The sequence below is a fragment of the Cherax quadricarinatus genome, chromosome 43 (assembly GCF_038502225.1).
Source record: "Cherax quadricarinatus isolate ZL_2023a chromosome 43, ASM3850222v1, whole genome shotgun sequence".
Classification (NCBI taxonomy): domain Eukaryota; kingdom Metazoa; phylum Arthropoda; class Malacostraca; order Decapoda; family Parastacidae; genus Cherax; species Cherax quadricarinatus.
In genome coordinates this window covers 16,256,127-16,328,215 of record NC_091334.1, presented here as the reverse complement: position 1 = coordinate 16,328,215, position 72,089 = coordinate 16,256,127, and the positions used below count along the sequence as shown (strand labels likewise).

The following is a 72,089-nucleotide window of genomic DNA, read 5'->3' as shown; positions in this document are numbered from 1 at the left end:
GGCATACCATCTAAAGGGGACAAAAAGATACAAAACATCCAGGCCATGGGAAAACCTGGGTAGCCACAGCCACTCAAAAGGGAGAGGTTTTTTAGTGCCAGGAAGGAAAAAAAACTGGCAGGAAATGGCAGAAATCGTACACCAAATCCAGTCATTCCTGGAGTGGAACCACAGTCGATGGCCTCCACTCCAAACCAACAGATACAGATACTAATGCCGGAAAAAAAATCCCCCCCCAGTACCAACAATACCACCAGTCCGATAACATTCTTCTTTGCAAATATACAGGGTCTAAAGCCAGCAATAAACAACAAAATACCTTTCATCCGTGGACTGCTTGCAGAGGCAAAGGCAATGTTCGCGGCTTTCACTGAGACCCACATAAAGGATCACTTGGACAACGAAATATGGATCCCAGGTTACAACCTATACAGATGTGACAGAGTGAACAGGCAAAAGGGGGGGGTTGGCCTGTACATTGCAGAGTCACTTGTTTGCACAGAACTGCTTAATGCCTCAAATGACGTAGTGGAAGTTTTAGCAGTAAAGGTCGAGAACCAAAACCTAGTCATTGTGGTAGTCTACAAGCCTCCGGATGCAACATCCCAGCAATTCCAGGAACAGCTGTTAAAAATTGACCACTGTCTGGAAAATCTTCCAGCTCCTGCACCCAACATCTTGCTCCTGGGGGATTTCAACTTAAGGCACCTAAAATGGAGGAATATAGCAAATAATATTGTTGCAGTAATAACACCAGGAGGCAGCTCTGATGAAAACTCACACTCACACGAGCTTTTAAATCTCTGCACAAAATTCAATTTAAACCAGCAAATAATAGAGCCTACTAGACTGGAGAATACACTAGACCTCATCTTCACTAACAATGATGATCTGATAAGAAATGTCACCATATCAAAAACAATATACTCAGATCACAACATAATTGAGGTTCAGACATGTATGCGTGGAGCCCCAGACCGACAAAATGAGACTAGTCACGAGGGAGCATTCACCAAATTCAACTTCAATAACAAAAACATAAAGTGGGACCAAGTAAACCAAGTCCTAACCGATATAAGCTGGGAAGATATACTAAGCAACACAGACCCAAACTTATGCCTAGAACAGATTAACTCGGTGGCACTCGATGTATGCACAAGGCTTATTCCTCTAAGAAAAAGGAGGAGTAGATGTAAAATAGAAAGAGACAGGCGCTCCCTTTACAGGCGACGGAAAAGAATAACAGAGCGGCTAAAAGAGGTCAATATATCAGAAATGCGCAGGGAGACACTGGTCAGAGAAATAGCAAGCATCGAACTTAAGCTAAAAGAATCCTTTAGGAGTCAGGAATCGCGGGAAGAACTAAAAGCCATAAATGAAATCGAAAGAAACCCAAAGTATTTCTTCTCCTATGCCAAATCAAAATCGAGAACAACGTCCAGTATTGGGCCCCTACTTAAACAAGATGGGTCCTACACAGATGACAGCAAGGAAATGAGTGAGCTACTCAAGTCCCAATATGACTCAGTTTTTAGCAAGCCGCAAACCAGACTGAGAGTCGAAGATCAAAATGAATTTTTTATGAGAGAGCCACAAAATTTGATTAACACAAGCCTATCCGATGTTATCCTGACGCCAAATGACTTCGAACAGGCGATAAATGACATGCCCATGCACTCTGCCCCAGGGCCAGACTCATGGAACTCTGTGTTCATCAAGAACTGCAAGAAGCCCCTATCACGAGCCTTTTCCATCCTATGGAGAGGGAGCATGGACACGGGGGTCGTCCCTCAGTTACTAAAAACAACAGACATAGCCCCACTCCACAAAGGGGGCAGTAAAGCAACAGCAAAGAACTACAGACCAATAGCACTAACATCCCATATCATAAAAATCTTTGAAAGGGTCCTAAGAAGCAAGATCACCACCCATCTAGAAACCCATCAGTTACACAACCCAGGGCAACATGGGTTTAGAACAGGTCGCTCCTGTCTGTCTCAACTACTGGATCACTACGACAAGGTCCTAAATGCACTAGAAGACAAAAAGAATGCAGATGTAATATATACAGACTTTGCAAAAGCCTTCGACAAGTGTGACCATGGCGTAATAGCGCACAAAATGCGCGCTAAAGGAATAACAGGAAAAGTTGGTCGATGGATCTATAATTTCCTCACTAACAGAACACAGAGAGTAGTCGTCAACAGAGTAAAGTCCGAGGCAGCTACGGTGAAAAGCTCTGTTCCACAAGGCACAGTACTAGCTCCCATCTTGTTCCTCATCCTCATATCCGACATAGACAAGGATGTCAGCCACAGCACCGTGTCTTCCTTTGCAGATGACACCCGAATCTGCATGACAGTGTCTTCCATTGCAGACACTGCAAGGCTCCAGGCGGACATCAACCAAATCTTTCAGTGGGCTGCAGAAAACAATATGAAGTTCAACGATGAGAAATTTCAATTACTCAGATATGGTAAACATGAGGAAATTAAATCTTCATCAGAGTACAAAACAAATTCTGGCCACAAAATAGAGCGAAACACCAACGTCAAAGACCTGGGAGTGATTATGTCGGAGGATCTCACCTTCAAGGACCATAACATTGTATCAATCGCATCTGCTAGAAAAATGACAGGATGGATAATGAGAACCTTCAAAACTAGGGAGGCCAAGCCCATGATGACACTCTTCAGGTCACTTGTTCTATCTAGGCTGGAATATTGCTGCACTCTAACAGCACCTTTCAAGGCAGGTGAAATTGCCGACCTAGAAAATGTACAGAGAACTTTCACGGCGCGCATAACGGAGATAAAACACCTCAATTACTGGGAGCGCTTGAGGTTTCTAAACCTGTATTCCCTGGAACGCAGGAGGGAGAGATACATGATTATATACACCTGGAAAATCCTAGAGGGACTAGTACCGAACTTGCACACGAAAATCACTCACTACGAAAGCAAAAGACTTGGCAGACGATGCACCATCCCCCCAATGAAAAGCAGGGGTGTCACTAGCACGTTAAGAGACCATACAATAAGTGTCAGGGGACCGAGACTGTTCAACTGCCTCCCAGCACACATAAGGGGGATTACCAACAGACCCCTGGCAGTCTTCAAGCTGGCACTGGACAAGCACCTAAAGTCAGTTCCTGATCAGCCGGGCTGTGGCTCGTACGTTGGTTTGCGTGCAGCCAGCAGCAACAGCCTGGTTGATCAGGCGCTGATCCACCAGGAGGCCTGGTCACAGACCGGGCCGCGGGGGCGTTGACCCCCGAAACTCTCTCCAGGTAAACTCCAGGTAATAACAAGGGGCTTTGTATATAGTAGTATGTCAATGATATCAGCTTGGCCTGTATACCTTGTACATTTTTTCTTTTTTTTTTTTTTAACACTGTCTCCCACTGAGGCAGGGTGACCCAAAAGAAAGAAAATCCCCAAAAAGAAAATACTTTCATCATCATTCAACACTTTCACCTCACTCATACATAATCACTGCTTTTGCAGTGGTGCTCAGAACACAACAGTTTAAAAGCATATGCGTATTACCTGGAGTTTACCTGGAGAGAGTTCCGGGGGTCAACGCCCCCGCAGCCCGGTCTGTGACCAGGCCTCCTGGTGGATCAGAGCCTGATCAACCAGGCTGTTACTGCTGGCTGCACGCAAACCAACGTATGAGCCACAGCCCGGCTGGTCAGGAACTGACTTTAGGTGCTTGTCCAGTGCCAGCTTGAAGACTGCCAGGGGTCTGTTGGTAATCCCCCTTATGTATGCTGGGAGGCAGTTGAACAGTCTCGGGCCCCTAACACTTATTGTATGGTCTCTTAACGTGCTAGTGACACCCCTGCTTTTCATTGGGGGGATGTTGCATCATCTGCCAAGTCTTTTGCTTTCGTAGTGAGTGATTTTCGTGTGCAAGATACACATCCCTCCAAACTGCCAATATCCCAAACCCCTCCTTTAAAGTACAGGCATTGTACTTCCCATTCCCAGTACTCAAGTCCGGCTATATAAAAATAACCAGTTTTCCTGAATCCCTTCACTAAATATTACCCTGCTCACACTCCAACAGCTCGTCAGGTCCCAAATACCATTCACTCCTATCTAACACGCTCACGCATGCTTGCTGGAAGTCCAAGCACCTCGAGCACAAAACCTCTTTTACCCCCTCCCTTCAACCTTTTCGAGGACGACTCCTACCCCGCCTTCCTTCCCCTACAGATTTATACGCTCTCCATGTCATTCTATTTTGATCCATTCTCTCTAAATGACAAAACCACCTCAACAACCCCTCTTCAGCCCTCTGACTAATACTTTTATTAACTCTACACCTCCTAATTTCCACACTCTGAATTCTCTGCATAATATTTACACCACACACTGCCCTTAGACAGGACATCTCCACCACCTCCACCTGCCTCCTCGCTGCAGCATTTACAACCCAAGCTTCACACCCATATACGAGTGTTGGTACCACTATACTTTCATACATTCCCTTCTTTGCCTCCATAGATAATGTTTATCTCCACTCTCCACATATACCTCAATGCACCACTCACCTTTTTTCCTTCATTAATTCTATGGTTAACCTCATCGTTCATACATCCATCCGCTGACACGCCAACTCCCAATTATCTGAAAACATTCACTTCTTCAATACTCCTCCTCTCCAATTTGATATCCAATTTTTCTTTATCTAAATCATTTGATACCTTCATCACCTTACTCTTTTCTATGTTTACTTTCAACTTTCTACTTTTACACACTCTCAAACTCGTCCACTAACCTTTGCAACTTTTCTTTAGAATCTCCCATAAGCACAGTATCATCAGCAAAAAGTAACTGTGTCAATTCCCATTTTGTATTTGATTCTCCATAATTTAATCCCACTCCTCTCCCCAACACCCTAGCATTTACCCCAACACCCACCTTTACCGGAAAGTAGTCTCCCTCTCTTCTACACACCCTAACCTGAGCCTCACTATCCTCATAAAAACTCTTTACAGCATTTAGTAATGTACTACCTATTCCATATGCTTGCAACATCTGCCACATTGCTCCCCTATCCACTCTATCATATGCCTTTTCTAAATCCATAAATGCAATGAAAACTTCCCTGCCTTTATCTAAATACTGTTCACATATATGCTTCAATGTAAACACTTGATCTACACATCCCCTACCTACCTCCTTGCTCATCCGCAATCCCACATTCTGTCTTGCCTCTAATTCTTTCTATAATAACCCTACCATACACTTTTCCTGGTATACTCAGTAAACTTGTTCCTCTATAATTTTTACAATCTCTTTTGTCCCCCTTCCTTTTGTATGAAGGAATTATACATGCTCTCTGATAATCCCAAGGTACCTTCCCCTCTTTCATACATTTATTAAACAAAAATCCCAACCACTCCAACACTGTATCCCCCCTCTGCATTTAATATTTCTGTCATGATCCCATCAGTTCCAGCTGCTTTACCCCCTTTCATTCTATGTAATGCCTCACGCACCTCCCCCACACTCACATCCTGCTCTTTTTCACTCCTAAAAGATGGTATATCTCCCTGGCCAGTGCATGAAATTACCGTTTCCCTTTCTTCGTCGACATTTAAAAGTTCCTCAAAATATTCCCACCATCTACCCAGTATCTCCATCTCCCCATCTACTAACTCCCCTACTCTCTTTTTAACTAACAAATCCATTTGTTTCCTAGGCTTTCTTAACTTGTTTATCTCACTCCAATATTTTTTTCTTATTTTCATCAAAATTTCTTGACAGTGCCTCTCCCACTCTATCATCTGCTCTCCTTTTACACTCTCTCACCACTCTCTTCACCTTTCTTTTACTCTCCATATACTCTGCTCTTCTTATAACACCTCTGCTTTGTAAAAACCTCTCATAAGCTACCTTTTTCTCTTTTATCACACGCTTTACTTCATTATTCCACCAATCACTCCTCTTTCCTCCTGCACTCACCCCCCTATAGCCACAAACTTCTGCTCAGTGGCTGAACAAGGTAAATGCAAATAAATGATCACATAAAGAAGAATAAGTCATAAAACCATGGCAGCAAAAATTCACAGTTAACCTACAAACTGCTGATAAATCTTAAAATGATGTTTCAGTATACAGTACTAGAATTGGGTCAGATTTAAAACAGGTCTTAAGACAAGTACATATTCTTAAACAAAATTTTGAAAATTTAGGCTAGAACTAAATTAGATTATGTAGTCATAGGTTTCCAGACTTAAAGAAACATATAAATAGAATAGAAAAAGTCCTGAGAAATGCAACAATGAATTCCAAAACTAAGAAATACTGTATTAGCAATGAATAATAATTTGATTCAAACAAATATAGCACTTCTACGTAGTAGGTTGGTAGACAGTAACTGCCCAGGGAGGTACTACCGTCCTGCCAAGTGAGTGTAAAACGAAAGCCTGTAATTGTTTTACATGATGGTAGGATTGCTGGTGTACATTTTTCTGTCTCATAAACATGCAAGATTTCAGGTATGTCTTGCTACTTCTACTTACACTTAGGTCACACTACACATACATGTACAAGCGTATATATACACACCCCTGTGAATTTTTTTCTACTTTCTTACTAGTTCTTGTTCTTGTTTATTTCCTCTTACCTCCATGGGGAAGTGGAACAGAATTCTTCCTCCGTAAGCCATGCGTGTTGTAAGAGGCGACTAAAATGCCAGGAGCAAGGGGCTAGTAACCCCTTCTCATGTATATATTACTAAATGTAAAAGGAGAAACTTTCGTGTTTCCTTTTGGGCCACCCCGCCTCGGAGGGATACAGCCGGTGTGTTGAAAGAAAGAAAATATAGCACTGTAGCAAAATTTTGAGTTCATTAAAGTTAGAGTGCATTGGTCATTGCAACAACCAAACTCTAAGCACTTGCCTCCCTCTCCATTACCTTATATACATTGGCGTATTTTCCAAGGCACTGACATATATTAAGTCAGAGCCTCATTCCTCACTCCATACACATAGCCACTAAGATTAAATCTACATAGTGTACCATTTATGTATGGTACAATGTCTACTGGTATGTGCCCTCAGAACCATTGTACAAATTTACTTTATACTACCTTCTTGTAAAATCATTTTGGATTTCCTAAATAAAGCTTGTATTGTTTTTTCCTAACAGTCTAACTTCCCTGGATTTCACTCTTATTTCTTTATATTAGAATCTACGTTCTCTGTTGCTGCCATGGATAGCCCTGGAGATGGTACCATTTGCCCTACAGGTGGCTGGTATTGTAATTCTTTTTGTGTATGGCAAGGATGACCCAACACTGTCCAAAGGTGGTGTCTACATCGTCTCAGGGCTCATCAACATCATTTGCTTTGGTATGTTGACATGTTTATGGAGACCTACTAATTATAGCTTATATTGGCATGTTATAATAGTTCATCAGTTTGTTAGACTCAGCGAGATAAATGAATAAGGGATGTTAAATGTGTTTCCTTTTTTTGGGTTACCCTACTATCAAGGTAGGGTGACCCAAAGTGTAAACACACTTTGGGTCACCCTACCATAAATACATAAATACCATATCATTAATAAATCTCTAAAGACTCAATGTCATTGGTCATGCATTTAATAATGAGATAATAGCAGTAAGATATATCAGATTATTATACAAAGTCTTTACCATAATCCATAAATACTTAGCATCTTATTCTGTGTCCTCTCTTTTTGGCAGTGACTCATGTGTACTGGTGGATGTGTCCAGTGGCACACTACCAGAACATGAAGGAAGAGGAGACAGTAGTTGAAGCCCTCATACCACCCTCACACCCTATGTATCCGATGGTTCTCATGAAGTACTGAGCCTCATTCACCCTCCTGCCTTATGTATCTTACACTTCTTATGAAATACTGAGCCTCACTCACCCTATGTATCCTATGGTTCTCATAAAGACTTATTACATGCATTGGGGCACTAAACCTGTAGGAGTCATACAGCACCAGAAAAATGGGAGGCAATCTGATTCATTCTAAGGAAAGGGAGGGTAGTTTCAGTTCTTTGTGTCAAGAGGCTTTCACCAATCATCCTTCACCCTACCACCCTGCCCAAACTGTGCAACTACATTTCCATAGACTGCTTCACCTGTCCTGCAGTGGTCTTCCTGATATACAGAGTAGGAGAACAGTATTAATCCCCAGTATCAGGAACTTTTCCTTAGAAGATGGACTGAAAGCTCTGAACCTACACTCTCTTGAAAAATATGAAATATGGTGTACAACTAGGAGACAGGTACAGTATAGATAAGACAAAAAAAAAATATCTCAAGACATTTAACCAATATTTTTTAACAAATTATATTTTAATATTACAGTACTGCAGTTTAGAAAATAAAATGTTTAAATACACTTTGTGACACTTTTGGATGATACAGGTTAAAGTTCTATAAGCTTTCCATGTACAGGAGGGCCCCACATGCACAGCACCTCTTTTCAGTGTTCCTTGCTTTCTTTGACTTCAAACTGAGCCATTGTTCATTATGTCACACTCACTGATGATTTTCACCAGCAAGTGGAACATTGGCTCATTTGCAAGCCAATGAAAATGTGGAACATTGAAAAGAGGTACTGTATATGTGTGGCCCTCCTGAAAAGATTCACTTCTCAGTATATGTTCCTCTGTAAAGTGCAGTAGTATATTACAATACACATTCTTTCTGATACAGTCCATATACCATGGTTTTTAAATGGAAATATTGTTGCAACTGCACAACTCTGCAAAGACAGTGATTATGTGTGAATGATGGTGAGTTTTTCTTTTTTTGGGTCACCTTGCCTCGGTGGAAGATGGCCAGCATGTTGAAAGTTGAAGAGTGGAAAAAATTTATTTTAATGTTACATGTTTAACTGTGATAAATGCACAAAGTGTACTGATGTTCCTGTTTAATTATTATATTCACTAGGGAAGTACTACAACCATAAGGATAATACACTATCTTGCCTCTGGAAAGACAAGTAATAGTGTGAATGATGGTGAAAGTGTTTCTTTTTCAGGTCACCCTACCTCGGTGGGAGAGGACCAGTGTGTTAACAAAATAACAGGGAAGCCGGCAGGCCGGACTTGATTCCTGGAGATGGGAAGTACAGTGCCAGCACTCTGAAGGAGGGGTGTTAATGTTGCAGTTTAAAAACTGTAGTGTAGGCGTACCTCTAGCAAGACAGTGATAGAGTGAGTGATGATGAAAGTTTTTCTTTTTTGGGCCACCCTGCCTTGGTGGGAAATGGCCGATGTGTTAATAAAAAATAAATAATAGTTCATTTCTTTGTACATACCATACAAATGATTTACAGGCAGGCCCTGGTTTATAGCAATTCACTTTACAGCATTTCACTAATGCAGCAGTTTTCATTTATACCTATTTTTCATTTATTCATACTTCCTAAAATAAATATATTCACCAGTCACTAAGCTAAGGACAAAAATATGTTAAGGTAAGTAATGTATGTCTTAGGTCACACTACACATACGTGTATAAGCATATATATACACACCCCTCTTGGTTTTCTGCTATTTTCTTTCTAGTTCTTGTTCTTGTTTATTTCCTCTTATCTCCATGGGGAAGTGGAACAGAATTCTTCCTCCGTAAGCCATGCGTGTCGTAAGAGGCGACTGAAATGCCAGGAGCAAGGGGCTAGTAACCCCTTCTCCTGTATATATTACTAAATTTGAAAGGAGAAACTTTTGTGTTTCCTTTTGGGCCACCCCACCTCGGTGGGATACGGCTGGTACGTTGAAAGAAGAAGAAGCTCACTGAGTATACCAGGAAAAGTGTATGGTAGGGTTATTATTGAAAGAATTAGAGGTAAGACAGAATGTAGGATTGCAGATGAGCAAGGTTGTTTCAGAGTTGGTAGGGGATGTGTAGATCAAGTGTTTACATTGAAGCATATATGTGAACAGTATTTAGATAAAGGTAGGGAAGTTTTTATTGCATTTATGGATTTAGAAAAGGCATATGATAGAGTAGATAGGGGAGCAATGTGGCAGATGTTGCAAGTATATGGAATAGGTGAGGCTCAAGTTAGGGTGTGTAGAAGAGAGGGAGACTACTTCCCGGTAAAAGTAGGTCTTAGACAGGGATGTGTAATGTCACCATGGTTGTTTAATATACAGTAGACCCCCGGCTTACGATATTATTTCATTCCAGAAGTATGTTCAGGTGCCATTACTGAACGAATTTGTTCCCATAAGGAATATTGTGAATTAGATTAGTCCATTTCAGACCCCCTAACATACATGTACAAACACACTTACATAAATACACTTACATAATTGGTCGCATTGGGAGCTGATCGTAAAGCGGGGGTCCACTGTATTTATAGATGGGGTTGTAAAAGATGTAAATGCTAGGGTGTTCAGGAGAGGGGTGGGATTAAATTATGGGGAATCAAATACAAAATGGGAATTGACACAGTTGCTTTTTGCTGATGATACTGTGCTTATGGGAGATTCTAAAGAAAAATTGCAAAGGTTAGTGGATGAGTTTGGGAGTGTGTGTAAAGGTAGAAAGTTGAAAGTGAACATAGAAAAGAGTAAGGTGATGAGAGTATCAAGTGATTTAGATAAAGAAAAATTGGATATCAAATTGGGGAGGAGTATGGAAGTGAATGTTTTCAGATACTTTTGAGTTGACGTGTTGGTGGATGGATTTATGAAGGATGAGGTTAATCATAGAACTGATGAGGGAAAAACGGTGAGTGGTGCATTGAGGTATATGTGGAGACAAAAAACGTTATCTATGGACGCAAAAAAAAGGAATGTATGAAAGTATAGTAGTACCAACACTCTTATATGGGTGTGAAGCTTGTGTTGTGAATGTAGCAGCAAGGAGGCAGTTGGAGGCAGTGGAGATGTCCTGTCTAAGGGCAATGTGTGGTGTAAATATTATGCAGTGTAAATATTATGGAGTGTGGAAATTAGGAGAAGGTGTGGAGTTAATAAAAGTATTAGTCAGAGGGCTGAAGAGGGGTTGTTGAGGTGGTTTGGTCATTTAGAGAGAATGGACCAAAGTAGAATGACATGGAGAGCATTTAAATCTGTAGGGGAAGGAAGGCAGGGTAGGGGTTGTCCTCGAAAAGGTTCGAAGGAAGGGATAAGGGAGGTTTTGTGGGCGAGGGGCTTTGACTTCCAGCAGGCGTGCATGAGCGTGTTCAATAAGAGTGAATGGAGACGAATGGTATTTTGGACCTGACGATCTGTTGGAGTGTGAGCAGGGTAATATTTAGTGAAGGGATTCAGAGAAACTGGTTATTTTTATATAGCTGGACTTGAGTCCTGGAAATGGGAAGTACAATGCCTGCACTCAAAGGAGGGGTTTCGGGATATGTTGTGTATCTTTATACGTACAGTATATGCTTCTAAACTGTTGTGTTCTGAGCACCTCTGCAAAAACAGTGATTATGTATGAGTGAGGTGAAAGTGTTGAATGATGATGAAAGTATTTTCTTTTTGGGGATTTTCTTTCTTTTTGGGTCACCATACCTCGGTGGGAGACGGCCGACTTGTTATAAAAAAAAAAGTATGTAAACGAAAATCAACTCGTATATAGGGTTCTCTACTTTCTGCAGTTTCGGGTCTCCATGGCAGGTCTTATAACATATCACCCACAGATACGTGGGGGGGAGGGGATTCTTCTGTACACACAAATACCAACTGTAAACTTTATTAAGACTTAATAGTCTGCTGCACAGGGGAAACATCATCCTAATAAAAGTTTCAAATTAATGCTTGTGTCTTTATGAAGCACAAGGTAAACACTGCTTCTGTGTATTTATAGTTTGGCCAAAAGTAGTGGCCAGTTTCACGACTATTATGGAAGGCTAGAGGAGCTGGAAAATAAGAGTAAACAGCTTCAAACCACATTGTTTTGAAGTGTATCACTTTGATAAAATATAAATTTAATGTCCAGAGGACAAAATGTTTTATCATGATTTTGTTAACAAGAGTATTCAAGGTAAAATACAGATGTCTTCACTAGAGAGGCAGCTTTAGGAAAAAAGAAGAATTTGAAGCATACGAGTAAACGCAGTCTTTACAAAATTCTGGGAATAGCCAAGAATTTCTATGTAAATTAAGGGGCCAAAAATATGGAATAACTTATCAGATGAAATGAAAACTTAGTAATAATGGTAGAATTACTGACAAAAATGTTAGGTAAAAGGACACAGATGCTACTACTGTGACATTTTATTGTCAACTAATCAAGCAATGTGACATTTTATTACTCTCCGGTAACTGCCAAGTCATAACGCTTTGACAAAGCTCTTGGAGAGCGAAACACTGCCACAATAAAACATCACATTAGTTGTATCTGTGTCTACTTACCTAACAAATAAAAACTTGCTGAACACTTAGTGAATTCAAGTAAAAGCTAAAACAAGTACAGTGGAACCTCGGTACTCAAACAGCTCCCTACTCGAACAAAGCTCAGCACTTTACCAAACAAACACAACCTGCCAGAACTTTGCTGTAAACTATTTTGTGTTTCTTCGCATTTTTTTTTATATTTGTATAAATAAGTCACCATGGGGCTTACAAAGATTAGTGATAACAGCCAACCAAAAAGAAAATTGGTTGGGAAGAATTTGTTCGATACTGAAATGGATCAGCACTCAAACAGCCTTCTGGAAAGAATTAAGTTCAAGTACTGAGGTTCCACTGTACTATTATTATTACAATCATAACAGGCACTAGGGCCATACAGCACTCCTAAAACAAGTATTGTGTGCCTAAATGATATAATCCAGTTATTTCTAACCTGTCACTTACTACAGTTATTAAATAATGTCTAACTGTAAACTAATAACTTATTTTTGTTATTATATTGTACCATTCAACCTTTTCCAGTTTGTTGTTAATGTTTAGTGAATAATTTTCTAAACTGTATCTCAACTGATATTCTTAACCTCATGTCAATAAGCACAAATATGTTGAAAGGCGGCGGCTTGATATATGCCTAAATGTTGTGCATACTATGGCCTTTCAAATTACTGTATCATGTATTACAGTATGCACTGTAATAAATGTGTTAATGTTGCAGTTTAAAAACTGTAGTGTAAAGCACCCTTCTGGCAAGACAGTGATGGAGTGAATGATGGTGAAAGTTTTTCTTTTTCGGGCCACCCTGCCTTGGTGGGAATCGGCCAGTGTGATAATAATAATAATAAAAAAAATATTATTATTATTATTATTATTATTATTATTATTATTATTATTATTATAAGAGAATGAGCTATAAAATTTTTAATTTCAGTCAAAAAAATGAAAATACGTAATAAATATCAGTACGAGGAACATGAGTGAGCATGTTGGTGGAGACAAATGGTTATTGGGATTTGACGAGCTACTGGAGTGTGAGTAGGGTAATATTTTGTGAAGGGATTCAGGGAAACCGGTTAGCCATACTTGAGTCCTGGAGGTGGGAAGTACAATGCTTACACTTGAAAGGAGGGGTTTGGGATATCTGGTGTTTGGAGTAACATCTGAACTGTCGTATCATTGCACCTCTGCAAAAATAGTGATTATGTGTGAATGATGGTGAAAGTGTTTCTTTTTTGGGTCACTCTTGCCTCAGTGGGAGATGACCAGTGTGTAAAAAGAAAAGGAGAAAAACAAACACATATCTTAAGACATTATACATGATGGGTGTGTACGTTTCATTGCTAATCTCAATGTTTGGGACTAAAGTATTCTTAATTGGAAGAGTACAGGTACAATGAACCTTAACCCTTAAACTTTCCAAACATAGATCTACGTTCACATATGTAGTGCTCCAAAAGTAGATCTATGTTTTTTTTACATATTTTCAAATTATTCTTCTTCTTCAACGTACCAGCCGTATCCCACTGAAGTGGGGTGGCCCAAAAAGAAAAACGAAAGTTTCTCTTTTTAAATGTAGTAATTTATACAGGAGAAGGGGTTACTAGCCCCTTGCTCCCAGCATTTTAGTCGCCTCTTACAACACTCATAGCTTACGGAGGAAGAATTCTGTTCCACTTCCCCATGGAGATAAGAGGAAATAAACAAGAACAAGAACTAGTAAGAAAATAGAAGAAAACCCAGAGGGGTGTGTATATGTATGCTTGTACTTCCAGCAAGTGTGCATGAGCGTGTTAGATAGGAGTGAATGGAGACGAATGGTATTTGGGACCTGACGAGCTGTTGGAGTGTGAGCAGGGTAATATTTAGTGAAGGGATTCAGGGAAACCGGTTATTTTATACAGCCGGACTTGAGTCCTGGAAATGGGAAGTACAATGCCTGCACTCTAAAGGAGGGGTTTGGGATATTGGCAGTTTGGAGGGATATATTGTGTATTTTTATATGTATATGCTTCTAAACTGTTGTATCCTGAGCACCTCTGCAAAAACAGTGATTATGTGTGAGTGACGCAAAAGTGTTGAATGATGAAAGTATTTTCTCTTTGGGGATGGCTTACGGAGGAAGAATTCTGGTCCACTTCCCCATGGAGATAAGAGGAAATAAACAAGAACAAGAACTAGAAAGAAAATAGAAGAAAACCCAGTGGGGTATGTATATATATGTTTGTACATGCATGTGTAGTGTGACCTAAGTGTAAGTAGAAGTAGCAAGACGTACCTGAAATCTTGCATGTTTATGAGACAGAAAAAAGACACCAGCAATCCTACCATCATGTAAAACAATTACAGGCTTTCGTTTTACACTCACTTGGCAAGACGGTAGCACCTCCCTGGGCGGTTGCTATCTACCAACCTACTACCTAGAATATTTTCAAATATAAAAAAAAATGTAGATCAAAGTTTTTTACACTCTTTAAATGTAAAAAAAAAAAATACGTTTTTTTACATACTTTCAAATGTTGAAAAAATGTAGATCTACGTTTGGACAGTTTAAGGGTTGATGACCCTCATGTAATCAACAGAACAACTCCACAAAATTAAAAACAAGCTCATAACTGCATTAACCATAACTCATTAATTATTACATATGGAATGTAAATGATAAAGTGATAGACATTGTTTTTTAATAAATATACTGTCAACAGATGAGCTTACACATTATATGAAAGCAACAGCTAATTATCTTGAGATAAAGTTATGACTGTCCCACCATCATGCAAACTGGGTTGCTTTTCTAAACATATCTTCTCTGCTGCTTCAGATCCAACTTTACACACAAACACTGGTATGGTTCCCTTGTTTTGTACAACAATGTTTATAGCTGAGCTTAGTTTGAGCTCGATTCCTCCTGTGACATCACAGCTTAGTGCATCTGTGGCAATCTTCTGTGCAATTTTTCCATTTTTATCCACTATAATATTTGATAATAGTTTAGCATCTGAAACACAGAATATAATTAGTTTTTTCACAAAGAAAGTGGAGCTGAAAGGATACTATAAAAGCTTTTCACACTGATGCAACAATAGAATGAATTAAAAGAGGAGGTAATAAGTCACTTTGTCTGACTTTTTTGGATTATCCTACATAACTTACATTATGTATTATAACTGTACTTATATGCACCTGTGCCTCAACAAACTTACATACTGCCTTACTTACAATCACTGGAAATTAAAAAAAAAATTATAGTATGTACAGTGGACCCCCGGTTAACGAACTTTTTTCATTCCAGTAGTATGTTCAGGTGCCAGTACTGACCGAATTTTTTCCCATAAGGAATATTGTGAAGTAGATTAGTCCATTTCAGACCCCCAAACATACACGTACAAACGCACTTACATAAATACACTTACATAATTGGTCGCATTTGGAGGTGATCGTTAAGCGGGGGTCCACTGTATATGATGAATTATCTACTGTAGATGAAAGACCAAAAGCACAGCTCTGCTTCTGTAGCTAATAAGAGAATATCACAAAAATCGCACTCAAATATAAGAATATCTGATACAGAGAAAGATCTTGAGTGATTATACAAATTTATCACCAGAATATCAAATAAATGCTGTTGTTAGACGTGCCTATGCAATATTAGTCTTCAAAATGGAATTTTTTTTTTTTTTCAACACACCAGCCATCTCCCACCGAGGCAGGATGACCCAAAAATAAAGAAAAACCCAAAAGGAAAGAAAAAACTTTCATCATTCAACACTTTCACCATCACTCATACATAATCACTATCTTTGCAGAGGCACTCAGATATGACAGTTTAGATGTCCCTCCAAACTGCAAATATTCCAAACCCCTCCTTCAAAGTGCAAGTATTGTACTTCCCATTTCCAGGACTGAAGTCCGACTATATGAAAATAACCGGTTTCCTTGAATCCCTTCACTAAATATTACCCTGCTCACACTCCAACAGATCGTAAGGTCCCAAGTACCATTCGTCTCCATTCACTCCTATCTAACACGCTCACGCAAGCTTGCTGGAAGTCCAAGCCCCTTGCCCACAAAACCTCCTTGACCCCCTCTCTCCAACTCTTTCGAGGACGCCCCCTACCCCGCCTTCCTTCCCCTATAGATTTATATGCTTTCCATGTCATTCTACTTTGATCCATTCTCTCTAAATGACCAAACCACCTCAACAACCCCTCTTCTGCCCTCTGACTAATACTTTTATTAACTCCACACCTTTTCCTAATTTCCACACTCCGAATTTTCTGCATAATATTTACACCACACATTGCCCTTAAACAGGACATCTCCACTGCCTCCAACCATCTCCTTGCTGCTGCATTTACCACCCAAGCTTCACACCCATATAAGAGTGTTGGTACTACTATACTTTCATACATTCCCTTCTTTGCCTCCATAGATAACATTTTTTGACTCCACATATACCTCAATGCACCACTCACCTTTTTTCCCTCATCAATTCTATGATTAACCTCATCCTTCATAAATCCATCCACCGACACGTCAACTCCCAAGTATCTGAAAACATTCACTTCTTCCATACTCCTCCTCCCCAATTTGATATCCAATTTTTCTTTATCTAAATCATTTGATACCCTCATCACCTTACTCTTTTCTATGTTCACTTTCAACTTTCTACCTTTACACACATTCCCAAACTCATCCACTAACCTTTGAAATTTTTCTTTAGAATCTTCCATAAGCACAGTATCATCAGCAAAAAGTAACTGTGTCAATTCCCATTTTGAATTTGATTCCCCAAAATTTAATCCCACCCCTCTCCCGAACACCCTAGCATTTACTTCCTTTACAACCCCATCTATAAATATATTAAACAACCATGGTGACATTACACATCCCTGTCTAAGACCTACTTTTACCAGGAAGTAGTCTCCCTCTCTTCTACACACCCTAACCTGAGCCTCACTATCCTCATAAAAACTCTTTACAGCATTTAATAACTTACCACCTATTCCATATACTTGCAACATCTGGCACATTGCTCCTCTATCCACTCTATCATATGCCTTTTCTAAATCCATAAATGCAATAAAAACTTCCCTACCTTTATCTAAATACTGTTCACATATATGCTTCAATGTAAACACTTGATCTACACATCCCCTACCCACTCTGAAACCTCCTTGCTCATCCGCAATCCTACATTCTGTCTTACCTCTAATTCTTTCAATTATAACCCTACCGTACACTTTTCCTGGTATACTCAGTAAACTTATTCCTCTATAATTTTTATAGTCTCTTTTGTCCCCTTTCCCTTTATATAAAGGGACTATACATGCTCTCCGCCAATCCCTAGGTACCTTCCCCTCTTTCATACATTTATTAAACAAAAGTACCAACCACTCCAACACTATATCCCCCCCTGCTTTTAACATTTCTGTCATGATCCCATCAGTTCCAGCTGCTTTACCCCCTTTCATTCTACGTAATGCCTCACGTACCTCCCCCACACTTACATTCTGCTCTTCTTCACTCCTAAAAGATGGTATACCTCCCTGACCAGTGCATGAAATTACTGCCTCTCTTTCTTCCTTAACTTTTAAAAGTTCCTCAAAATATTCTCGCCATCTACCTAATACCTCCATCTCCCCATCTACTAACTCCCCTACTCTGTTTTTAACTGACAAATCCATACTTTCCCTAGGCTTTCTTAACTTGTTTAACTCACTCCAAATTTTTTTCTTATTTTCATTAAAATTTCTTGACAGTGCCTCTCCCACTCTATCATCTGCTCTCCTTTTGCACTCTCTCACCACTCTCTTTACCTTTCTTTTACTCTCCATATACTCTGCTCTTCTTATAACACTTCTGCTTTGTAAAAACCTCTCATAAGCTACCTTTTTCTCTTTTATCACACCCTTTACTTCATCATTCCACCAATCACTCCTCTTTCCTCCTGCCCCCACCCTCCTATAACCACAAACTTCTGCCCCACATTCTAATACTGCATTTTTAAAACTATTCCAACCCTCTTCAACCCCCCCACTACTCATCTTTGCACTAGCCCACCTTTCTGCCAATAGCCGCTTATATCTCACCCGAACGTCCTCCTCCCTTAGTTTATACACTTTCACCTCCCTCTTACTTGTTGTTGCCACCTTCCTCTTTTCCCATCTACCTCTTACTCTAACTGTAGCTACAACTAAATAATGATCCGATATATCAGTTGCTCCTCTATAAACATGTACATCCTGGAGCCTACCCATCAACCTTTTATCCACCAATACATAATCTAATAAACTACTTTCATTACGTGCTACATCATACCTTGTATATTTATTTATCCTCTTTTTCATAAAATATGTATTACTTATTACCAAATCTCTTTCTACACATAGCTCAATTAAAGGCTCCCCATTTACATTTACCCCTGGCACCCCATATTTACCCTCTATAAAATTTTTACCCACTTTAGCATTGAAATCCCCAGCCACCATTACTCTCACACTTGATTCAAAACTCCCCACGCATTCACTCAACATTTCCCAAAATCTCTCTCTCTCTCTACACTTCTCTCTTCTCCAGGTGCATACACGCTTATTATAACCCACTTTTCACATCCAATCTTTATTTTACTCCACATAATCCTTGAATTAATACATTTATAGTCCCTTTTCCTGCCATAGCTTATCCTTCAACATTATTGCTACTCCTTCTTTAGCTCTAACTCTATTTGAAACCCCTGACCTAATCCTATTTATTCCTCTCCATTGAAACTCTCCCACCCTCTTCAGTTTTGTTTCACTTAAAGCCAGGACATCCAGCTTCTTCTCATTCATAACATCCACAATCATCTCTTTCTTATCATTTGCACAACATCCACACACATTCAGACTTCCCACTTTGACAATTTTCTTCTTCTTAGTAATCTTTACAGGAAAAGGGGTTACTAGCCCATTGTTCCCGGCATTTTAGTTGACTTTTACAACACGCATGGCTTACGGAGGAAAGATTCTTATTCCACTTCCCCATGGATATAAAAGGAAAAGTAATAAGACCAAGAACTATTAAGATAAAATCAAAGAAAAACTCAGATGAGTGTGTATAAATAAATGTGTACATGTATGTGTAGTGTGACCTAAGTGTAAGTAGAAGTAGCAAGAATATACAGTGGACCCCCGCATAACGATGGCATCACATAGCGATTTTTCCGCATACCGATTACTTTTATCGCAAAATTTTTGCCGCGCATACCGATTAAAAACCCGCTTACCGATTTTCGTCCAAGACGCGTCCAATGTGCCCTCACATGTGCCGGCCGTCCCATTGTTTACCAGCCAGCCTCCGCGGTAACATCCAAGCATACACTCGGAATATTTCGTATTATTACAGTGTTTTCGGTGCTGTTTCTGGAAAATAAGTGACCATGGGCCCCAAGAAAGCTTCTAGTGCCAACCCTGTGGTAAAAAGGGTGAGAATTAGTATGGAAATTAAGAAAGATTTTGAAGGGTTTGGGGCTAACCCTGAGAAGCCTATGCCAGTTGTGGAATCCATTGTGCCTACTTCAAAGATTAAGGAAATGTGTGCACAGTGGGTTGAACTGCAAACCTTTATAGATGAAAATCACCCTGACACAGCTGTTGCAAGCCGTGCTGGTGACTATTTCAATGACAATGTTATGGCCCATTTTAGGAAAGTCTTGAAGGAACGGGAGGTACAGAGCTCTATGGACAGATTTGTTGTGCGACAGAGGTCCAGTGACTCTCAAGCTGGTCCTAGTGGCATTAAAAGAAGAAGGGAAGTAACCCCAGAAAAGGACTTGCTACCTCAAGTCCTAATGGAAGGGGATTCCCCTTCTAAACAGTAAGAAGATAATGCTCTCCCCTCCTCCCATCCCATCAATCATCACCAGATCTTCAATAAAAGTAAGTGTCATGTAATTGTGCATGCCTTTTTCAGTTTGTGTGTATTAAAATTAACATTTCATGTGGTAAAAAAAATTTTTTTTCATACTTTTGGGCGTCTTGCACGGATTAATTTTATTTCCATTATTTCTTATGGGGAAAATTCATTCGCATAACGATTATTTCGCATAACGATGAGCCCTCTTGCACGGATTAAAATCGTTAACCGGGGGTCCACTGTATATAGGTTAAATTGTTCACAGTATGTGTTAGACCCCAAACTGGAGTAGTGAGTGCACCATACACAGAGGTTGCATGGTGTTTGGATTTAATATAATGTAACAAAATAGAAAAAGTTTGAAAAGATGTAAGAAAAATGGTTAATGAGCAAGAAATATATATTATAAAATATACTGAAAGTATTAAACTGTCCTGAATTGGAAAAAATATGATAAATCTCTTGCTACCTACATGCTTGACATATTAAGATTTTCTTTTAAGAACTGCCAAAAAATTGTAAACATCTGGTATATGTAAACAAAATCTACTGTTTTCTTTGCAAACAGTGAGAGTGATGATGGAACTAGTATCAAGAGGAGGTGCAACAGCCAAAACACCATAAGCATAGAGCTATTCTTGTGATATTAAATACACAGAGGCAAACCCCACTTTCCAGAGCTTTTCTTTACAGTGTTTTCCTAATGCAGCAGTTTTCAATTATGCCCATTCTTTATTTATTCAGACTTCCTACAATAAATATATTCACCACTTTATAGTTAGCTAAGGATGAAAATATTTTAAGGCAAGTAATGTGTGAAATGTACAGGTACTCCTCACTTAACCCTTTCAGGGTCACCAGGCCCTCTCTGAGAATTGTTCTCAGGGTCGCCCAAAGTTCTAAAAAAAAAAAAATTATTTTTTCTTATGAAAAGATAGAGAATCTTTTCCCGGTCATAATGACACCAAAAGTATGAAATTTGATGGAAAACATACGAAATTATGCTCTCGCGAAGTTAGCGTTCTTGACGATGTTTATGCATCGGCGATTTTGCCCACTTTGAGCCCTATTTTCGGCCAATTCCAGTGTACTAGTCGACAAAAATCATAACTATTTCACTAGAACTCCATATGTTCTATCGAATGAGTACAAGAAACCACCCATTTACCGATTTCAACTATCCAATAATGTGGTCAGAATTTAGCAATTTAGCAATTTTGCCAATTTCACACAAATTTCAAAAGATGCCAATTTCCGAATAGGGTCCAGAATAAACAAGAAAGACATTCCTGGCACTAAAATAACAAGTTCTCTGTTCGTTAGTCACACCCCCAGGCCCTTCTTACATTTCTTTGGCTTTCCACTTTGAATTTTTATTCTTACAAAAAATAGAAGATTCACTGTTATACAGACTACTGCATTAGTGTAGAAATGGTATAAATAATATCAGCGCACTTGTAAAAGAATATCAGACTCACCAGTTGACGTGTATTGGACGCTTGGCATGATTTGTTTACTTTTGAACTTTGGTAAAAATCAAACATTTCTGCTACTTTGAGCTCAATTTCAAGGTACTTTTCATGGTAAAACCAGTCAAAATCATCTCAATTTCTGTAATATGTCTTCCATTCTATAAAATGAGACCAGGAAAACTAGAATACAACCATAAATACCATATGAAAATACGTACAGTGCAAAGTCGCTGTTTTAATCCAAAAACACGGTCAAAGTTTTTTTCTCATTACGCACTGTGTGCTGCAGGATTTTTTTTATACTGCGCACACTGACCACATAGACCCATTCTTTCATATGTAGGCCTACCAGCTTTCTCTCATTAGATTTGAGGGCGCTAGAATTTAGGCGTACTAGTACATCAAAAACCCTGGGGCGTAAGCCGTACTAGTACGGCTGAAACCCTGAAAGGGTTAATGACCAAGTTCTGCTCCTAAGAGTAGGTCAATAAGGAAATTGGTCGTTAAGTAAGGAGCCACCCCTTACTGATATTTCAAGCATAATGTACTAGTTGTGGGTTTGTGTCAAACATGTTTAGATGTTTTAACTCTCTGACTGTGGCAACTCCAAATCCTGAGGTGTCTCCTGGTGTCAAAAAATTTTTGAAAAAAAAAAAAAAAAAAGATTTTTTTCTTATGTAATGATAGAGAATGTTTTCCCGGTGGTAATGACACCAAAAGAATGAAATTTGATGGGAACTTACGGAATTACACTCGTGAAATTAGTGACCTCGGCGATATTTACGAATTGGCGATTTCGCCCACTTTGAGCCCTATTTTCAACTAATTCCATTGTTCCAGTTGACCAAACTCATAGCTATTTCTTTAGAACTCCATTTGTTCTATCAATAGAGTACAAGAAACTGCCCATTTACCAATTTCAATTACCCAATAATGTGGTCAGAAATTTGGAATTTGGCCAATTTCACACAAATTAAAAAATGTCAGTTTTAAAATAGGGTCCGGAATGAACAATGCAGACATTCCTGGCTCTAAAATAACATTTTTTTTGTTCATCAGTCACATCTCCAAGCCTCTCTGATATTACTCTTGCTTTCTATATTGAATTTTTATTCAAACAAAAAATAGAAGATTTACTGTTACGCAGACTACTGCAATACAGTGGACCCTCAACCAGCGATATTAATCCGTTCCTGAGAGCTCATCGTTAATCGAAATAATCGTTAGTCAAGTTAATTTTCCCCATAAGAAATAATGGAAATCAAATTAATCTGTGCAAGACACCCCAAAGTATTGAAAAAAAATTTTTTTTACCACATGAAATATTAATTTTAATACACGCAAACTGAAGAAGACATGCACAGTTACATGACACTTACCTTTATTGAAGATCTGGTGATGATTGATGGGATGGGAGGAGGGGAGAGTGTTGATCTTCTTAGTGTTTAGAAGGGGAATCCCCTTCCATTAGGACATGAGGTGGCAAGTCCTTTTTCTGGGTTACTTCCCTTCTTCTTTTAATGCCACTAGGACCAGCTTGAGAGTCACTGGACCTCTGTAGCTCAACATATCTGTCCATAGAGGCCTGTACCTCTCGTTCCTTTATGACATTCCTAAAGTGTTTCACAACATTGTCAGTGTCACAATTAAACACTTGTTCAGGTTTCAATTCTTCACTGTCTATGTACTCCTTGAATTCCTGCACATATTTTTCAGCTGCTTTTTGGTCCAAACTGGCAGCCTCGCCATGCCTTATCACACTATGTATGCCACTACGATTCTTAAATCTCTCAAACCAACCTTTGCTGGCCTTAAACTCACATCACCACTAGTTGCTGGCATTTTTCTAATTAAATCCTCATGCAACTTCCTAGCCTTTTCACATAAGATTTCTTGAGAGATGCTATTTCCTGCTATCTGTTTTTCGTTTATCCACACCAATAACAGTCTCTCAACATCTTCTATCACTTGCGATCTCATTTTCGAAAACATAGTTGCACCTTTGGCAAGAACAGCTTCCTTGATTGCCGTTTTCTTGGCCACAATAGTAGCGATGGTTGATTGGGGTTTTGTGTACAACCTGGCCAGCTCAGACACACGCACTCCACTTTCATACTTAGCAATGATCTCTTTCTTCATATCCATAGTAATTCTCACCCTTTTTGCTGTAGGGTTGGCACTAGAAGCTTTCTTGGGGCCCATGGTGACTTATTTTGCAGGTGCAATCACTAAAAAGGCTGTGATAATATGAAATGTTCCGATTGTATGCTTGGAAGCGACCGCGGTGGCTGGCTGGCTTGTAAACATTGGCCAGAAGTGGACGCATCTCAGACGGAACGAATAGTGTTGGTCGAGTTTTTTAGCGCTAGTCGAGGCAAAATTTTTGCGTTAAAATGTATCGCTGGTCGGATTTATCGTTAATCAATGCCATCGCTGGTTGAGGGTCCACTGTATTGTAATAATTGTATAAATAATGTCAACCCATTCATGACTGCATATTAGAATGGCTAGCTGGACATTTATTGGACAATGACATCATTTGTTTACTTTTGAACATCAGCAAAAATCAAACATTTCCCCTAATTTGAGCTCCATTTTAAGGTTCTTTTCATAGTAAAATCAGTCACCTCTATTTCTATAATATGTTTTCCATTCTATCAAATGACACCAAGAAAATGAGAATACAACCATAAATACTACACGAAAATACACCACAAAGTCGGCGTTTTAATCCAAAAACACGGTTGGAGATTTTTTTTTCTCATTATGCTGTGTGCTGCAGGATTTTTTTTATATGGTGCACACTGACCACACAGACCCATTCTCTCACATATGGGCCTACCAGCTTTCTCTTGCTTGATTTGAAGCCACTTGAAGTTTTGAGTATATATATACGTCAAACACGGTGGCTCATAAGACGTATATATATATATATGACCGAAACAGTCATAGGGTTAATGTCACCTTTGCACATTTATGATATTTTTAGTAGTAAAGTATGTATATTAAAAATAGAACTAGGCATTAAAAAACAAAAAGTAAAATACATATAGTACAGTACACCGGTCGGAGAGCTGGTTGAGAGCTGCATTTTTAGGCCTAGCTCTATCGTTCACTTAATACAGGTTGACCATCACTAATCCATCGGGACCTGTACGGTACCGGATTAGTGATTTTGCCAGATTACAGAGTGGTTAGGTTAGAATACACTTGACCCAACAGCAATATTTATGCACCAGTGATTTCACCCACTTTATGCCCTATCTTTGGCCCATTCCATTATTCCAGTTGAACAAACTCATAGCTATTTCACTAGTATTCCTTCTATTTTGTCGACTGAGTACAAGAAACCGCTCATTTACCTATTTCAACTACCCCATAAAGTGGTCAGAAATTGGTAATTTGGCCAATTTCACACAAATTTCAAGAGATGCCAGTTTCAAAATAGGGTCCAGAATAAACAATGCAGACATTCCTGGCACTAAAATTACATTTTTTCTGTTCATTAGTCACATCTCCAGGCCATCCATTTTGAACTTTTATTCACACAAAAAAATAGAAGATTTACTGTTATGCAGACTACTGCATTATTGTAATATGTAATTGTATAAATAATGTCAAACCATTCATGACTGTGTATTAGACTGGCCAGTTGGACATGTATTGGACGATGACATCATTTGTTTACTCTTGAACATCGGCAAAAATCGAACATTTCTGCTACTTTGAGCTCACTTTCAAGGTACATACTTTCCGTCATGAAACCAATCAAAATCTTATTTATTTCTATATATCTTCCATTCTGTCAAATGAGAGAAAAAATGAGAATACAACCACAAAAACCCATACAAAAATACACTGCAAATTCACTGTTTTACATCAAAAACACGGTCGCAGTTTTTTATCATTACGCACTCCATGATGCAGGATTTTTTTATATAGTGCACACTTACCACACAGACCTAGTCTCTCATATGTAGGCACAAATTTACCAGTCACAGTTTATCTGAGTGAGCTGAGCTCATGGCGACCGACAGTGGCTTCAAAGTCACCTTATCTATTATGGACAATGTATGGTGTATGTGCTTTACAAAACACAAAGCATTTTTTTATTCGTTAGAACCATGGCTAGGGCTAAAAGTGAGCAGGTTATAACACTAAATGGAGAAAAAGAAACTGGAATGACTTATGCAGCAAGTAGCGCCATCAAACAGTAGCAGCAGGTTGGTGTGACGACCCAAGAAATTTGAAATTATACTAGCCGAAAATAGTGCCGGATTACTGATGGAACCAGATTACTGATTACTAGATTAGTAATGGCTGACCTGTATATGATAGTGTAAACAAGCTTTCAGGCTGTTTTATGCATTTGAAAGTGAAAAATGGCTATGTTTCACTTGACAGCAATTTTTGCTTTACAGCAGTAGCCCAGAACCTAACCTGTCATATAAGCAGGTTCCTCCAGTGATTATAAATAGGTAACTGCACAACTACAGCTGCAGATCTCAAAAAACTGACCTCTGAAAAAATTGGCCCTCCCTCTCAATGCAGGAAAAAATAATTCCAGAAAATGCCAAAGAAAAAAGAAAAACAAAAATACATGTTAGAAATGGAATTAAAAAAAAGTGTTAGATAGGAGTGAATGGAGACAAATGGTTTATTGGGACCTGACAAGCCTCTGCAAAGACAGTGATTATGTGTGAATGATGGTGAAAGTGTTGAATGTTGAAAAAAAAAACTTAGAAGATTCCTAAAATAAACAAAATTGATAAGGCCCCGTGTGGCCCCATGGCCTGGTGGCTAAAGCTCTCGCTTCACACGGTGAGGGTCAGGGTTCAATTCCCAGTGAGGGTAGAAACATTGGGCATGTTTCCTAAACACCGGTTGTCTGCATTCACCCATCAGTAAAATGGGTGTAATAAAGTTGGTAGAATTACCGACAATATGTAAAGTAAAAGGACACAAGTGCAACTAATGTGACATTTTGTTGTGGCAACGTTTCGCTCTCCAGGAGCTTTATCAAGCCATTACAAACAATACATGGACACAGAGGGTATATAAAGGCTCAGAGTGAGGTGCAATACTAGTGAGGTACCATTTCGATGTTCACTAGTGGTAGTAGTAGTAGTAGTGACAAAAGTAATACAATATGGTAGAGCAATTAATTCGTACATGAGTAAAAGGATATAAAAGCTATTACTTGGGTAACATAAAAATAGGTTGGACAAATATAGACTGGAAAGAGGCAGGTAGTTTCAGTGTTCACTCTCCGGGAGGTAGAGGAAGATTAAGGTCCTGATTGACTTTACGTCGTAGAACCTCGATGGCTTTTTTGGTAGGTACTTTTGTGAAGAGGGAAGTCACATCCAAACTGCTTAGTTTCTTGTTACGGATGGAGAGGTTTCGGACGTGGTTGAGAAGGTCGCCTGAGTGTTTGCTTATTAACAAGCAACCTTAAACCAGCACACATGTATGGTTTACCCAAGACCCATAAACACAATATTCCTCTTAGACCAATCACGTCAGGAATAGGCAGTACTCCACACAAACTAGCCGGAGTTCTTGCCAAACATCTTTCCTGCCTTCTGGGGACCATCAGCCCCGCTCATCTTAAACACTCAGGCAACCTTCTCAACCACGTCCGAAACCTCTCCATCCGTAACAAGAAACTAAGCAGTTTGGATGTGACTTCCCTCTTCACAAAAGTACCTACCAAAAAAGCCATCGAGGTTCTACGACGTAAAGTCAATCAGGACCTTAATCTTCCTCTACCTCCCAGAGAGTTTGTTGACTTGATTGAACTCTGTGTTAATTTCAACTGTTTTTCTTTCAATAACAAGCTCTACAAACAAACCTACGGCATGGGAATGGGGTCCCCCATCAGTGCCGTCCTAACCAACTTATACATGGAACACCTAGAGTCCGAACACTTCGCCAACATCATCCCTTCAAGCGTTACTTGGTTACGTTACGTGGACGACGTCCTCGTAATAACTCCCACACGTTTTGTTGTACGGAATCTTCAGGCAAGGCTCAACGCAGTTGAACCGGCGATCCAGTTTACACTAGAAGAAGAGTCCAATGACAAGCTACCTTTCCTCGACGTCCTCATTCACAAAGTAGACAACAACCTAAGATTTCAAGTTTATCGGAAACCCACCAATAAAAATGATCTCACACACTTCTAGTCCAGTCAAGATACCAAGACCAAAAGAGGCATCATCATTGGGTTTTTCCTAAGAGCATACCGAATTTGTAGTCCTGAGTTTCTTAACGAGGAATGTACATACATTCACCAAACATTCAATGAGTTACATTTTCCTCCCTTTTTCATCAAAGACTGCAAGAAAAGAGCTCTTCAGATCATTAATTCTCCACGCATCAACACCACTCCCAACAAAGTTATAATTCTTCCCAACAGCCAGGTTGCACTGAACGTTTCTAAAGTACTTTCACAAGCTAACACCAGAGTCGCCATCGCTTCTAGCACTTCAGTAAAGGATCTAACCAGGACAAAATCCAAGCACCACGAACCAGTCAATGCAGGAGTTTACACTATACCCTGTGGAGGCTGTGACAAGATTTACGTAGGTGAAACAGCAAGAAACCTCGACACCCGCCTCAATGAACACATTTACGCATGTAGGAACGATAACTTGAACAACGCCTGTGTACAACACTGAAATTCCACCAATCATCTCATGAAATTCAGAGACGCCCAATTAGTGATCAAAGAAACTAATTTCCGCAGACGCAAGTGCCTCGAATCAGCACTGATCGCTGTTTCGAATACAATTAAACAAAACAACGGCAACTTCACCATCTCCGAAGTCTTTGCAAGAATCTTCCTGAAAACAGTAAACCCTGCCATCACATAGTCTCTCCTGTTATACTACACAAAGCACATTACAGAGTGTGAACACTGAAACTACCTGCCTCTTTCCAGTCTATATTTGTCCAACCTATTTTTATGTTACCCAAGTAATAGCTTTTATATCCTTTTACTCATGTACGAATTAATTGCTCTACCATATTGTATTACTTTTGTCACTACTACTACTACCACTAGTGAACATCGAAATGGTACCTCACTAGTATTGCACCTCACTCTGAGCCTTTATATACCCTCTGTGCCCATGTATTGTTTGTAATGGCTTGATAAAGCTTCTGGAGAGCGAAACGTTGCCACAATAAAATGTCACATTAGTTGCACTTGTGTCCTTTTACTTTAAAGTAAAATGGGTACCTGGGTGTTAATGGACTAGTGTGGGTCACATCCTGGGACAAAACAGACCTAATTTGTGAGAAATGCTCTGTATAACAAGTGGCTTTCTATATAGTAGTACATATCTCATTGATGTCAGCTAGGCCTGTATATATTGTACATGTACAGTGGTCCCCTGCTTTTCGTAGTTCTCGGCAATCGTAAAATTCGCCAATCATAGAGGTATTTTCGTATAAACATGGACTCGCTTTTCATAGGTTGACTCGTGAGTCGTAGTTCGTCCAGGACGCGTACCCACAGTGTGAGCCAGGGCGGCAGCCAGTCTGGCATTGTTTACCAGTGAGCGAAGGTCCCCTCACGTGCTCCAGCGAAATATTTCATAATATTCCATTTATTTTAGTGCTTGCAAGTACTAAATAAGCTTCCATGGCTCCAAAGAAAGCTCCTAGTGCCAAGCCTGTGGTAAAGAAGGTGAGAAATACGATTGAATTTAAGAAAACCATCATTGAACAATATGAAAGTGGTACAAGTGTGGCCGAACTGTCCAGGATGTATAAGAAACCCTACACAACCTTATGTTCCATAGTGGCCAAGAAAAATGAAATAAAGGATGCTGTTGTTGCAAAGGGAGTAACTATGCTGACAAAAATGAGATCACCAGTACTGGAAGAGGTTGAGAAGTTATTATTGGTGTGGATAAATGAGAAACAATTAGCAGGAGATACTCTTATGACTTCGTTTATTTGTGAAAAGGCTAGGCAGTTGCATGAAGATTTGGTAAAGAAATTGCCTGCAAATAGTGGTGGAGTGAATTTAAGGCCAGCAAAGGCTGGTTTGAGAGATTTAAGAACCGTACTGGCATACACAGTGTGGTAAGGCATGGTGAGGCTGCCAGTTCGGACCACAAGGCAACTGAAAAATATGTGCATGAATTCCAGGAGTACATAGAGGCTGAAGGACTGAAACCTGAACAAGTGTTCAATTGTGACGAAACAGGCCTCTTTTGGAAGAAAATGCCAAAGAGGACCTTCATTACACAAGAGGAAAAGGCAATGCCAGGACACAAGCCTATGAAAGACAGGCTGACGCTAATGTTCTGTGCTAATGCTGGTGGGGATTTCAAAGTGAAGCCATTACTAGTGTACCATTCTGAAAATCCCAGAGTGTTCAGGAAAAACAATGTTATGAAGAGTAAATTGTGTGTGTTTTGGAAATCTAATAGTAAGGCATGGGTCACGAGGGAAATTTTCGTCGAGTGGTTCAATGAAGTGTTTGGCCCTAGTGTGAAGGAGTATCTCCTGGAAAAGAAATTGGATCTCAAGTGCCTGCTAGTAATGGACAATGCACCTGCTCATCCTCCAAACTTGGATGACCTAATTTTCGAGGAGTTTGGGTTCATCACAGTAAAGTTCTTGCCCCCGAATACTACTCCTCTCCTCCAACCCATGGACCAGCAGGTTATTGCAAACTTTAAAAAAACTCTACACAAAAGCAATGTTTCACAGGTGCTTGACTGTGACCACAGACACTCACTTGACCCTAAGGGAATTTTGGAGAGAACACTTCAGCATCCTCCACTGCATAACCCTTATAGATATGGCTTGGGAGGGAGTGACTACCAGGACTTTGAACTCTGCCTGGAGAAAATTGTGGCCAGATTGTGTCGACAAGAGGGATTTTGAAGAATTTGGGACTGACCCTAATGAGCCTATGTCTGTTGTAAAATCAATTGTGGCACTGGGGAGTTCCATGGGGTTGGATGTGAGTTTGGAGGATGTGGAAGAATTGGTGAAAGACCACAATGAAGAGCTCACCACTGAGGAGCTGCAAGAGCTTCAGCAGGAAGAGCAACACATCGCAGCTCAGAATCTTGCTGCAGAGGAGGAGGAAGAGAGATGGAAGAAGGTGCCTTCAGAAATTAAAGAGATTTTTACTATGTGGGGGAAGATGGAAAGCTTTATGGAGAAACATCACCTTAACAAGGTTGTTGCAAGCCAGGTTGGCAACATGTACAGTGACAAAGTCTTGGGCCATTTTAGGGAAGTGTTAAAGAGATGCCAGAAACAGAGCTCTCTCCACAGTTATTTTGTGAGACAGGACTCCAGTGACTCTCAAGGTGGTCCTAGTGGCATTAAGAAACAGAGAAGAGAAGCAACCCCAGAAAAGCAAATGGTACCTGAGGTGTTGATGGAAGGGGATTCCCCTTCCAAACTATAAACAATCCACTCTCTCTCCTCCTCCAGTTTCCCATACACTAAGAAGAATCTCCAATAAAGGTAAGTGTTATGCTGTTAATGTTTCATTCATTATTTCCCGTTGTATTGTTTATGTACTACATGCATATTTCATGTTAAAAATTTTTTTGTTTTAATACTTCTGGGTGTCAGGAACAGATTAATTGTATTTACATTATTTCTTATGGGGAAAATTGATTTGTAAATCGTAAATTTCATTTATAGTAACGGCTCCAGGAACGGATTAATTACGAACAACGAGGGACCACTGTACTTGTAGAAATAAAGATTATTATATTATCACAGAAAAAACATTTGTCTATGTATTTTTATCCAAAAAATATCAGTACTGCACTTACACTTCAAAGGGGTGTTTTGATGCTGGTAAAGGGCACTTGATCCAAGGAAGTGGACTTACCCTCCCTTTCCTTGGATCAAATCTAAACCAAACATTTCCTATGCACTGTATGACCCTTCTGGGTTTGGTAGTTCCTTACGAATATATGAGCATTAATACTACTGTGTATTTACCTGGTCTATGTGGAGGTTTGTCAAAAATTCCTGCAACGTCAGTCAAAAAAACCACTTTCTTCACTGGTAGGTCCTTACACAGTGTCTGAAATATTTTACTTAATCAATACAAAATTCACTAGCACACTTTTAGTCTCAAAATAGAAATAAGTTCAGTTTTCAGTTTTTTTTGTTCTTAGTTCTTGCAATATCTAGCTGAGGAAGTCATAGAAGAGAGGAATATCAGCTGAAACAGAAGGCATTCAACAAAAAGATAAGAAAATATTTTTTACCTGAGAATTATTTTTTTAGCTAACAAGTAAAGAACCATATTTTGTACTGAATGCACATAAAATATTCACAGAATGTTTTCAACAATATTAAATTTTACAATGACCTGTTAATACAGTACTGTATATTGGTATATTCTTCTGGCAAATAATGTATATTACCAAAATTCAAGTGAGATTTAAATTAAAAAATTATATTTAAACATAAAAATACTCTTTATAGTAATATGTCTTGAGAATATGGTTACCAAAAACTCCTGCAACTGACTTGGAGCTTAAGTACGATATACAGTAGTCTCTGATAAATGTATAAACACTTTATCAGACTGGTGGAAACTGACACATAGCACAACTATGTTGTGTCTATCTTTTCAATAGCAGATGGAGGATAAAATTTCCCCCCACTCCTTGCACTGAATGACACATCTCATACAGTATGGTGCCTGCACTCTGAAGGAGGGGTCAGGATATTTGCAGTTTTGAACTGTAGTATTGGCGCCCCTCTGGCAAGACAGTGATGGAGTAAATGATGATGAAAGTGTTTCTTCTTTTTTTGGGCCTGCCTTTCCTCAGCGGAAGATGGTCGGTTTGTTGAAAAAAATAGTAATAATTAAGCTATATTCTAATCTGATTCTGAGTACAGTACTGTATTGTCATTGTGGATGGTACACAGCCTCAGGATGGTCAGAAAGAATAACCTGCATAGAGATGGTGGAGACAGACTTCTCATACAGCTTTAAGAATAGGTATCATAGGGTCCATGAGGCTGGGGGGGGGGGTTGTTTAGTCTGTGGTCAAAGCCAGTTAAGAGGTGGCAGACACAAGCTAAGACTTGTCCAACACAATCACAAACAGGAATATACAACACACAAAATGGATATCCAACCTTAATCACAGTGTCACCACTAAGGATGGTGGATCCTTTGATGGTGTCCAGAACACAGTCTCCGTGCAATACCGGGATAAAACCTGCCTTCAAGAGGTCATACACAGCAGCCACTCCTGACTGTATAACCTCATCATTTTTGGTTGTCCACTTGCCGCATGGCTACAAAAAAAATAAAAATACTACTGAGAAAAAAGGAGATGAAAATCTTTTTTTCTTCTTTCAACAAACTGGCCATATCCCACCGAAGCAGGGTGGCCCGATAAGAAAAACAAAAATTTCTCTTTTCAACTTTAGTAATGTATACAGGATAAGGAGTTACTAGCCCCTTGCTCCTGGCATTTTAGTCACCTCTTATGACACACATGGGTTATGGAGGAAGAATTCTGTTCCACTTCCCTATGGAGATAAGAGGAAATAAACAAGAACAAGAACTAGTAAGAAAATAAAAGAAAACCCAGAAGGGTGTGTATATATATACGCTTGTACATGCATGTGTAGTGTGACATAAGTGTAAGTAGAAGTAACAAGATGTATCTGAAATCTTGCATGTTTATGAGAGAGAAAAAAATGTGAAACAAAAACAGAGGAAAAATATAAAATTAGAAACAAATAAAAATTAAAAAGATAAATATCTTTTTCTTCTTTCAATGCACCGGCCGTATCCCACTGAGGCGGGGTGGCCCAAAAGGAAAAACAAAAGTTTCTCCTTTTACATTTAGTAATATATACAGGAGAAGGGGTTACTAGCCCCTTGCTCCTGGCATTTCAGTCGCCTCTTACAACAAGCATGGCTTACAGAGAAAGAATTCTGTTCCACTTCCCCATGGAGAAGAGATAAATATATGTATAACTATAAAAAACAAAAAGATTAGGTGACAAAAGATTGGATATCAGATTGAAGAGACAAAGTATGGAGGAGGTGAACGTATTCAGATACTTGGGAGTGGATACGTCAACAGATGGGTCTATGAAAGATGAGGTGAATCATAGAACTGATGCGGGGTAAAAGGGTGAGCGGTGCACTTAGAAGTCTGTAGAGACAAAGAACTTTGTCCTTGGAAGCAAAGAGGGGAATGTATGAGAGCATAGTTTTCCCAATGCTCTTATATGGGTGTGAAGCATGGGTGATGAACGTTGCAGTGAGGAGAAGGCGGGAGGAAGTGGAGATGTCATGTGTGAGGGCAATGTGTGGTGTTAATATAATGCAGAGAATTCGTAGTTAGGAGGAGGTGCAGGATTGCCAAAACTGTTACCCAGAGGGCTAAGGAAGGGTTGTTGAGGTGGTTCAGACATGTACAGAGAATGGAACAAAACAAAATGACTTCGAGAGTGTATAAATCTGTAGTGGAGGGAAGGTGGGGTAGGGGACAGCCTAGGAAAGGTTGGAGGGAGGGGATAAAGGAGGTTTTGTGTGCGAGGAGCTTGGACTTCCAGCAAGCACGTGTGAGTGTATTTGATAGGAGTGAATGGAGACAAATGGTTTTTAATATTTGATGTGCTGTTGGAGTGTGAGCAAAGTAACATTTATGAAGGGATTCAGGGAAACTGGCAGGCCAGACTTGAGTCCTGGAGATGGGAAGTACAGTGCCTGCACTCTGAAGGAGGGGTGTTAATGTTGCAGTTTTATAACTGTAGTGTAAGCACCCCTCTGGCAAGACAGTGATGGAGTGAATGATGATGAAAGTTTTTTTTTTTGGGCCACCCTGCCTTGGTGGGAGTCAGCTGATGTGTTAATAAATAAATAAAATATTTAGAGTGTACTCTATGGGGAAGTGGAACAGAATTCTTCTTTCGTAAGCCATGCGTGTAGTAAGAGGCGACTAAAATGCCAGGAGCAAGGGGCTAGTAACCCCTTCTCCTGTACACATTACTAAAGTTAAAAAGAGAAACTTGTTTTTCTTTTTGGGTCACCCTGTTTCAGTGCAATACAGCCGGTTTGTTGAAAGAAGAAGAAGAATAATTAGAGTGTATACAAAGGACTGTAAGAGAAATAAGAATACAACAGTACAGTATTTAGAACTGCAAGGGAGACTCACCTATATTCTAGTCTTTCTTGGCAGATGTAGAGTATTAGTTAACAATATTTCACTATTCTTAACTATTTTCTAGGTAGTAGGTTGGTAGACAGCAACCACCCAGGGAGGTACTACCGTCCTGCCAAGTGAGTGTAAAACGAAAGCCTGTAATTGTTTTACATGATGGTAGGATTGCTGGTGTCTTTTGTCTGTCTCATAAATATGCAAGATTTCAGGTATGTCTTGCTACTTCTACTTACACTTAGGTCACACTACACATACATGTACAAGCATATAGTATATACACACTCCTCTGGGTTTTCTTCTATTTTCTTACTAGTTCTTGATCTTGTTTATTTCCTCTTACCTCCATGGGGAAGTGGAACAGAATTCTTCCTTCGTAAGCCATGCGTGTTGTAAGAGGTGACTAAAATGCCAGGAGCAAGGGGCTAGTAACTCCTTCTTCTGTATATAATACTAAATGTAAAAGGAGAAACTTTCGTTCTTCCTTTTGGGCCACCCCACCTTGGTGGGATACGGCCGGTGTGTTGAAAGAAGAAGACTTAACTATTTAAAAATCTACTGTAAAAAATACATCTGGCTCAGTGAAAGTCTAAATTCCTCTGATATATATCATTCATAAGATGAATTTTTTTCCATTATTAGCTTATGGAATGAGCTAATAAATCAAGACCATTTACACAAAAAAAAAGCACTGAAGCAGAAAATGTCTCAATTTGAAACCTATATGACAGACATAAGGGTATGGTAAGTGATTTAAAAAGAATATGATAAGGGCTATTACAGCATCAAGCATCAACTCCTGATTCCATAAAAAATGAAAAATAAGCAATGTTATGAATTAGTTGAGAATGATGGTTAATAACAGGATATTTTAATATCTAATGCTTTAATGGTTGAAAATATTCAGATACCAGGATGATGGGATCTCTGAAACAACCACTAGATAAGTACACAACTTAGGTCAACTCACTGATATTCCTACAGCAGGTAACCCTTCATTAGTTAATTGTTCCACCACTTTGGCATTGAGCTAAGAAAGAAAAGGTAATTAAAACTTTGCAAATTCTGTATACGTATACAGTACTCTATGTCATACATATACGTACATATATAGCATAGGCTTACAGAGAACTAGCAATGATGCCAATAGAAATACATGACCTTTATTTGAATGACGTCATGCAAGAACTACACAGTTAGCTTCATACACAGTGAAAAATAGCTGTCTTTCAAATACAGTGGAACCTCAAAAATCGAACCTATCACATATTGAACGTTTCAAAAATAGGACCATTTTTTCGGACAAACTGTGTCGCTATTATCAAACGCGCCCCTATTTTCGGACCGCCGGGTACGGGACCTGTCTGCTGGCCCGCTCTGTCCGCGTCCCTGCGCAGGCGCCGTGAGCAGTCTAGCTTTGTTTATGCTTGAGTGAACACTAACCTGCGCTCTCATTCACGCATTTTACGATTTTTTCGTTGTGTTTAGTGCTTGTGGGATTGTGAAATAAGCTGCCATGGGCCCAAAGAAACTTGCTAGTGGTACCCCTGTGGTAAAGAAAGTGAGAAACACCATAGATGTGAAGAAGGAAATAATACAGAAGTATGAGAGTGGTGTGAGACTTGTTGAGCTTGCCAGGATGTATGGGAAAAACAAGTCGACCATCGGTTCTAGCCTGTCAAAGAACAAATCAAGGAAGCTGATGTTGCGAAAGGTGTTAATATAGGGAGTGGATGAGGTGCCTTCTTCAAAGATTAAGGAGATTTGTGCCAAGTGGAATGATGTCCAAATGTTTGTGCAGAAGTACCACCCTGAGCAAGTTGAAACAAGCCATCTTTGCAACAAGTTCAGTGACAGAACCATGTCCCATTTTAGGGAAATGTTAAAGAGGCGCCAGAAACAGAGGACTGTGGACAGTTATTTTGTGAGACAGGGGTCCAGTGACTCTCAAGCTGGTCCTAGTGGCATTAAAGGACAGAGAAGGGAAGTAACCCCAGAGAGGGCTTTACCTGAAGTCCTCATGGAGGGGGATTCTCCTTCCAAACACTAACCTCAACTCCCTCTCTCCTCCTCCCTATCTTCCAGATGCCATCACCAATCTTCAATAAAGGTAAGTAAAAATGTTATTTTATATGTATTACTATACATAATTAAAAACTATAGTATTTGTTGTATGTAAAACTGTAATTAATCTCTATAAAATGTATTTTTTGTGTGAATATTTTTGGGTTTCTGGAACGGATTAATTGTACGTATTTCCATTATTTCTTATGGGAAATATTGCTTCGAATTTCAGACTTTTCGAATTTAGAACTAGCTCCTGGAACGGATTAAGTTTGATTTTTGAGGTTCCACTGTATATCTAATGCATTATACTACACTAGAATTTCAGTTATCCACAGTTTTACCATGGCCCAAAAATAAGATTTGATTTTGCTTAATAATGACACCAAAGCACAAAAGTAGTGATGATGGCTGTTCTTCAAAGCCTAAGAGAAGCTGTGAAGTGCTTCCTATTAACTTATTGTGCATAATTTATCAATTAAACTTTATCATAAGCATGTATGTAAATGAAAAAAGACTTATATATAGGATTTGCTACTGTTTCGGGTATCCACAGTAGGTCTTGGAATGTATCATCTGTGGATACAAGGGGACTACCATATATTGTTACACGAAATATAAATGCATCTTAGGAGACCTAAGAGATTTCCATCCCATTAGAAAATGATGAGAGTTAATCAAGCTATGGATGCTTAACTCCAGGTAAACAGTACTGGTAAGCCAGTAGCTGCTAAATCACAAATACTCAGCACAGGTACATCAGCAGTAAACTAATGTTGCTTAACCAGCAACTGCTGAGGTACCAATGATGAGTATTAGTACATCAGTAATTTCTGGTGCACTAATGTACAGGGCTATTAACAAAAATTATGACATTTCCTTAGAAATTAAAATTTGGTATTTTAATTTTTGCTTTTTATTAACTACCTATTGTATTTTACCTAGAGATATGCTTACCTTTAAACATGAAACTCTTGTCAGGGAGAAGCCTAATTTAACCTGTGACCCACTGTTATTCTTGACCCATCCTCCATTAACATTGTATTTTTTAGCTTGCTGATGACCAAAGGATCTGGAATTAATATTTGTTTCATAGTGAACCTCTGCAAGAATTGTTAAAGAATCATTCAGACTTATTTTAAAGACAAAGGATAATTTTTTTTAACACACTGGACATCTTCCATTGAGGTAGCCTGATCCACAATGAGAGGAATAACTTTCACTGACACTCTATCTTTTTTTTGGGCTACCCTAGGTAATTTATACTATGTATGATAATTGTGCTTATGTGTACCTGTACCTAAATAAACTTACACTATCTTGCTAGAAGCATTCTGGCATTACTATTCAGGTTACCCTCCAAACTATAACATTCCCACCTCTCCATTAGCATGCAGGCACTGTACTTCCCACCTCCAGGATAAAATATACAGTACTATACTATTACAGTTATATACTGTACTGCATACAAAATTTACTGTATACAGTATTGACATGTGTAAAAGGCATCTGTACATGACTGCATGTCTAATGATGTTAAGAGAAAAAAAAAAGAATTTTTATACATATATTACTATAAATTCACAGGTTAAAACTAAACCTGTGATCATCATACAGCTCCTAGGGAATGGAGGCAGTCAGGTTTGATACAAGGAAGGGGAGGGCAGCTCCAATTCCTTGACTCAAGAGCTCTTCATTACCATCAATTAATAATTGCCTTTAGTCTTAAGACAGGCTTAAGTTTGCCCAAAATGCTCTGCAATGTCTGCATACTAAGGGCTTTCTGCATGCACACTTAAATGTCACCATCCCTGTACAAACAATGTATCAAGCTGAAATAATCTCAACCTTAATCAAGGCAACTCTCCTCCAAAATAAGAGTTAATGCACTATGTTCTTACAAAAGAGTAATTAAATGTACATACCCTGCACCATGAACAAGGATTAATTTCAGACCCTTGTCTGCACACATCTTGACCATTTTCACCGCAATGCTTATAGCAGTCTCATTAAATGTCTCAAGCTGTGTCTTCTCTGTAATTGCACTGCCTCCGAGTTTGATCAAAAGATCTACAGTCGAGATTGCTGACATCACGGCAATTAAGAATATGTAGTCACATGCTAATAATACTTTCAAGCATCCTGAAAGATAAGACATAATTACTGAGTTATCCTATATTAATTCTACATAATTTACTACTCTTGTATACCCAAACATCTATATGCCCTTAGAACCACTATAAATTTATAGTACAGTACATACTACTGTCTGTACAATATTTGCTGATTATTGCAAATAAAGCTTACACTGAAGACCCATCTTAAATAAACTGAGAACTCTAAGTGAAATACATAAGTCAAAGCCTTTAACTGAAATAAGTCAAGGCCTTCAATTAAAATAAGTCAAGGCCTTCAACTGAAATAAGTCAAGGCCTTCAACTGAAATAAGTCAAGGCCTTCAACTGAAATAAGTTAAGGCCTTCAACTGAAATAAGTCAAGGCCTTCAACTGAAATAAGTTAAGGCCTTCAACTGAAATAAGTCAAGGCCTTCAACTGAAATAAGTCAAGGCCTTCAACTGAAATAAGTTAAGGCCTTCAACTGAAATAAGTTAAGGCCTTCAACTGAAATAAGTCAAGGCCTTCAACTGAAATAAGTTAAGGCCTTCAACTGAAATAAGTCAAGGCCTTCAACTGAAATAAGTCAAGGCCTTCAACTGAAATAAATTAAGGCCTTCAACTGAAATAAGTCAAAGCCTTCAACTGAAATAAGTCAAGGCCTTCAACTGAAATAAGTCAAAGCCTTCAACTGAAATAAGTCAAGGCCTTCAACTGAAATAAGTCAAGGCCTTCAACTGAAATAAGTCAAGGCCTTCAACTGAAATAAGTCAAAGCCTTCAACTGAAATAAGTTAAGGCCTTCAACTGAAATAAGTTAAGGCCTTCAACTGAAATAAGTTAAGGCCTTCAACTGAAATAAGTCAAAGCCTTCAACTGAAATAAGTCAAGGCCTTCAACTGAAATAAGTCAAAGCCTTCAACTGAAATAAATCAAAGCCTTCAACTGAAATAAGTCAAAGCCTTCAACTGAAATAAGTCAAGGCCTTCAACTGAAATAAGTCAAGGCTTTCAACTGAAATAAGTCAAAGCCTTCAACTGAAATAAGTCAAGGCCTTCAACTGAAATAAGTCAAGGCCTTCAACTGAAATAAGTCAAAGCCTTCAACTGAAATAAGTCAAAGCCTTCAACCGAAATAAGTCAAAGCCTTCAACTGAAATAAGTCAAGGCCTTCAACTGAAATAAGTCAAAGCCTTCAACTGAAATAAGTCAAAGCCTTCAACTGAAATAAATCAAAGCCTTCAACTGAAATAAGTCAAAGCCTTCAACTGAAATAAGTTAAGGCCTTCAACTGAAATAAGTCAAAGCCTTCAACTGAAATAAGTCAAAGCCTTCAACTGAAATAAGTCAAGGCCTTCAACTGAAATAAGTCAAGGCCTTCAACTGAAATAAGTCAAAGCCTTCAACTGAAATAAGTCAAGGCCTTCAACTGAAATAAGTCAAGGCCTTCAACTGAAATAAGTCAAGGCCTTCAACTGAAATAAGTTAAGGCCTTCAACTGAAATAAGTTAAGGCCTTCAACTGAAATAAGTCAAAGCCTTCAACTGAAATAAATCAAAGCCTTCAACTGAAATAAGTCAAAGCCTTCAACTGAAATAAGTTAAGGCCTTCAACTGAAATAAGTCAAAGCCTTCAACTGAAATAAGTCAAAGCCTTCAACTGAAATAAGTCAAGGCCTTCAACTGAAATAAGTCAAGGCCTTCAACTGAAATAAGTCAAGGCCTTCAACTGAAATAAGTCAAGGCCTTCAACTGAAATAAGTCAAGGCCTTCAACTGAAATAAGTCAAAGCCTTCAACTGAAATAAGTCAAGGCCTTCAACTGAAATAAGTTAAGGCCTTCAACTGAAATAAGTCAAGGCCTTCAACTGAAATAAGTTAAGGCCTTCAACTGAAATAAGTCAAGGCCTTCAACTGAAATAAGTCAAGGCCTTCAACTGAAATAAGTTAAGGCCTTCAACTGAAATAAGTCAAGGCCTTCAACTGAAATAAGTCAAGGCCTTCAATTGAAATAAGTCAAAGCCTTCAACTGAAGTAAGTCAAAGCCTTCAACTGAAATAAGTCAAAGCCTTCAACTGAAATAAGTCAAAGCCTTCAACTGAAATAAGTCAAGGCCTTCAACTGAAATAAGTCAAAGCCTTCAACTGAAATAAGTCAAAGCCTTCAACTGAAATAAGTCAAGGCCTTCAACTGCAATAGGCTGAGAAGTCCAAGTGAAATATTAAAGTACAAATTGCAATTCAGTACATCTAATTTGAAAAGAAAAACTGAAATAATGCAAGGGCCTAAATGAAATAGGTTGAAAACTCAAAGTGAAATAAGTCGTAGACCTCAAAGTAAAAATAACTGGTGAACCCCAATCACAATAACATAAAGACCATAAAGAAAAATCAAGAACCTGAACTATAAGAATTACCAAGGATAACCCCCAAAAAATTACACAAAATGACTGATTTCCATTGTATAACTATATAAATATTTCCGTTAACATTGTCATAATTATTATTATAATTAAAACCAAGAGCTAAACCCACTAGGGGTCACAGCGTTGCAGTATGTTAGTCACCCGGTATCTATCACAGTACCTGCATCTATATTAATATTGTGGGGGGTAAGCACTGAACCCGTAGGGGGGGTCATGATAAGATAAGATAAAATTTTGTTCGGATTTTTAACCCCGGAGGGTTAGCCACCCCGGATAACCCAAGAAAGTCAGTGCGTCATCGAGGACTGTCTAACTTATTTCCATTGTGGTCCTTAATCTTGTCTCCCAGGATGCGACCCACACCAGTCGACTAACACCCAGGTACCTATTTGCTGCTAGGTGAACAGGACAACAGGTGTAAGGAAACGTGTCGAAATGTTTCCACCCGCCGGGAATCGAACCCGGGCCCTCCGTGTGTGAAGCGGGAGCTTTAGCCACCAGGCCACCGGGCCACCAAGCCACCAGGCCACCGGGCCTGGTTCGACCTCTATAACCACATATGGGTGAGTACAGTGCCACAGAAGAGTTAATATAATACGTAATCTTTATTTCTACAAGTCTGTATAACCCTTGCGGTTTAGCACTTCTTTTGATTATAATAATATTTCTACAAGTACATGTACAAGGTATACAGACCATAGCTGACATCAATGACACACTACTATATAAGAAGTCCCTTGTTATGCTGAGCATTTCCCGCAAAGTAGATCAGTTTTGTCCCAGGATGCGACCCACACCAGTCCACTAACTCTCAGGTACCTATTTTACTGATGGGTGAAGATAGACAACCTGTGTAAGGAAACACGTCCAGTGTGTCCACCCCTTCCCAGGGAATCGAACCCCAGGGGTCTGTGGTTTTTATATATGGCTGTTGTCTTATAATGTACTTTGTTCATGTCATTTTATCCAATGGTAATTGTATGGAAATATTTCACTTTGACTTTCTTGGTTATCCTAAGTAATCTACACATATGTTGCTATATATGACAACTTACGTAGCTATATTTATGTGTACCTGTACCTGAATAAACTTACTTACTGTATTTCTCTTTATTTATTTTATTATTATTATAATCAAAAAGAAGCGCTAAGCCATAAGGGCTATACAGCTCTTTATTTATTTATTATTTGTCATTTGTTTACTTTACCACAATTGGTTATTTTCTTGTTGCATTTAAGGGCCACTAAAACTTACGCCTCATTGATAAGTATCTTTTTACCACTAACAGGCTTTCAGGGGGCAACGCCCCCGCGGCCCGGTATAAGGAAACATGCCCAATTTCTCCATAAAAATACTTGACACATTTCATTATGATGGATAATTTATCTGCTAGTCCTTATTTGTAATGCTTTACTCTCTGCAAACTTATTTCCTAGTTCCTTTCTAACAAACCTTTTCAATCTTCTATTTGAAAAAAAAAACAAAATTATATTCAACAATCTCTTTATTTAATGCTTACTTAGTTATCAACATTTTCACGCTCCTGGAGGCTTATGTGAGAGGAATCCACAAAAACTTAATTATAAGCACCTAAAGTCTGTACCTGACCAGCCGGGTTGTGGCTCGTACGTTGGATTGCGTGCAGCCAGCAGTAACAGCCTGGTTGATCAGGCCCTGATCCACCATGAGGCCTGGTCACAGACTGGGCCGCGGGGGCGTTGACCCCCGGAACTCTCTCCAGGTAAACCCTTTCTTAACGTATGTATCTACGCCTACCTTCATACATACTGCATACACTCAGGTCTCAGGTTATTCATCATAATCCATCAGAAAAAGACAGTTACAGTTAAACTGTCTTAGTTTCCACTGCTTGAAGGCAACAAAACAGTTCAGTTTGTAAGGTGGAAACCCAATTATTAATATACCAATACACCTGTGTATTATATTACCATCAGGCTGGTGTTGGATAATAGCACTTACCACCCTCCCACTGTCAGGGTTAATAATATTAATAATAATTATAATAATATTTCTGCAAGCATATGATAGAAGGGTCGAGGGATCAGCGTAGATTGTGATATTATCTTTTGTCTGCTGGTCATGTGTTGGTTATGTATTTATTGCAGAACATTGAGTTTAGAAAGTTGTCGAAGACGAGGATTGTGCATCACTTTTTTGGGGGAAGGATAGGTGTACCTGATGATATGAGAAGCCGCTATCAATAAGGATTCCAGGAAATGCTATTGTTTCCTAAAACTGATAAAATATCTGAAATACTGAGGTTGTATCTACATTTGACACCGATAAGATGAATGAACTTTTTTTTTCATGCAGGAGACTGCAACCCAATTATGACCAATATATTTTTAGTGATAATAAAATACCACTTTTTGAGATGGTATTCCATCTAAAATCTAAATCTAATCTATTCCATACTGTACTGAGTACATTAACTACGTGGAGTAACTGTGAAATATGGAATGACTAATATTTCTGTCTAGTGATGTAACAATGCTCAGTGGAGATATAAAACCCATTGTGATCTCTACCTTTTTTTCGCACCCGTATCTTCCTTTGCAGATGACACCCGAATCTGCATGACTGTCTACCATTGCAGACACTGCAAGGCTCCAGGCGGACATCAACCAAATCTTTCAGTGGGCTGCAGAAAACAATATGAAGTTCAATGATGAGAAATTTCAATTACTCAGATATGGTAAACACGAGGAAATTAAATCTTCATCAGAGTGCAAAACAAATTCCGGCCACAAAATACGGGCTGTGGCTCGTACGTTGGTTTGCGTGCAGCCAGCAGTAACAACCTGGTTGATCAGGCTCTGATCCACCAGGAGGCCTGGTCACAGACCGGGCCGCGGGGGCGTTGACCCCCGGAACTCTCTCCAGGTAAACTCCAGGTAAACAGGACGAGCATGGCGGCACAACTAACTCCAAACATGATACACTTTATGTACTCCAAACATTTCATCTTGTGTGGCTATTACCTGAATCTATCGTGATTCACTTGTCCCAGGGGAAATAAGTCACCCTGACGTTTTTTATTTATTTATTTTTTTTTTGGGGGGGGGGTTATCCTAGGTAATTTACACCATGTATGTGTACCTGTGCCTAAATAAACTTGCTGGTAATGCTCTAGTAACAAGTTTTGATCCGCCTGTAGCAGCTTCAGGTCTATCATGACACTGACTACAGGACGAACGTACTGTATTCGGGAGAGAAAAAGGGGAAAATTCGAGTGAAATGCTCTGCATAACCAATGACTTTCTGAATGCACTGTTAAACGTCATCCAATTTTGAAAAAAAAAATGTATCATATGGAAATAAAGTGTCTTCCTTTGCGGATAACACCCAGATTGCCATGACAATGACCTCCATCTAAGACACCGTAAGACTCCAAGCGGACGTTTACCTGGAGACCTGGAGAGAGTTCCGGGGGTCAACGCCCCCGCGGCCCGGTCTGTGACCAGGCCTCCTGGTGGATCAGAGCCTGATCAACCAGGCCACTCAAAACAATATCAAGTTCAATAAGAGAAATTTCAGCTACTCAGATGTGGAAAACTTGACGAAATTAAAACTGTATCAGGGTATACGACAAATTCTAATCATACAATAGAGCGAAAAAGTAATGCGAAGGACCTGGGAGTGATAATGACAGAGGATCTCGCCTTCAAAGACCACAACAATGTATCTACAGCACCTGCTAGGAAAATGATAGAATGGATAATGAGAACCTTCAAAACTAGGGACGCCAAGCCCATGATGATTATCTTCAAATCACTTGTTCTCTTTAGGATGGAATACTGCTGTACACTAACTGCTCCCTTCAAGGCAGGGAAAATTGCTGACCTGGAGAGTATACGTAGAACTTTCACGGCGTACATAAGTACGACAAGGCACCTTAATTACTGGGAATGGTTGAAGGCCCTTCATTTGTATTCCCTGGAACGCAGGCGAGAAAGATACATGATAATATACACTTGGAAAATCTTAAGAGGGACCAGCCTCAAATCTGCACACGGAAATCACTCCCTGTGAAAGCAAAAGACTTGGCAGGCGGTGCAACATCCCCCCCAATGAAAAATAGGGGTGCCATGAGTACGATTAGACACAACACAGTATCAGGGGCCTAAGACTGCCCAGCATACATAAGGGGGATTACCAACAGACCCCTGGCTGTCTTCGAGGAGATGGACATACACCTAAAGTTAGTACCTGACCAGCCGGACTGTGGTTAGTACGTTGATTTGCGTGCGGCCAACAGTAGCAGCCGAGCTGATCAGGCCCTGGTGCACCAAGAGGCCTGGTCATGAACCGGGCCGCGTGGGAGCTGACATCCGCAACCTCCTCCAGGTATATGTGAGTAAACCATGCGTGCGTGAGCTAATCATACTAAGCCAGTTATGAGTGAGCCAACCAAACGTGAGCCAGTTATGAGTGAGCCAACCAAACGTGAGCCAGTTATGAGTGAGCCAACCATACGTGACCCAGTTATGAGTGAGCCAACCATACGTGGGCCAGTTATGAGTGAGCCAGCCATACGTGTGCCAGTTATGAGTGAACCAACCATACGTGTGCCAGTTATGAGTGAGCCAACCAAACGTGAGCCAGTTATAAGTGAGCCAACCATACGTGACCCAGTTATGAGTGAGCCAACCAAACGTGAGCCAGTTATAAGTGAGCCAACCATACGTGACCCAGTTATGAGTGAGCCAACCATACGTGAGCCAGTTATGAGTGAGCCAACCAAACGTGAGCCAGTTATGAGAGCCAACCATACGTGACCCAGTTATGAGTGAGCCAACCATACGTGTGCCAGTTATGAGTGAGCCAACCATACGTGACCCAGTTATGAGTGAGCCAACCAAACGTGAGCCAGTTATGAGTGAGCCAACCATACGTGACCCAGTTATGAGTGAGCCAACCATACGTGACCCAGTTATGAGTGAGCCAACCATACGTGTGCCAGTTATGAGTGAGCCAACCATACGTGAACCAGTTATGAGTGAGCCAACCATACGTGTGCCAGTTATGAGTGAGCCAACCATACGTGAGCCAGTTATGAGTGAGCCAACCATACGTGTGCCAGTTATGAGTGAGCCAACCATACGTGAGCCAGTTATGAGTGAGCCAACCATACGTGAGCCAGCCAATCATACATAAGCCAGATATACCCTCAACACCACTGTGAATGAGGAGCTGATCAAAATATCGACTTGGATGACAGCCAATAAACTTACGCTTAACACTGACAAAACCTACTATATTATGTTTGGTAGCAGAGCAGGAGATGCACAAATTAACATTAAGATTGACAACACTCTAATTACCAGAAATAATGGGGGCAAATTCCTAGGCTTATACTTTAACAACAACCTGAATTTCAGCACCCATATCCAGCATATAACCAAAAAAGTATCCAAAACGGTTGGGATCCTCTCCAAGATACGATACTACGTGCCGCAAAATGCCCTTCTCACACTATACCACTCACTTATTTATCCATACCTCACCTATGCTATTTGTGCTTGGGGATCAACTGCAGCAACACACCTAAAGCCAATAATAACCCAACAAAAAGCTGCAGTAAGAATAATCACTAAATCCCATCCCTGGCAACACCCCCCCCCCACTCTTCATAGATCTAAACTTACTCCCTGTTCAGTACATTCACACTTACTACTGTGCAATCTACATCTACAGGGCCTTAAACTCTAATATCAACCTTGACCTAAAATGCTTTCTTGATAGTTGTGACAGAACCCACAGGCATAACACCAGACACAAACATCTCTACGACATTCCCCGTGTCCGACTAAACCTTTACAAAAATTCAGTGTATGTCAAAGGCCCTAAAATCTGGAATACCCTACCTGAGAACTCTAGAACTGCAGACACATTCATCACCTTCAAAACTACCATTAGAAAACATCTTATCTCCCTGATACACCCTGTCAACTAACTACACGAATACCACCTGGTGGTTCACACTTACACTCACTGACTCATTTGACCATAAACAGAAATATTAATCTCAGTCTTAAAATAATGAATCCTGTGATACTCCAATACTGAAACTATGTACTGTGCCAAAACAAAAGCATTCACATTGCTAAACTCACAAACTAGTATTTAGTCACTTAGCCATAATACCAACTTACCTCATAATTTGTAATATTTTACAATTAAGAATAAAACTAAGTCTGCCCGAAATGCCTAGCCATGCTAAGTGTGAAAATTTGTCTGGGCTGCCTCCAAGTGAGTCGCCTACCCTGGCAAACTCTGTTGACACCGAGCTCTGAGATGGGTACCTCAGCCTCACAAGTGGCTTATAGGACAGATTTTTCACAAATGATTGGTATTGCAAGAAACCTCGCCTGCATGCACGTATAAAGGACTAACTTACTTGGTGTTGCAGCATATATCCTGATCTTCAACTTCCTAAGCCTAGCTTTAGCCCCCTTGGACTTCCCCTTGGGAACCACGTGCAACCGGGAGCATTAATTCCTGCAATATTCAATCGTTATTAGTGTCCTGCCTGCACCTCAGAAATTCCTATATCCAAGAGGGTATGTATCCCCTAGTATAACTATGCAGACTCAGACGCTAGCTTCAGACGACTCTGAGACGCTGGTACTTACTGGGCATACTCTCTCTGTAGCACGCCGAGCCCTCAGTTAACTCAATCCACAATCTCCTAAGTCACTGGCCAGATCCTACTGGAAAAGGTGAATATCTCGTCTTACTGTATGGGCTGATGGAGGAGATCATCTACGGTACATCGAGGTGTCTCTACCAGATTTCCCCAGGTCTCAGATGTGAAGACACGTGGGGGCGCCGCCTGATGTTCACGGCACGTCTTGTCCAGTCGAAGTCTATCGTAAGAAGGACGCTATTCTGTCTTTGTGACCTGCGCCCCGCCATTCAAGCTAGGGCTGCCAGTTCTCCCTAGCTAACTTATCCTAATGTTTGCCTACATTATCGGCCTATTCCTACCTATGTTAAGGTCTTAGGTCTACTCTATCATTATCTACAGATGCCTTAGTAAACCTAATATTAGTGTATTACCAGTAAACCTACCTACTCCTTCCCTGAAGAGTAAATCTATAAATTAAATAAGCTTACCAACCGCCAACCAGAGAATGCCTTGCTTGTTTGGGAGGGTTTAAGGGTCGCTCGGCTCAGACGACCAGACGCTCATGCTGGATCTGAGCTGTGGAACTATTTGGACCAAATAAATTTCCACATCCTCCCGCCGGCGAAGGTAGGCGCTAAGTCTAGATCAAGTCTGCCTCCCGCAGGCCCCCCCAGTGGGCCCTGGACTCGAGCGCCGTTCGACGGGTCGTCCGGCCGCTCAGCTCGCTCAACCTCTGGTCTGATTTCTCATGTCCCGGTCCCACCGTGTGGACCTCGAGAGGCAAAAGCCTGTTGATGGGTCTTATAGTCTCGACACCGTTCATTCTCACTTTCACCATTCTCAACCGCCCAGCCTTGTCTGGGTGGGTTGACACTACCAGGCCAAGAGGCCAGTATGCCCTCGGTGCCTCAGATTCTACCAGCACCAGGTCCCCTTCACTTAGCATCATCTTATTCGCCTCGGGGTCGGCACCATAGAAATGTTCCCGCAAGGTTGTCAAGTAATCCCTGCGCCACACCTGGTTCCATTTGTCCAGGATGTTCACCAGTCTGTTGTGACTCCTGTGCAGTTCTTCATTGATGGGGGGACCATCTGGCCCATAATAATCCAGCTCCTTGGAAGACTGACTCAAAATTGCGGGGAAGGGCTCAATCCTTCTTCCAAACAGCATGTGATTGGGGGTGAGAGCTTCTTGCTCGTCAATCCCATTTTGTACGTAGGTCAGAGGCCTGTTATTAACTCTTGCCTCTATCTCAACTAACACTGTCCTCAGTTCATCACAGCTCACCCTCCTGCCGTGCAAGACCTTCCGAATGCACCTTTTGACTGTGCCCACCATGCGTTCATAGAATCCCCCTTGCCAGGGTGCCCTGGGAGCTATGAACCTCCACTCGCACTCTATTCTCTTCAGGTGTTCTCGTACTTCTCCGTTGTCCCTAAGATTCCTGAAAACTTTATCGGCCGCCCTAAAGCTTGTGCCATTGTCCGAGACAATCAATCGCGGGCACGAGAATCTGGCAGTAAACCTCCTGAACAACTTCACGAAAGTCTCTGTCGTCATATCTTCTGCCAACTCCAAATGCACCGCTCGAGTAGTGGCACAGGTAAACAGGCAGACATATACTTTCTGAGGGCCCTCCTTAACGTCTCCTGGGTTCTTCAATGTGATAGCCCCCGTATAGTCTATTCCTACAGTCTCAAAGGGCCTGTCACTTTGTACCCGCTCCTGAGGCAGCGGTGGTGGACCTGGGTAGGGTAGGGTCCTCCCATCGTACCGCCGGCAGACCGTGCAACTCTTTAGCACCCTTTTGACGGCAGCTCGACCCTTCAGTACCCAGTAATTCTGACGTAGGCAGGTGAGGGTATCTCCAAACCCCCCATGTAAGGTCCTCTGATGGGCATCTTGTATCAATAGCTCTGTCGCCCATCCCTCCTTTCCCAGCAGCACGGGATGTTTGGCCCCATAGCTGAGCTCAGAGTTTTGTATTCTTCCCCTGCATCTTATTAGCCCCGCATGATCTAGGAACAATCCCAATGAGTGAACCAATTTGCTGTTCCCTGAGTCGTCATCGTTGGACACGCGTCCTGATGCCATAACCTGCTGCCGGGTCGCAAGTACTTCCAGCACTCCTGGAAACCTCCCCCTTTGGTACTGCCTTATCCAATATTCTCTGGGACCCACTAGAGACAACTGTCGACCCTGGCTTACCTTGTCATGCAGCTTCCTCACGAATCGAAATACCATTTCCGTGACTCCTATAAGTTTTCTCCACGAGGAGTAGCGCCTGGGGTCAAATAATTCAGTGTCGTGTTCCCCCGCGAAATGTACTATGCTGCTGATTGTCTCCACGAATTTCTGCTCCGGCCAGCAATCCCTTGCCGGTAACCAGTCTGGGCCTTTGAACCAAAGCTCGCTTTTACTCAACTTTCTGTGTGTCACCCCTCGGCTTATCAGGTCGGCTGGGTTTTGATCTGTAGGCACATACAGAATTGTTGATGTTGACTGTAGTTCCCGTATCTCCTTTACCCGATTCCTGACATAGGGGAGCTTAGACCTGTCATTCTGGACCCACTGTAAGGCCACCTCCGAGTCTGTCCATACATAGGTGTGTGTCACCCTCAGATTACTTAACACCTCCTCTACGTACTTACCCAGTCTTGCTCCCAGCAACATCGCCGTGAGCTCTAGCTTTGGGATCGAGCAATCCTTCAGGGGTGTCACCCGCGCACGACTGGTGACCAGATTGACTTGGTCCCCGGCCACCAAATACGCTACTGCCCCATAGGCCCTGGAGGAGGCATCACAGAAGACGTGCAAGTCATAATCCCGCCCGGTGCACCCGATGGACCTGGGGAATGTGAACTCGTGCAATTCCGCTAGGTCTTTGTTAACCAGATCCCACTCCTGGCAGACTGTTTCTGGCAGTGGGTCGTCCCAACCTAGGTTCAGCTCCCAGGTCTGTTGTACTAGCATCCTCCCTCGAATGGTGATGGGTGTCAACAAACCCAAAGGATCGAAGGCAGTCTGCACTTTGCTCAGCAAAGACCTCCTGGTCAGCTTCCCTTCCCCATCAGGCTTCCTCTTTAGCCTAAGTCTGTCTTCCTTGACTTCCCACTCTAGTCCCAACACCGATGTTACCTCAGGCACTGAGTAGCCAGTATAGTCATGTTCCACCATGCCCCGCAACGTTGGATTGTTTGTCACCCATTCTCTCAATGGCATGTTAGCTGAGAGCATCTCCTGATTAGACTCTCGGTAAATATCCATCAACAGCCTTTCATCTGAGGTGGTACCCTGCATGTTGTCTACATAAAATAGGGTCTTCAGTAATTCTTTAAGCGGGCTGTTACAGTTCACAAGGTGGTAGTCTATGGTAGCCTGTAATAGGAATGGTGAACTAGTGGCACCAAACAACACTGCCCTGAATCTATAGGTATCATACCCTTGCTTGGGCATCTCCCTGTTAGCCAGCCACAAGAACCTTGTGTAGTCCCTATCCTGTGGCTGCAACCCAATACGTAGGAAGGCTTTGCTAATGTCTGCCGCATAGGCGTACTGTTTCGTCCTGAATCTCAACAACACATCTGCTAATTTCTGCGTCAGGGAGGGCCCTGTGAGCAGACAGTCGTTCAACGATGGCTCTCGGGGACTCGCCTGCGAGCTGCAGTTGAAGACTACTCTGATGGGAGTGGTTACCGACTCCTTGGTGACTGCCATGTGTGGAAGATAATGGGTGTTTTCCCCAGGGCTGGCATTGGGCACTTTCTCGATGAACCCAAGGGCCAGCTGTTCCTTAATAATATCATCATATTTCCCCACCAGACCCTTCCTGGTCAGGCTGTTCACCAATGAATTCAACTGACCACGTGCCCTCTTGAAATTAGTGGGCAGCGTTGGGTGGCCCGGTTTCCATGGGAGTCGCACCCAATACTGCCCGTCCCTGAACTGCACATGGTTCAAGTAATCTCGATACGTCTCTTCGTGTTCGGGGGGCGGCTGGTCACCTTTAATCCCTACTACATCCAGGTCCCATAGTTTATGGACCGGCTCACTGTCGGATATGCCAACTTGCGCCTCTGACAGGCCTTCGTGCACACCAATCTGCATCACCAGTACAGCCTCAGTCGCTGTAATACCAGAGCCCTCCTTTCCCGGGGTCGCAGGGAAGTGAGCTGGTATTCTGCCTCCTACGATGTACCCCGCTGGAGTCCTGTACAGGCCCACACCTTCCTTGATAACCCTTCTCGTAGACACGAACTCGTCTAGGTAATCCCCTCCTACCAATATGCCTACATTACTAACATTGTCTGTAGCAATGTCTGGTTCTGCTAGCTTCACACCCAACTCCCTCAAACGTTTGACTGCTTCAGCCAGTCCCCTAGTGGTAATGATATTGGGCAGCCTCTTCACCATCAAGGCTGAAATTTCCCGTCGATGCCCGGCTAACCTGACCGTCACATTGACTACTGGATAAGACCTGCGTGGGACTTCCCCACCAAACCCTTCCACCTTCATGTCAACTTTACCAACTGTCTCCAGCTTCAACCTAGTGGCTAGACTCTCCGCTATGAAGGATCTCTGTGCCCCACTGTCGAAGAACAAACGGGTTGTTTCAGACTTCTTCCCGTTCGCGACCACCGCCATTATGGTGGGCAAGGCCACCGAGCCTTGAAATTGCTCACCAGAACAAATTCTCGGTGCCGTACTCACCACACTCATCGTTACTTCTGACTTGTTCTTGCTCTCCGCCCTTTCTTGCGGTTTGCTCTCCTTAACTTGTGCTAATCCGGCATCATTAGGACACAGTGCACTGTGGTGCTTTCCCTTCCGGCAGCCCCGACACTCCCTGAGCATGGTGTTACAGTCCCTGGCAAAATGTTCTCCACAACACTTGAAACAAAGTCTCAACTCTCTTAGCCGTTGAACCCTTTGGTTATAGGTGGTGAAGCTTGAACACCCTGAACTAGTGTGTTCTTCATCACAAAACACGCACCGTCTCATACTGGCCGCTTTAGTGGCTTCTCCCTTGGCCCTGTGGGTGGAGGACTCGCCCTGGGCATAATACGTGCCTACTTTAGTGGGAGGTGGTTTAGGTCTATCTCTCGAATGTCTGGGGAAGTCGACCGACTTCTCCTTGGTAGGTAATTTCTCCCCCTGACCTATGCTCAGGTGAGATATGAGATCCCCTAACCCTTCAATAATTTGGCTTATCGTGAACCTATTCGTCCGATATTTTAAGTGTAACTCATGCACTGTCGTGCTAGCCAGTTTCCTCTGAATCACCTGGCTAAGGACCCATTTTGAATCATTCTCACCATGCAGATCTCTGAAACTATTGGTCAAGCTCATAATCTCAATACGGAACTTCTCTAGACTTTGACGGTCATGTCGGCAAGCCTCTAGATCCAACAACCGATAAAGTATAGCTACCTTTATCTCCTCAGTGTTGCCAAACATGTCTTCTAATTGGTCTTTGGCATGTTGGTAATTAGCGTCAGTAATCGGGTAGTGCCGGACCAGATCTAAGGCTTTACCCTTGAGTTGCGACCGCAAATACTGCAACTTGACGGCATCTGACAAATCATTTCTGTCATCTATCTGGGCTCTAAACTGATCCCAGAAACCAATGTACTCTGTTAAGGTTCCGTCAAACGTTGGTAAATTCAGCTGGGGCAACTTGGGCAACATATTGACAGGTGTGTGGTTGTTTGGGGTACCTGCGGTGTTCAACACCATCCTTGGAATACTAGCCTTTAATGTACTTAACTTATCTTTGTACATATTCATCTCCTGGTGACAATCTACATCATCCTTAGTGAATTCGTCCATAGCCTGCTGAAGACTTCCCTGGGATTCCTCATCCTCAATAGCCTGTAGCTCATATGCTGAGAATGCTTGTTCATAGGCTTCCCACTTTTCCCCCAAACTCTTCAAGCAGTTCTGCAAATCATCGCAGTCTACATTACTGCGTTGGCAAGTAGCCTTGCACCTGTTACGCGTTCTGTTCAGATGCCCTTTGTATGCTGCTACTGATCGTTTTAATTTTGTTAGCACTGAACCAGACTCTCCTGAACCCCCATCTGCCATTGTCGAAGTTTAATGAGGAGTGTGACACTAATTGTACTTTACCCAGTCCACCCCACAGCACGTCACGGTGTTAGGTGAGAATGAACGAGTCTTAAGGCTTCTCAACAAGCTTAACAATTCCCTTTGTTATATTGACTCTACTATGAATCAAAAATGTACACTGTTAGCTCTCAAATCCCAATCAAAATGTGTATCGATGTGAAAGCTTAATCTAGCACTCAACTGTACAATGCCAGCAAATAATTACAGGACTTAACCTAGTCTCAGGTATAATTCACAAATCCCACATTAACATGAATCAAAGATGATGAAAATCACAATAAGAGTGCAGTGTACAAATTAAATCACTTGGTTAACACAAGCAAATTCAACAATTCAACTTGTGAAACAGTAAATAAATAATGTATGTAAACAGCTTGGCCTAACTGTGCCCAGCTTACTCTGTTTAGCGTGGATGGTTGGATAAGGTAAATCCTAACCTAGCTAGTGTGCTATAACTTAAACCTGGCTTTATAACTCCCTGTAAATAATAACTAGGTTAAATCTGTCCTAGCTACTATAACCTTTTGTAAATATTGCACAAGCCTAGCCTAACTGTGGCTACCTTGCAAATCCACTGTAAGTAATTAACACACAAGTCTCCTACTCTGGATTACTTGTAATCACTGTAAATAATTAAATTCACAAGCTTCTCTAGCCTACCTGGCCTGCCTGTAAATTACTGCAAATAACAACTTCTGTGTATAGTCAGCTTGGCCTAGCCTCTGAGTAACTTTGACCTAGGTGTGCTAACTTAAACCTAACTTTTTTAAACTGGTTCCTAACTGTGGCCTAGCTATGATAGCTTAACCTGTGGCCTAGCTATGATAGCTTAACCTAACTTTGTTAAACTGGTTCTTAACTGTAGCCTAGCTATGATAGCTTAACCTAACTGTGGCCTAGCTATGATAGCTTAACCTAACTCTGTAAAACTGGTTCCTAACTGTGGCCTAGCTATGATAGCTTAACCTAGCTATTCCACATCCGGTTTTCGAAGGACCACTTTTGTGAAAATTTGTCTGGGCTGCCTCCAAGTGAGTCGCCTACCCTGGCAAACTCTGTTGACACCGAGCTCTGAGATGGGTACCTCAGCCTCACAAGTGGCTTATAGGACAGATTTTTCACAAATGATTGGTATTGCAAGAAACCTCGCCTGCATGCACGTATAAAGGACTAACTTACTTGGTGTTGCAGCATATATCCTGATCTTCAACTTCCTAAGCCTAGCTTTAGCCCCCTTGGACTTCCCCTTGGGAACCACGTGCAACCGGGAGCATTAATTCCTGCAATATTCAATCGTTATTAGTGTCCTGCCTGCACCTCAGAAATTCCTATATCCAAGAGGGTATGTATCCCCTAGTATAACTATGCAGACTCAGACGCTAGCTTCAGACGACTCTGAGACGCTGGTACTTACTGGGCATACTCTCTCTGTAGCACGCCGAGCCCTCAGTTAACTCAATCCACAATCTCCTAAGTCACTGGCCAGATCCTACTGGAAAAGGTGAATATCTCGTCTTACTGTATGGGCTGATGGAGGAGATCATCTACGGTACATCGAGGTGTCTCTACCAGATTTCCCCAGGTCTCAGATGTGAAGACACGTGGGGGCGCCGCCTGATGTTCACGGCACGTCTTGTCCAGTCGAAGTCTATCGTAAGAAGGACGCTATTCTGTCTTTGTGACCTGCGCCCCGCCATTCAAGCTAGGGCTGCCAGTTCTCCCTAGCTAACTTATCCTAATGTTTGCCTACATTATCGGCCTATTCCTACCTATGTTAAGGTCTTAGGTCTACTCTATCATTATCTACAGATGCCTTAGTAAACCTAATATTAGTGTATTACCAGTAAACCTACCTACTCCTTCCCTGAAGAGTAAATCTATAAATTAAATAAGCTTACCAACCGCCAACCAGAGAATGCCTTGCTTGTTTGGGAGGGTTTAAGGGTCGCTCGGCTCAGACGACCAGACGCTCATGCTGGATCTGAGCTGTGGAACTATTTGGACCAAATAAATTTCCACACTAAGCGTTCTAGTGGTACACTCTATAATCACTATTTTACTACATGTAAACCACACAATAACCAAATTTCTGTAAACTCAGCATTGTAATCCTTATAGAGAATAAACTTTGAATTTGAATTTGAATTTGAATTTGAATGAGTTACTGAGCCAACCATACCTGAGCCAGTCATACGTATGGGCCTGGCATTCGTGTATGAGTCAGTCATACGAGTGGGCCTGGCATTCGTGTATGAGCCAGTCATACGTGTGGGCCTGGCATTCGTGTATGAGTCAGTCATACGAGGAGCTGCTCAAAATATCGACTTGGATGACAGCCAATAAACTTACACTTAACACTGGCAAAACCTACTATATTATGTTTGGTAGCAGAGCAGGTGTTGCGGAACTTAACATTAAGACTGACAACACTCTAATTGCCAGACATAATGAGGGCAAATTCCTTGGCCTATACCTCGACAACAACCTAAATTTCAGCACCCATATCCAACACATAACAAAAAAAGTATCCAAAACGGTGGGGATCCTCTCCAAGATACGATACTACGTACCGCAAACTGCCCTTCTCACACTGTACCATTTACTTATATATTCATACCTCACCTATGCTATCTGTGCTTGGGGTTCAACTGCAGCAACACACCTAAAGCCAATAATAACCCAACAAAAAGCCGCAGTAAGAATAATCACTAAATCCCATCCCTGGCAACACACCCCTCCACTCTTCATAGATCTAAACTTACTCCCTGTTCAGAACATCCACACTTACTACTGTGCAATCTATATCTACAGGACCTTAAATTCCAATATTAACCGTGACCTAAAATGCTTTCTTGATAGTTGTGACAGGATCCACAGGCATAACACCAGACACAAACATCTCTATGACATTCCCCGTGTTCGACTAAACCTTTACAAAAAATCAATGTATTTCAAAGGACCTAAAATCTGGAACACCCTACCTGAAAACTCTAGAACTGCAGACACATTCATCACTTTCAAAGCTACAGTTAGAAAACATCTTATCTTCCTGATCCACCCCGACAACTAACTACATGATAACCACCTGGTGGTTCAAAATTACACTCACTCACCCACTGACTATAAACCCAGAAATACTAATCTTAATCTTAAAATAATAAATCCTAACTAGTCATAAGTTTGCCTATGATACTCAAATATAGACACCTTGTATTGTGCCAAAACAAAAGCATTCACATTGCTAAACTCACAAATTATGATGTAGTCACTTAGCCTTAATACTATAATCTGTAAGGATTTAATGTTAAGAATTAATCTAAGTCTGCTCGAAATGCCTAGCCATGCTAGGTGTCCTAGTGGCCCCCTCTGTAATTAGTATTTTATAACATGTAAACCACAAAATACCCAAAACCTGTAAACCCAACACTGTAACTGTGGAAAATTTTTAATTTTCCGAAACTATAGTGCCTAATAGGTGTTTAATGTGTCGATATGAGTCAAAAATATATTTGACAATAGGATAGAACCAAGAGTTCCCTTTGCGCATGCGCTGATGTGCGGGGGGAGAGGTCGACTCGGGCCATGGTGGAGGCGGGAGTGTTTTGAATGTAGTGAGGAGGCTGGGAAAGCATGGTACCAGGAAAGTGGCGTTCACGGCGGCCTAAGGATTAATATGGGCCTCACTTCATAATAGGAAGTGTGGTAACTGTTCCTGAAGAGTGAGGGAACGTGATTTACGGGACCACCGTAAAAAGGTGGTAAAATTAGTGAATAATGGTTCGACCGGGTGTGACTGGTGCGCGGCCATGGTGTGTGTCCAGGGGAAATACCCGTGTGTTAATCCTCACTCATCGGCCTCAGATCTTAATGGAGTGAACTCTAATGTGTATAATAATTATGAGACGTTAAATCGTCTTGTGAGTGGTAATGTAATCAGTGATAATAACATTAAGTTAAGAGAATGCGGGATGTGAAATAGATCGCCCTGCTCCGAGTGAACGCGTGATTCTCGTACCGAGGATAGTGAAGCTTTATGGAATCACGACTTCTAAACCGGGACAAACCGACGGATACCTCGTCCTGCTGGAATAAGAACCATGTCGGTGTAGCAGGACATAAAAAATGATATGGTGAATGGAGGGAATAAGGAGTATCAATCACCCACAGTTAAGTAACCCTTCTAGTTATAGCAGACTGATACTGGCCAGTTAGGTATGTTGTAATTGGATAGGTTATGGGTGATCCAGCTACATCAAGTGACCACCAGAGAATATCTGGTAAGTGGTGAGATTATGTACAAGTGTTTTCCTTGATGGATATATCCATGTGTAACCTACCCCACCCCCCTTCATTCAGTTAAACTAATATAATCTATACAGTCCACAGTTAATTAGTAGCACCGTACTTGTGGGTGCTATCCAATCCATACTGGTCTCGGATAGATATGGATAAGATTGTGAGGTCGAAGGAACCACTTGCCGTGACCAGGGGTGGTTAAGTTTTCTCACATGTCTACACGGGGTGACTACGGTAAACAATATGGTTGTCTCCCAATGAGATTACTTGTATGTATATAATGTTGAGGTACATACAGGTAACCACCCTAGAAAATTTTCCAAAGTAACCATTATAGAGAATAAACTTGAATTGAATTGAATTGAATTCGTGTATGAGTCAGTCATACGAATGGGCCTGGCATTCGTGTATGAGTCAGTCATACGAGTGGACCTGGCATTCGTGTATGAGCCAGTCGTACGTGTGGGCCTGGCATTCGTGTATGAGCCAGTCATACGAGTAGGCCTGACATTCGTGTATGAGCCAGTCATACGAGTAGGCCTGGCATTCGTGTATGAGCCAGTCATACGTGTGGACCTGGCATTCGTGTATGAGCCAGTCATACGAGTAGGCCTGGCATTCGTGTATGAGCCAGTCATACGTGTGGACCTGGCATTCGTGTATGAGCCAGTCATACGAGTAGGCCTGCCATTCGTGTATGAGCCAGTCATACGTGTGGGCCTGACATTCGTGTATGAGCCAGTCATACGTGTAGGCCTGGCATTCGTGTATGAGCCAGTCATACGTGTTTACCTGGAGTTTACCTGGAGAGAGTTCCGGGGGTCAACGCCCCCGCGGCCCAGTCTGTGACCAGGCCTCCTGGTGGATCAGAGCCTGATCAACCAGGCTGTTGCTGCTGGCTGCACGCAAACCAACGTACGAGCCACACCCCGGCTGATCCGGAACTGACTTTAGGTGCTTGTCCAGTGCCAGCTTGAAGACTGCCAGGGGTCTGTTGGTAATCCCCCTTATGTGTGCTGGGAGGCAGTTGAACAGTCTCGGGCCCCTGACACTTATTGTATGGTCTCTTAACGTGGTAGTGACACCCCTGCTTTTCATTGGGGGGATGGTGCATCGTCTGCCAAGTCTTTTGCTTTCGTAGTGAGTGATTTTCGTGTGCAAGTTCGGTACTAGTCCCTCTAGGATTTTCCAGGTGTATATAATCATGTATCTCATGTATCTCTCCCTCCTGCGTTCCAGGGAATACAGGTTTAGGAACCTCAAGCGCTCCCAATAATTGAGGTGTTTTATCTCCGTTATGCGCGCCGTGAAAGTTCTCTGTACATTTTCTAGGTCGGCAATTTCACCTGCCTTGAAAGGTGCTGTTAGTGTGCAGCAATATTCCAGCCTAGATAGAACAAGTGACCTGAAGAGTGTCATCATGGGCTTGGCCTCCCTAGTTTTGAAGGTTCTCATTATCCATCCTGTCATTTTTCTAGCAGATGCGATTGACACAATGTTATGGTCCTTGAAGGTGAGATCCTCTGACATGATCACTCCCAGGTCTTTGACGTTGGTGTTTCGCTCTATTTTGTGGCCAGAATTTGTTTTGTACTCTGATGAAGATTTAATTTCCGTGTGGGCCTGACATACGTGTATGAGCCAGTCATACGTGTGGGCCTGGCATTCGTGTATGAGTCAGTCATACTTGTGAGCCTGGCATTCGTGTATGAGCCTGTCATACGTGTGGGCCTGGCATTCGTGTATGAGCCAGTCATACGTGTGGACCTGGCATTCGTGTATGAGCCAGTCATACGTGTGGGGGCCTGGTATGTGTGTGTGGGCCTGGCATACGTGTGTGGGCCTGGCATACGTGTGTGGGCCTGGCATACGTGTGGGCCTGGCATACGTGTGTGAGCCTGGCATACGTATGTTGGCCTGGCATACATGTGTGGGCCTGGCATACGTGTGTGAGCCTGGCATACGTATGTTGGCCTGGCATACGTGTGTGGGCCTGGCATTGGTGTGTGGGCCTGGCATATGTGTGTGGGCCTGGCATACATATGTAAGCCTGGCATATGTGTGTGGGCCTGACATACGTATTTGAGCCTGGCATACGTGTGTGGGCCTGGCATACATGTGTGGGCCTGGCATACGTTTGTGGGCCTGGCATACGTGTGTGGGCCTGGCATACTTGTGTGGGCCTGGCATACATGTATGAATCAGACATACGTGTGTGGGCCTGGCATACGTGTGTGGGCCTGGCATACGTGTGTGGGCCTGGCATACGTGTGTGGGCCTGGCATACGTGTGTGGGCCTGGCATACGTGCGTGGGCCTGGCATACGTGTGTGGGCCTGGCATACGTATGTGGGCCCGGCATATGTGTGTGGGCCTGGCATACGTATGTGAGCCTGGCATACGTGTGGGCCTGGCATACGTATGTGGGCCTGGCATAGATGCATGAATAAGACATACGTGTGTGGGCCTGGCATATGTGTGTGGGCCTGGCATACGTGTGTGGGCCTGGCATACGTGTGTGGGCCTGGCATATGTGTGTGGGCCTGGCATACCTGTGTGGGCCTTGCATACGTGTGTGGGCCTGGCATACGTGTGTGGGCCTGGCGTACGTGTGTGGGCCTGGCATACCTGTGTGGGCCTGGCATACCTGTGTGGGCCTCGCATACGTGTGTGGGCCTGGCATACTTGTGTGGGCCTGGCATACGTGTGTGGGCCTGGCATACGTGTGTGGGCCTCGCATACCTGTGTGTGCCTGGCATACCTGTGTGGGCCTGGCATACCTGTGTGGGCCTGGCATATGTGTGTGGGCCTGGCGTACGTGTGGGCCTGGCATACGTGTGTGGACCTGGCATATGTGTGTGGGCCTGGCATACGTGTGTGGGCCTGGCATGTGTGTGGGCCTGGCATACGTGTGTGGGCCTGGCATACCTGTGTGGGCCTGGTAATACCTGTGTGGGCCTGGCATACGTGTGTGGGCCTGGCATACCTGTGTGGGCCTGGCATACCTGTGTGGGCCTGGCATACGTGTGTGGGCCTGGCATACTTGTGTGGGCCTGGCATACTTGTGTGGGCCTGGCATACGTGTGTGGGCCTCGCATACGTGTGTGGGCCTGGCATACTTGTGTGGGCCTGGCATACGTGTGTGGGCCTGGCATACGTGTGTGGGCCTCGCATACCTGTGTGTGCCTGGCATACCTGTGTGAGCCTGGCATACCTGTGTGGGCCTGGCATACCTGTGTGGGCCTGGCATACCTGTGTGGGCCTGGCATACGTGTGTGGGCCTGGCATACGTGTGTGGGCCTGGCATACCTGTGTGTGCCTGGCATACTTGTGTGGGCCTGGCATACTTGTGTGGGCCTGGCATACCTGTGTGTGCCTGGCATACCTGTGTGGGCCTGGCATACCTGTGTGGGCCTGGCATACCTGTGTGTGCCTGGCATACTTGTGTGGGCCTGGCATACCTGTGTGGGCCTGGCATACCTGTGTGGGCCTGGCATACCTGTGTGTGCCCGGCATACCTGTGTGGGCCTGGCATACCTGTGTGGGCCTGGCATACCTGTGTGTGCCTGGCATACCTGTGTGGGCCTGGCATACCTGTGTGGGCCTGGCATACCTGTGTGGGCCTGGCATACCTGTGTGTGCCTGGCATACGTGTGTGGGCCTGGCATACCTGTGTGTGCCTGGCATACCTGTGTGGGCCTGGCATACCTGTGTGGGCCTGGCATACCTGTGTGGGCCTGGCATACCTGTGTGGGCCTGGCATACCTGTGTGGGCCTGGCATACGTGTGTGGGCCTGGCATACCTGTGTGGGCCTGGCATACCTGTGTGGGCCTGGCATACCTGTGTGGGCCTGGCATACGTGTGTGGGCCTGGCATACGTGTGTGGGCCTGGCATACCTGTGTGTGCCTGGCATACTTGTGTGGGCCTGGCATACCTGTGTGGGCCTGGCATACCTGTGTGGGCCTGGCATACGTGTGTGGGCCTGGCATACGTGTGTGGGTCTGGCATACCTGTGTGGGCCTGGCATACCTGTGTGGGCCTGGCATACCTGTGTGGGCCTGGCATACGTGTGTGGGCCTGGCATACTTGTGTGGGCCTGGCATAACTGTGTGGGCCTGGCATACCTGTGTGGGCCTGGCATACCTGTGTGGGCCTGGCATACGTGTGTGGGCCTGGCATACGTGTGTGGGCCTGGCATACCTGTGTGGGCCTGGCATACCTGTGTGGGCCTGGCATACCTGTGTGGGCCTGGCATACGTGTGTGTGCCTGGCATACTTGTGTGGGCCTGGCATACCTGTGTGGGCCTGGCATACCTGTGTGGGCCTGGCATACGTGTGTGGGCCTGGCATACGTGTGTGGGCCTGGCATACCTGTGTGGGCCTGGCATACCTGTGTGGGCCTGGCATACCTGTGTGGGCCTGGCATACGTGTGTGGGCCTGGCATACGTGTGTGGGCCTGGCATACCTGTGTGTGCCTGGCATACTTGTGTGGGCCTGGCATACCTGTGTGGGCCTGGCATACCTGTGTGGGCCTGGCATACGTGTGTGGGCCTGGCATACCTGTGTGGGCCTGGCATACGTGTGTGGGCCTGGCATACGTGTGTGGGCCTGGCATACCTGTGTGTGCCTGGCATACTTGTGTGGGCCTGGCATACCTGTGTGGGCCTGGCATACGTGTGTGGGCCTGGCATACCTGTGTGGGCCTGGCATACCTGTGTGGGCCTGGCATACCTGTGTGGGCCTGGCATACCTGTGTGGGCCTGGCATACGTGTGTGGGCCTGGCATACGTGTGTGGGCCTGGCATACCTGTGTGGGCCTGGCATACCTGTGTGGGCCTGGCATACTTGTGTGGGCCTGGCATACGTGTGTGGGCCTGGCATACGTGTGTGGGCCTGGCATACCTGTGTGGGCCTGGCATATGTGTGTGGGCCTGGCATACCTGTGTGGGCCTGGCATACCTGTGTGGGCCTGGCATACCTGTGTGGGCCTGGCATACGTGTGTGGGCCTGGCATACCTGTGTGGGCCTGGCATACCTGTGTGGGCCTGGCATACCTGTGTGGGCCTGGCATACGTGTGTGGGCCTGGCATACGTGTGTGGGCCTGGCATACCTGTGTGGGCCTGGCATACTTGTGTGGGCCTGGCATACCTGTGTGGGCCTGGCATACGTGTGTGGGCCTGGCATACCTGTGTGGGCCTGGCATACCTGTGTGGGCCTGGCATACCTGTGTGGGCCTGGCATACCTGTGTGGGCCTGGCATACCTGTGTGGGCCTGGCATACGTGTGTGGGCCTGGCATACGTGTGTGGGCCTGGCATACCTGTGTGTGCCTGGCATACTTGTGTGGGCCTGGCATACCTGTGTGGGCCTGGCATACGTGTGTGGGCCTGGCATACCTGTGTGGGCCTGGCATACCTGTGTGGGCCTGGCATACCTGTGTGGGCCTGGCATACCTGTGTGGGCCTGGCATACCTGTGTGGGCCTGGCATACCTGTGTGGGCCTGGCATACGTGTGTGGGCCTGGCATACCTGTGTGGGCCTGGCATACCTGTGTGGGCCTGGCATACTTGTGTGGGCCTGGCATACGTGTGTGGGCCTGGCATACGTGTGTGGGCCTGGCATACCTGTGTGGGCCTGGCATATGTGTGTGGGCCTGGCATACCTGTGTGGGCCTGGCATACCTGTGTGGGCCTGGCATACCTGTGTGGGCCTGGCATACGTGTGTGGGCCTGGCATATGTGTGTGGGCCTGGCATATCTGTGTGGGCCTGGCATACCTGTGTGGGCCTGGCATACGTGTGTGGGCCTGCCATACGTGTGTGGGCCTGGCATACGTGTGTGGGCCTGGCATACGTGTGTGGGCCTGGCATACCTGTGTGGGCCTGGCATACCTGTGTGGGCCTGGCATACGTGTGTGGGCCTGCCATACGTGTGTGGGCCTGGCATACGTGTGTGGGCCTGGCATATGTGTGTGGGCCTGGCATACCTGTGTGGGCCTGGCATACCTGTGTGGGCCTGGCATACGTGTGTGGGCCTGCCATACGTGTGTGGGCCTGGCATACGTGTGTGGGCCTGGCATACGTGTGTGGGCCTGGCATACCTGTGTGGGCCTGGCATACCTGTGTGGGCCTGGCATACGTGTGTGGGCCTGCCATACGTGTGTGGGCCTGGCATACGTGTGTGGGCCTGGCATATGTGTGTGGGCCTGGCATACGTGTGTGGGCCTGGCATATGTGTATGAGTCAGACATACGTGTACAGAGGAGCCGGGCTACGGATCCACTTCACCTGGACAGTACATGTTCACTTGTGGCTCAGGGTGTTGGCAGCAGCTCCACACTCCAACATTAAGTAAGTTTATTTAGGTACAGATACACGCGAATACAGTTACAAAAATTATCATACATAGTAAAATATGTTTAAGTTACCAGTGTAATGGGGAGCCCATCACTTCAGTTTCCTCAGTAAAATGGTAGGACTCATCCTGGACCTGGGACCAAGATTCATCCTGGACCTGGGACCAAGATTCATCCTGGACCTGGGACCAAGATTCATCCTGGACCTGGGACCAAGATTCATCCTGGACCTGGGACCAAGATTCATCCTGGACCTGGGACCAAGATTCATCCTGGACCTGGGACCAAGATTCATCCTGGACCTGGGTCCAAGATTCATCCTGGACCTGGGACCAAGATTCATCCTGGACCTGGGTCCAAGATTCATCCTGGACCTGGGTCCAAGATTCATCCTGGACCTGGGTCCAAGATTCATCCTGGACCTGGGACCAAGATTCATCCTGGACCTGGGTACAAGATTCATCCTGGACCTGGGACCAAGATTCATCCTGGACCTGGGTCCAAGATTCATCCTGGACCTGGGACCAAGATTCATCCTGGACCTGGGTCCAAGATTCATCCTGGACCTGGGACCAAGATTCATCCTGGACCTGGGACCAAGATTCATCCTGGACCTGGGACCAAGATTCATCCTGGACCTGGGACCAAGATTCATCCTGGACCTGGGACCAAGATTCATCCTGGACCTGGGACCAAGATTCATCCTGGACCTAGGTCCAAGATTCATCCTGGACCTGGGACCAAGATTCATCCTGGACCTGGGTACAAGATTCATCCTGGACCTGGGACCAAGATTCATCCTGGACCTGGGTACAAGATTCATCCTGGACCTGGGACCAAGATTCATCCTGGACCTAGGTCCAAGATTCATCCTGGACCTGGGACCAAGATTCATCCTGGACCTGGGTACAAGATTCATCCTGGACCTGGGTCCAAGATTCATCCTGGACCTGGGTCCAAGATTCATCCTGGACCTGGGTCCAAGATTCATCCTGGACCTGGGACCAAGATTCATCCTGGACCTGGGTACAAGATTCATCCTGGACCTGGGTACAAGATTCATCCTGGACCTGGGACCAAGATTCATCCTGGACCTGGGACCAAGATTCATCCTGGACCTGGGACCAAGATTCATCCTGGACCTGGGACCAAGATTCATCCTGGACCTGGGACCAAGATTCATCCTGGACCTGGGACCAAGATTCATCCTGGACCTAGGTCCAAGATTCATCCTGAACCTGGGACCAAGATTCATCCTGGACCTGGGTACAAGATTCATCCTGGACCTGGGTACAAGATTCATCCTGGACCTGGGACCAAGATTCATCCTGGACCTGGGACCAAGATTCATCCTGGACCTGGGACCAAGATTTATCCTGAACCTGGGACCAAGATTCATCCTGAACCTGGGACCAAGATTCATCCTGGACCTGGGTACAAGATTCATCCTGGACCTGGGTACAAGATTCATCCTGGACCTGGGTACAAGATTCATCCTGGACCTGGGACCAAGATTCATCCTAGACCTGGGTACAAGATTCATCCTGGACCTGGGTACAAGATTCATCCTGGACCTGGGTACAAGATTCATCCTGGACCTGGGTACAAGATTCATCCTGGACCTGGGTACAAGATTCATCCTGGACCTGGGTACAAGATTCATCCTGGACCTGGGACCAAGATTCATCCTGGACCTGGGTCCAAGATTCATCCTGGACCTGGGACCAAGATTCATCCTGGACCTGGGACCAAGATTCATCCTGGACCTGGGACCAAGATTCATCCTGGACCTGGGACCAAGATTCATCCTGGACCTGGGACCAAGATTCATCCTGGACCTGGGACCAAGATAACATGTAAACCAGAATAAATTACAACAGTTGGATAAGCTGAATGTTGAAGACAGAGTAAAACAACTGAAGTTAAATCAAGTTTATAAAATCGCCCACAAACAGTGTCCAGAATATCTTGCTGCCAATTTTGTCAAGGTTGAGAACGGCAGCAATCATAGCACTGGTGGGAGGGAGGGCAACACTGTGGTAGCCACAGTCAGTGGCCAGGCTTCAAACACCTTTTATTGTACAGCAATACAGGAATGGAACAGACTGCCTGTACATGTCAATGCCAGTCATGGCATGAACCAGTTCAAGAAGAGTTTACCTGGAGAGAGTTTCGGGGGTCAACGCCCCCGCGGCCCGGTCTGTGACCAGGCCTCCTGGTGGATCAGCGCCTGATCAACCAGGCTGTTGCTGCTGGCTGCACGCAAACCAACGTACGAGCCACAGCCCGGCTGATCAGGAACTGACTTTAGGTGCTTGTCCAGTGCCAGCTTGAAGACTGCCAGGGGTCTGTTGGTAATCCCCCTTATGTGTGCTGGGAGGCAGTTGAACAGTCTCGGGCCCCTGACACTTATTGTATGGTCTCTTAACGTGCTAGTGACACCCCTGCTTTTCATTGGGGGGATGGTGCATCGTCTGCCAAGTCTTTTGCTTTCGTAGTGAGTGATTTTCGTGTGCAAGTTCGGTACTAGTCCCTCTAGGATTTTCCAGGTGTATATAATCATGTATCTCTCCCTCCTGCGTTCCAGGGAATACAGGTTTAGAAACCTCAAGCGCTCCCAGTAATTGAGGTGTTTTATCTCCGTTATGCGCGCCGTGAAAGTTCTCTGTACATTTTCTAGGTCGGCAATTTCACCTGCCTTGAAAGGTGCTGTTAGAGTGCAGCAATATTCCAGCCTAGATAGAACAAGTGACCTGAAGAGTGTCATCATGGGCTTGGCCTCCCTGGTTTTGAAGGTTCTCATTATCCATCCTGTCATTTTTCTAGCAGATGCGATTGATACAATGTTATGGTCCTTGAAGGTGAGATCCTCCGACATAATCACTCCCAGGTCTTTGACGTTGGTGTTTCGCTCTATTTTGTGGCCAGAATTTGTTTTGTACTCTGATGAAGATTTAATTTCCTCATGTTTACCATATCTGAGTAATTGAAATTTCTCATCGTTGAACTTCATATTGTTTTCTGCAGCCCACTGAAAGATTTGGTTGATGTCCGCCTGGAGCCTTGCAGTGTCTGCAATGGAAGACACTGTCATGCAGATTCGGGTGTCATCTGCAAAGGAAGACACGGTGCTGTGGCTGACATCCTTGTCTATGTCGGATATGAGGATGAGGAACAAGATGGGAGCTAGTACTGTGCCTTGTGGAACAGAGCTTTTCACCGTAGCTGCCTCGGACTTTACTCTGTTGACGACTACTCTCTGTGTTCTGTTAGTGAGGAAATTATAGATCCATCGACCGACTTTTCCTGTTATTCCTTTAGCGCGCATTTTGTGCGCTATTACGCCATGGTCACACTTGTCGAAGGCTTTTGCAAAGTCTGTATATATTACATCTGCATTCTTTTTGTCTTCTAGTGCATTTAGGACCTTGTCGTAGTGATCCAATAGTTGAGACAGACAGGAGCGACCTGTTCTAAACCCATGTTGCCCTGGGTTGTGTAACTGATGGGTTTCTAGATGGATGGTGATCTTGCTTCTTAGGACCCTTTCAAAGATTTTTATGATATGGGATGTTAGTGCTATTGGTCTGTAGTTCTTTGCTGTTGCTTTACTGCCCCCTTTGTGGAGTGGGGCTATGTCTGTTGTTTTTAGTAACTGTGGGACGACCCCCGTGTCCATGCTCCCTCTCCATAGGATGGAAAAGGCTCATGATAGGGGCTTCTTGCAGTTCTTGATGAACACAGAGTTCCATGAGTCTGGCCCTGGGGCAGAGTGCATGGGCATGTCATTTATCACCTGTTCGAAGTCATTTGGCGTCAGGATAACATCGGATAGGCTTGTGTTAATCAAATTTTGTGGCTCTCTCATAAAAAATTCATTTTGATCTTCGACTCTCAGTCTGGTTAGCGGCTTGCTAAAAACTGAGTCATATTGGGACTTGAGTAGCTCACTCATTTCCTTGCTGTCATCTGTGTAGGACCCATCTTGTTTAAGTAGGGGCCCAATACTGGACGTTGTTCTCGATTTTGATTTGGCATAGGAGAAGAAATACTTTGGGTTTCTTTCGATTTCATTTATGGCTTTTAGTTCTTCCCGCGATTCCTGACTCCTAAAGGATTCTTTTAGCTTAAGTTCGATGCTTGCTATTTCTCTGACCAGTGTCTCCCTACGCATTTCAGATATATTGACCTCTTTTAGCTGCTCTGTTATTCTTTTCCGTCGCCTGTAAAGGGAGCGCCTGTCTCTTTCTGTTTTACATCTACTCCTCCTTTTTCTTAGAGGAATAAGCCTTGTGCATACATCGAGTGCCACCGAGTTAATCTGTTCTAGGCATAAGTTGGGGTCTGTGTTGCTTAGTATATCTTCCCAGCTTATATCGGTTAGGACTTGGTTTACTTGGTCCCAGTTTATGTTTTTGTTATTGAAGTTGAATTTGGTGAATGCTCCCTCGTGACTAATCTCATTATGTCGGTCTGGGGCTCCGCGCATACATGACTGAACCTCAATTATGTTGTGATCTGAGTATATTGTTTTTGATATGGTGACATTTCTTATCAGATCATCATTGTTAGTGAAGATGAGGTCTAGTGTATTCTCCAGTCTAGTAGGCTCTATTATTTGCTGGTTTAAATTGAATTTTGTGCAGAGATTTAAAAGCTCGCGTGAGTGTGAGTTTTCATCAGAGCTGCCTCCTGGTGTTATTACTGCAACAATATTATTTGCTATATTCCTCCATTTTAGGTGCCTTAAGTTGAAATCCCCCAGGAGCAAGATGTTGGGTGCAGGAGCTGGAAGGTTTTCCAGACAGTGGTCAATTTTTAACAGCTGTTCCTGGAATTGCTGGGATGTTGCATCCGGAGGCTTGTAGACTACCACAATGACTAGGTTTTGGTTCTCGACCTTTACTGCTAAAACTTCCACTACATCATTTGAGGCATTTAGCAGTTCTGTGCAAACAAGTGACTCTGCAATGTACAGACCAACCCCCTCCTTTTGCCTGTTCACTCTGTCACATCTGTATAGGTTGTAACCTGGGATCCATATTTCGTTGTCCAAGTGATCCTTTATGTGGGTCTCAGTGAAAGCCGCGATCATTGCCTTTGCCTCTGCAAGCAGTCCACGGATGAAAGGTATTTTGTTGTTTGTTGCTGGGTTTAGACCCTGTATATTTGCAAAGAAGAATGTTATCGGACTGGTGGTATTGGGGGGGGATTTTTTTTCCGGCATTAGTATCTGTATCTGTTGGTTTGGAGTGGAGGCCATCGACTGTGGTTCCACTCCAGGAATGACTGGATTTGGTGTACGATTTCTGCCATTTCCTGCCAGTTTTTTTTCCTTCCTGGCACTAAAAAACCTCTCCCTCTTGAGTGGCTGTGGCTACCCAGGTTTTCCCATGGCCTGGATGTTTTGTATCTTTTTGTCCCCTTTAGATGGTATGCCTGGCAATTTAAGTTATAACACAGTCTTTCCTGTACTGAAGAGGTACATAGTTCAGGGTGAAAAAGCTTACAGGAAGGGAGTTTGCATTTTCCTGTTGTCATATGGGCATGGCATTTTCTAGGGTGGTCATAGTTGCACGTCCCATCTGTTTTTCCAGATTTCCCATGCCAGCAGATACCGAGTGCATAGTATGTGCACAGGCTTGGTTTCCGTTTGCCTTGGGTTTCTGTGACTGTATTCCCTGTTGGTGCATGTTTCCCTGTCTTACTTCTATCCTCCCTAGCACCAACAATGGAGCTCCCACCAGTTGTTTTTGGTAATATATCCTCACTATTGCTAGTGGAGTCCTCTTGTTTGCTATTTCCTGCGGTATTTCTAGTTTGCAATATTGGTTTTATCTTATCTTTGACTACACTTGTTTCCCTACTATGGCTCCTGTCCCCTATGAGGTCATTTATATGTATTCCTTCCTGCGTATAATTCCCGACTACCTGGACAAAATCTCCAGCTTCACCATTACTGTCTCCCAGGACAGCATCTCCAGCTTCCCCATTACTGTCTCCCAGGACAGCATCTCCAGCTTCACCATTACTGTCTCCCAGGACAGCACCTCCAGCTTCACCATTACTGTCTCCCAGGACAGCACCTCCAGCTTCACCATTACTGTCTCCCAGGACAGCACTATCAGCCCCCCATTTACTGACTACCAGGACATCATCTCCAGCCTTACAGTTTCTGACTACATGGCCAGTATCAAGGGCAGTACCATTCAGCCCAGACTTTTTATGTTCCCATCTGTTGTAGAAAGCTTCCAGGTTTTCTATGAAAGCAGCTTTGATGTTGACCTCTTTTAATACCCTTGTGATTTTAGTCCACAGATTTATCTCATTTGGGCATACCCAAAAACACTTCCCTGTTTTAATACTGCTTGTAGCTAGTTCTTGGATATCTGCACAAGGAGCGTGACACCAATTTCCACAAAAATGACAATTTATGCATGTGGAAGCCCGTTTGTTTGACTGACCACAGACTACACACAGCTTCATAATGATTTGAATGGTTGATTTACTGCAATTCTACTACCAACCTCTTGAATATTCTATTAATAACCTGCTAGGTAGTGCACAACGAAACCGTTTGAAACCAGTCCAGGGTTCGGACCAGTCAAGGGTTCGGACCAGTCAAGGGTTCGGACCAGTCCAGGGTTCGGACCAGTCAAGGGTTCGGACCAGTCAAGGGTTCGGACCAGTCTATCTGAGCTGATCAGTGGGTCACTTATTTAAACCATACTGGTCGGTGATTTGAGCTAACACATGAAGGATCTACTGGAAATTATCTACCCGAGTAATATGTGATTTGATTGATACAAAAGTATAACTTGCGTGTTGAAGAGCCGGTGACTGCTGGCACTCCTACAATGACGAACGGTCGACCTCCACCTTTGTTTATCAATCGCTGTATCTAGCTTCTCTATTTTTTTTTCGGCTCCACCACAATAAATGCTATATTATCACTATAGTTGACTGGTGCAAATTTTGGAGGAAGGGCGCTTTTTCTGTAGTAATAATTGCTTCTCGTTGTGTATATTGCGACCGCTGGTAACTACAGGCTATATGAAATTCACAGTAACGTCTGGTATTTCAAGGAAAAAGAAACTAATGAAAGTCACTCCACTCCACTAAGTACCATTATAA

General features: G+C 42.9%; 2 protein-coding genes across 9 annotated transcripts in view; one reads left to right on the top strand and one right to left on the bottom strand.

Annotated features, from left to right (window-relative positions):
* LOC138853915 (uncharacterized) overlaps nt 1-11,814 on the top strand; it is a 19,109-nt gene extending 7,295 nt beyond the window's left edge. The window contains exons 4-5 of the mRNA XM_070093619.1: nt 7,205-7,367; nt 7,724-11,814. Of these exons, the coding sequence (XP_069949720.1) occupies nt 7,205-7,367; nt 7,724-7,851 (291 nt within the window). The 3' untranslated portion in view covers nt 7,852-11,814. The remainder of the gene's footprint in view (nt 1-7,204; nt 7,368-7,723) is intronic.
* Nucleotides 11,815-14,175: 2,361 nt separating this feature from the next.
* LOC128694350 (uncharacterized) lies at nt 14,176-48,742 on the bottom strand. Of its 8 annotated transcripts, none has more exons than XM_053784456.2 (8): nt 48,662-48,717; nt 44,071-44,183; nt 38,909-39,125; nt 37,941-38,055; nt 35,890-35,949; nt 32,878-33,039; nt 31,723-31,807; nt 14,176-15,362 (listed from the first exon to the last, which is right to left on the bottom strand). In XM_053784456.2, exons 3-8 carry the CDS (start codon nt 39,073-39,075, stop codon nt 15,100-15,102), a joined length of 852 nt encoding a protein of 283 aa, XP_053640431.2. In that variant the 5' UTR covers nt 39,076-39,125; nt 44,071-44,183; nt 48,662-48,717; the 3' UTR covers nt 14,176-15,099. The 8 variants fall into 8 exon arrangements, with proteins under 8 accessions (XP_053640431.2, XP_053640432.2, XP_053640433.2 ...); XM_053784457.2 differs by having other exon boundaries at nt 48,666-48,687; XM_053784458.2 differs by lacking the exon at nt 48,662-48,717 and adding an exon at nt 47,943-48,024.
* Between the last annotated feature and the right edge of the window lie 23,347 nt (nt 48,743-72,089).

What these genes read in the sequence shown, in the direction of transcription:
- LOC128694350 (XM_070093618.1), bottom strand. Translation starts at nt 41,735, where the DNA reads ATGACCCCCCCTACGGGTTCAGTGCTTACCCCCCACAATATTAATATA. An exon ending in CAATATTAATATAGATGCAG is followed by an intron (nt 39,126 to 41,680) that starts GTACTGTGATAG and finishes CTTATCTTTCAG; the next exon opens with GATGCTTGAAAGTATTATTA. An exon ending in ATCCTTGTTCATGGTGCAGG is followed by an intron (nt 38,056 to 38,908) that starts GTATGTACATTT and finishes TATTAATTCCAG; the next exon opens with ATCCTTTGGTCATCAGCAAG.